At 59.2% G+C, this 60,948-nt stretch overlaps 5 protein-coding genes across 26 annotated transcripts; 3 read left to right on the plus strand and 2 right to left on the minus strand.

The window, feature by feature from the left end:
• Positions 1 to 6,518: 6,518 nt before the first annotated feature.
• TMEM219 (transmembrane protein 219) lies at positions 6,519 to 19,339 on the plus strand. Of its 9 annotated transcripts, none has more exons than XR_011384742.2 (8): positions 6,519 to 6,570; positions 7,032 to 7,076; positions 7,483 to 7,681; positions 7,763 to 7,952; positions 16,180 to 16,565; positions 17,864 to 18,033; positions 18,865 to 18,971; positions 19,239 to 19,339. XR_011384742.2 is itself a non-coding variant. In XM_070064884.2 (7 exons), the coding sequence occupies exons 3-6, from the start codon at positions 7,517 to 7,519 to the stop codon at positions 17,999 to 18,001; spliced, it is 879 nt and encodes a 292-aa protein (XP_069920985.2). In that variant the 5' UTR covers positions 6,519 to 6,570; positions 7,032 to 7,076; positions 7,483 to 7,516; the 3' UTR covers positions 18,002 to 18,033; positions 19,239 to 19,339. The 9 variants fall into 9 exon arrangements, 6 of the variants coding, with proteins under 6 accessions (XP_069920985.2, XP_008256158.3, XP_089177318.1 ...); XR_007920159.3 differs by having other exon boundaries at positions 16,336 to 16,565; XR_011384743.2 differs by lacking the exon at positions 7,032 to 7,076 and having other exon boundaries at positions 16,336 to 16,565.
• Positions 19,340 to 20,472: 1,133 nt separating this feature from the next.
• On the plus strand, positions 20,473 to 38,552 carry TAOK2 (TAO kinase 2). 8 transcript variants are annotated; one of them, XM_089321188.1, is made up of 20 exons: positions 20,473 to 21,265; positions 24,120 to 24,286; positions 24,451 to 24,522; positions 24,628 to 24,729; positions 25,236 to 25,281; positions 25,391 to 25,487; positions 25,607 to 25,720; positions 25,808 to 25,899; positions 28,176 to 28,269; positions 28,362 to 28,443; positions 29,507 to 29,674; positions 29,813 to 30,091; positions 30,259 to 30,420; positions 31,735 to 32,100; positions 32,183 to 32,386; positions 32,658 to 32,897; positions 35,958 to 36,170; positions 36,834 to 36,940; positions 37,076 to 37,258; positions 37,346 to 38,552. In XM_089321188.1, exons 2-19 carry the CDS (start codon positions 24,155 to 24,157, stop codon positions 37,233 to 37,235), a joined length of 2,730 nt encoding a protein of 909 aa, XP_089177314.1. In that variant the 5' UTR covers positions 20,473 to 21,265; positions 24,120 to 24,154; the 3' UTR covers positions 37,236 to 37,258; positions 37,346 to 38,552. The 8 variants fall into 8 exon arrangements, with proteins under 8 accessions (XP_089177314.1, XP_017198043.2, XP_008256159.3 ...); XM_017342554.4 differs by lacking the exon at positions 36,834 to 36,940; XM_008257937.5 differs by lacking the exon at positions 36,834 to 36,940 and having other exon boundaries at positions 29,831 to 30,091.
• A 54-nt stretch (positions 38,553 to 38,606) lies between these two features.
• On the minus strand, positions 38,607 to 42,047 carry HIRIP3 (HIRA interacting protein 3). 2 transcript variants are annotated; one of them, XM_017342556.4, is made up of 7 exons: positions 41,913 to 42,047; positions 41,707 to 41,827; positions 41,487 to 41,601; positions 40,454 to 41,292; positions 40,201 to 40,369; positions 40,014 to 40,112; positions 38,607 to 39,933 (listed from the first exon to the last, which is right to left on the minus strand). In XM_017342556.4, the coding sequence occupies exons 1-7, from the start codon at positions 41,975 to 41,977 to the stop codon at positions 39,776 to 39,778; spliced, it is 1,566 nt and encodes a 521-aa protein (XP_017198045.4). In that variant the 5' UTR covers positions 41,978 to 42,047; the 3' UTR covers positions 38,607 to 39,775. The 2 variants fall into 2 exon arrangements, with proteins under 2 accessions (XP_017198045.4, XP_051703525.3); XM_051847565.3 differs by having other exon boundaries at positions 41,902 to 42,047.
• A 416-nt stretch (positions 42,048 to 42,463) lies between these two features.
• Positions 42,464 to 50,234, plus strand: INO80E (INO80 complex subunit E). 2 transcript variants are annotated; one of them, XM_008257939.5, is made up of 7 exons: positions 42,464 to 42,740; positions 42,900 to 42,970; positions 43,064 to 43,116; positions 45,940 to 46,018; positions 46,109 to 46,220; positions 46,574 to 46,690; positions 49,728 to 50,234. In XM_008257939.5, exons 1-7 carry the CDS (start codon positions 42,660 to 42,662, stop codon positions 49,947 to 49,949), a joined length of 735 nt encoding a protein of 244 aa, XP_008256161.1. In that variant the 5' UTR covers positions 42,464 to 42,659; the 3' UTR covers positions 49,950 to 50,234. The 2 variants fall into 2 exon arrangements, with proteins under 2 accessions (XP_008256161.1, XP_008256162.1); XM_008257940.5 differs by lacking the exon at positions 46,574 to 46,690.
• A 272-nt stretch (positions 50,235 to 50,506) lies between these two features.
• DOC2A (double C2 domain alpha) lies at positions 50,507 to 56,160 on the minus strand. 5 transcript variants are annotated; one of them, XM_051847568.3, is made up of 12 exons: positions 56,020 to 56,160; positions 54,883 to 54,969; positions 54,036 to 54,309; positions 53,683 to 53,762; positions 53,427 to 53,501; positions 53,182 to 53,291; positions 51,655 to 51,781; positions 51,523 to 51,582; positions 51,270 to 51,433; positions 51,082 to 51,163; positions 50,891 to 50,987; positions 50,507 to 50,799 (listed from the first exon to the last, which is right to left on the minus strand). In XM_051847568.3, exons 3-12 carry the CDS (start codon positions 54,298 to 54,300, stop codon positions 50,654 to 50,656), a joined length of 1,206 nt encoding a protein of 401 aa, XP_051703528.1. In that variant the 5' UTR covers positions 54,301 to 54,309; positions 54,883 to 54,969; positions 56,020 to 56,160; the 3' UTR covers positions 50,507 to 50,653. The 5 variants fall into 5 exon arrangements, with proteins under 5 accessions (XP_051703528.1, XP_051703526.1, XP_051703529.1 ...); XM_051847566.3 differs by lacking the exon at positions 56,020 to 56,160 and having other exon boundaries at positions 54,883 to 55,023; XM_051847569.3 differs by lacking the exon at positions 56,020 to 56,160 and having other exon boundaries at positions 54,036 to 54,313; positions 54,850 to 54,980.
• Between the last annotated feature and the right edge of the window lie 4,788 nt (positions 56,161 to 60,948).

Below are 60,948 nucleotides of genomic sequence, written 5' to 3' on the forward strand. Positions count from 1 at the left end.
GGTTAAACCACCACTTTCTTCTTCTTTTTTTAAGATTTATTTTATTTGTTTGAAAGGCAGAGTTAGAGAGGAGAGGGGGTGCAGGGAGACCTTGCATCCACTGATTCACTCCTCAGATGGCCACAACAGCTGGGGCTGGGTCAGCCCAAAGCCAGGAGCTTCATCTGTATCTCCCATGTGGTTGCAGGGGCCCAAGCTCTTGGACTGTCCTCCACTGCTTAGGCATAGCAGGGAGCTGGATCAGAAATGGAGCAGCTGGGACTCGAACGGGTGCCTGTATGAGATGCTGGTGTTGCCAGCAGCAGCTTAACCCACCATGCCAAGACACCAGCCTCTAAGTCACTACTTTCAACACCAGTATCCAATATTAGAGTCCTAGCTACTCTACTTCCAATCTAGCTTCCTGCTAAAGTGCTTGGGAAAGCAGCGAAAGATGGCCCAAGTACTTGAGCCCCTGTCACCCATGTGGGAGACCTGGATGGAGTTTTAGGCCCCTGCCTTCTTCCTGGCCCAACCCCTGCTATTGCAGCCATTTGGGAAGTAAATTAGCAGATGGAAGATATTCTCTCTCTCTTTCAAATCAATAAACAAATCTTAAAAAAAAAAAAAAAAAGTAGAGGCCGGCACTGTGGCGTAGTGGGTTAACACCCGGGCCTGAAGCGCCAGCATCCCATATGGGTGCCGGTTCGAGACCTGGCTGCTCCACTTCCAATCCAGCTCTCTGCTGTGGCCTGGGAAAGCAATAGAAGATGACCCAAGTCCTTGGGCCCCTGCACCCGTGTGGGAGAACTGGAAGAAGCTCCTGGCTTCGGATCGGCGCAGCTCCGGCTGTTGCAGCCAATTGTGGAGTGAACCATCAGATCAAAGAACTCTCTCTCCCTCCCTCCCTCTGCCTCTCTTCTTTCTGTGTAACTCTTTCAAATAAATAAATAAATCTTAAAAAAAAAAAAAAAAGTAGTAAAGGGGAAATGAAGGAGTAATTTTATCAAGCAGTTCTGATATGAAACTAAATCCAAAACTAAGGTCCAATTAAGGCAGAGAGAACCTTATTAAATACAATAGATATTTAATACCTATACTGGGTTCTTGGATGGGTTCCAAGTGGACTGAAATGCCACTGGTTGAAATTGCATGTGTAGGTTTGGGTAACAGCATTTTTCTAGTCGGGGGTCATGAATACCTTTGTCCACCACTGTATACATACCCAGGGGGCAGAATACTGCCTGCCAGTCAACAGATGCTTACTGAATGATCATCAGTGAAAAGCTCTTGTGGGATTCCCAAAGGGACCTGCAACCCCAAAACTCGGTGATCTAGAAGGAGAACACCAGACAGGTCTCCGGGAGAAGCTTCAGCTGGGCCAGAGGAAATTATCCCCATGGAATGGGCAAGGGCCCTCTCAAGTTCCTTCAAGGGACCGGGTGATTCCCAGCTGGCTTTCTGGTTCCCACGATAGTCCCTGGTCAGGCTGCAATTATAACCCAGTTTCTGTCACTTGCTACCAGTGTGGCCTTGGTTAAATTATTTGAATGAAATCCCAGGCTTCCACAATAACGTCCACTTTGAGGGCCTGTTGAGTGCACTAAATAAAACTTTGGAGTTATAATTCTTGTCCCCTCCTGCCCCCTCACCCACAGCCACCTTTTCCTTCTACGTAAGACCTCCGTTCACATCCATTTGTTCTGATTCTCAGGCCTCAGGGCAGCTCTTTGTCCTAACCAGTTTGCCTCTGCCACTCAGTAGAATTACTTGCTTTAGTTTTACAAGTATCAATTGTGGTCATTTACAAGAACTATTGTCCAAATCAGCCTAATTGCTCTGTAGTACAAGAATAACAAGGGCAAATTCACATTGTTTGACCTCCCACCATGTACCAGCACCGCAGCTCACCTGCCTTATCATACCCTACTTGTCATTAGGTAGGTACCGGACAGCGCTTTTGCACTACTGGTATTCACTGCGCACCTGGAGCCCCAGCAAGGATTTAAAAACTTGGTCACTGCATAAACTGGTTTAGGTTCTAACCTAAACTTCACAAATATTTAGGCATGGGCAGGTGTATGCCCAAGTTGAAAATGAGACTGGAGGGATGAGCACTTGACCTAGCTGAGGTTAACTCGACCTAGCTTAACTTGACCTAGTTAAGATGCCAGTCAGGACACCCAAGTCCCATCTGGTTTCAATTCCCAGCTCTAGCTCCTGACTCCAACTTTTTGTTAATGCAGATCCTAGGAGGTAGCAGTGATGGCTCAAATAATTGCGTTCCTGTCTCTTGTTCGGAAGACCTGGATTGGGTTCCTGGCTCCCAGCTTCAGTCCCTGGTCATTGTGGGCACGTGGGGAGTAAACCAACAGATAGAAGCTCTCCCTCTGCATCTCATATAAGTAAACAAATATTTTTAATTAAAAAATGAGACTGAAATGTGGTGAATTCTCATGGGAACTTGCCTAACAAAACAGTTTTATTTTATTTATTTATTTATTTATTTATTTATTTATTGGACAGGCAGAGTGGACAGTGAGAGAGAGAGACAGAGAAAGGTCTTCCTTTTCCATTGGTTCACCCCCTCAATGGCCGCTGGGGCCGGCGCGCTATAGCCTGCGCACTGTGCTGATCCGAAGCCAGGAGCCACGTGCTTCTCCTGGTCTCCCATACAGGTGCAGGGCCCAAGGACTTGGGCCATCCTCCACTGCACTCCCGGGCCATAGCAGAGAGCTGGAAGAGGAGCAACCGGGACAGAATCTGGCACCCTGACCGGGACTAGAACCTGGTGTGCCGGCGCTGCAAGGCGGAGGATTAGCCTATTGAGCTACAGCAGCGCCAGCCTAATAAAACTGTTTTTTATTTTTTATTTATTTATTTTTGACAGGCAGAGTGGACAGTGAGAGACAGAGAGAAAGGTCTTCCTTTTGCCGCTGGTTCACCCTCCAATGGCCACCGTGGCCAGCGCGCTGCAGCCGGCGCACTGCGCTGATCCGATGGCAGGAGCCAGGTGCTTCTCCTGTTCTCTCATGGGGTGCAGGGCCCAAGCACTTGGGCCATCCTCCACTGCACTTCCGGGCCACGGCAGAGAGCTGGCCTGGAAGAGGGGCAACTGGGACTAGAACCTGGTGTGCCGGCGCCGCAAGGCGGAGGATTAGCCTAGTGAGCCGCGGCGCCGGCCACAAAACTGTTTTTTAATAAATTGACCACTGGGGGCTGGTGCTGTGGCATAGTGGGTAAAGCTATGGCCTGAAATGCCAGCATTCCATACAGTTCAACTCCCAGCTGCTCCACTTCCCATCCAGCTCCCTGCTAATGTGCCTAGGAAAGCATGGAAGATGGTCCAAATCCTTGGCCCTTGCCGCACACATGGGAGACCTGGAAGAAGTTCCTGGCTCCTGGCTTCAGACAGACTCAGCTCCAGCCATTACAGCCATCTGGGGAGTGAACCAGCAGATGAAAGATCTGTCTGTCTCTCCCTCTCTCTCTCTCTAACTCTGTCTTTCAAATAAATAAATATTTTTTAATTGGCCATCAAACATTTATTGAATGAGTACTGGTGCTTGTGAGGTTCCACTACTTCTGGAGTGGAGATCCCAGCTGGGCTGGTTCCACCAATATCAGACGTCTCATGTAGCTGGCTCAGGCTGGGCTGGGTGTGGTGTTGAGGGAATGGACGGGGCCCTTTGTGGGTGCTCAGAAGAGCTCTTCGTGTAGGACTAAACAAGGAGGCTGTAGTGAGAGATCGAAGGTAGTGTTGGGAAACTTGAGCTCAAGTTCTGGCAGAGGCTTAAGTGGCTGGGTTACTTAGGACAAGTCCTTGAAACCTCAGGTGTTTTTTTAAAAAAATATTTATTTACTTGAAAGGCAGAGTTACAGAGAGGCAGAGAGAGAGAGAAAGAAAGATATCGAGATCTTCCATCTGCTGGTTTACTCTTCAAATGGCCAGAGCTGGGCTGGTCTGAAGCCAGGAGCCTGGAGCTTCTTCCAGCTCTTCCATGTGGGTGCAGGGGCCCAAATACTTGGGCCATCTTCTACTGCTTTCTCCAGCAGGGAGCTGTATCAGAAGTGGAGCAGCCGGGACTCGAAATGGCGCCCATATGGGATGCCAGCACTGCAGGAGGAGTCTCTACCCACTACGCCACAGCACCAGCCCCTAGGCATTCTTTTTTTAAAACAGAAAATCTGTTTAAGATAAAGTTTTGGTCACACACACACACACACACCCCCAACGTCTGGCTGAGGTGGCCGCCACTGCATTCCACACCTCACCCTGCCTCCCAAGGACAACGTGAAGAAAGACGGGGAAAGGCAGCCAAGACAGATAAAGACTCAGCGAATAAATCTGGAAATCTGGGGGCGAGGATGAAAAGGGGAGGCCCAAAGGCAAAATTTGGGACAAGCTCAATCACTCGTTTGCCGAAGCTACTTACCACAAACTGCGCGAGGAAGTCCCCAGCTCCAAGCTGGGAACTGCAGCTGTGACCGCCGAGACGGGCGTTCCCTGGAGGGCCAGCCCTCATGGGTTCCAGAGCATCACGCTCAAGTCATCTACACTGCAAATACCAAGCGTGGAGCTGCACTCACAGCTCCAGTGAATCGTGCATTTGGAAAAATAAAACAATTAAATTTAACAACTTGATTTGAGAAGCAGAGTGACAGGGAGAACAAGATCTTCCGTCAGTCCACTCCCCAAACAGCTGGAAGGGTTCAGGCTGGGCCAGGCAGAAGCCAGGAGCCACAACCTCCATCCGGGTCTGCCATACCATCTTCTGATGCTTTCCCAGGCACATTAGCAGGGAGATGGATGGGATACGGAGCAGGTGGGACTAAAACCAGCACTCCCGAATGGAGTGCCATTGTCACAAGCGGTGCCTTAGCCTATTAGGACATTTTAAAAATTATTGTCCTTTTTATTTAAGAGACAGAGAGGGGCTGGCGCTGTGGCACAGCGGGTTAATGCCCTGGCCTGAAGTGCCGGCATCCCATATGGATGGCGGTTCTAGTCCCGGCTGCTCCTCTTCCTATCCAACTCTGTTGTGGCCTGGGAGGGCAGTGGAAGATGGCCCAAGTCCTTGGGCCCCTGCACTCATGTGGGAGACCCAGAGGAGGCTCCTGGCTTCAGATTGGCTCAGCTCTGACCGTTTCGGCCATGGAGTGAACCAGCGGATTGGAAGACCTCTCTCTCTGCCTCTCCTCTGTCTGTGTAACTCTGCCTTTCAAGTAAATAAATCTTAAAAAAAAAAAAAAAAAAGGCAGCGAGCCACCATCTGCTAGTTCACTCCCCAACTGCCTTCTATGACGAGGGCCGAGCCAGGAGCCAGGCACTCTATCCAGGTCTCCCACAAGGGTGGCAGGAACCTAACAGCTTGAGCCATTCCCTCTGCCTCCCAGATCTGCGCTGCCCAGGCATTCAGATACGGGACAGGAGCATCTTCACGGCTCAACACGTCACAGTGATGCGAAGGTGATGGCATCTCATTTCGGCTTTGATTTGCATTTCCTTAATGGTTGGTGACACTCGTGCTGGATGGTCACCGTGTGTATCCCTTCTGGAGAAATGCTATTCACTCTCTGCCTACTTTTAAATTGGTTTGCTTGCTTGCTTGCTGTTGCGCAGTTGCAGGAGTTCTTCCGTCTAGATATTAACCTCCCGCGGGACATGGGATCTGCAAACGTCTCCTCTCGTTCTGTGGGCGGCTTTCTCTGTCCCTCCACTGACTCTTCTCGGGCCGAACGGCCGTGCCTCCCTCGTCCTTTGCCCATCTATGGGAAAGCTGTGCGCCGTGAACTCTTCCGAGTGGTGGTGCAGAAACCACACGGTCTCTGCGTTACGGTAGAAGCCACGGTCGCGTGCCACACTCGGACTCCCGCTTCCAGCAGCATCTGTCCGGCGCCGCCAACTCGACCCCCACGCCCACCCCGGGTCAGAGCGGTGGCCCCACCCCAGAGTCCGAACGCAGGCTACGGCGGGGAAGCTGTGCCCACTGCCCACCCCTGAACCACGCACGACAGCCTGGCAGCTTGAGGCTCGCACGCGTTAAGGAGTCCCTAAGAGCTGGGGGCCCGGCGCAAGGCGCAGGCACCACCGAGGCGTCCAGGAGAGCGGAACCCCAACACCCAGCCCAGCCCGGAAGGACAGCCCTAAACGGGGGACCCGCCTCCAGGACCCTGCCCCGCCGGGCGGAACCCGCGTCCTCCTCCGGGCGCGGCCGGGCTGTGCCACCGGCGCGGTGGGAGGCGAAAGACAGGAAAAAAATGCCTGCGGCGAGGTTCTCCTTGACCTTGTCTCCGTTCTCTCCAGGAGTGGACTGGGGGGGGTCCGCCGCATCTCCCGCGCGAGCTCTCTGGCCTCTCTCGGGTCGTCTCGCCTCCCGCACAGCTGCGGCCTCCCTGCGCACCCCCCTCGCGGGGTTTCCGCATGGTACGCGCCCACCCGGACTCGCCCTGGCCACTGCGCATGCGAACCCCGCCCCAGCGGGGGGCGGTGGGGGCGGGGCAGAGGGACGCGCGGAGCACGGACCCCGCCCCTTCGCGGCTCCATTCGTGACGTCGCGGGGGGCGCCGGCCTCCGCCCGGCTCCGAGCGGTGAGAGCGAGCTCGGGAAGGGATGCGGGCGTTGCGGACCCTCGGCGGGGGCTGGGGGGGAAGGAGAGGCCTAGGCGCGCCTCCAGCCGCTGCCCCTCAGGCTCCGCCCTCTCCGGCCCGGCCGTGTCCCCTTCTCGAAGTCCCGGGGCTGAGCGTGTGTGGCAGCCGCGTTCCCGTGGCACTTCCCCGCCCGCCCCCAAGTGTCTGCCTCCCCGCCGTCCAGGCGTACCTTTCCATCCAGGCCTTGGCCCTACGACTCCTGTGCCAAGGCCTCCGAGCCTCAGCCCCCTCCCCCCATGTTTGTTTTTGTTGTTTTGTTTTCCTGCCTCATCTGGTTTGGGGGAGCAATAGGACACAGAGAAAAGAGAAGGGAAATGGACATTGTGGGGTTTCTGCACGGCCGAGCGCCAAGGGGAGCGCCGCCTCTGCCACATTTAATCCTCATTCCTTGGTGTTCACAGATGCCTGAGCCCACAGAGGTTAACTGACTGCCTCCCCCGTGGCTAGTGAGTAGCAGAGCGGGCGGGGTTCAGAGCTAAATGGTGGGGCTCCAAAGGGCAGTTCTGGTCACACCACCCCCTGCTCCAGGCCAGCCCTCAACCCAGAAGAGTGCTTCCTGTTTCCCTTCTGAGAATTCTCTCCCTCTCCGCTTCCTTTTTCCAGCACAGAGAGCTCTGCCTGCACCTGGGTTGCCTCAGAAATGCAATGCAGTGAACATCCTAAGCAGTGCAGGGAGATGAACTTTGGGGGTCAAGAGCCTTGGTCTCTTGTCCGGGCTCTGCCCCTGGCTGCCTGTGCGGCCTTGGCCTTGGCCCTGGTCGCCTCGGGCTTTGGCTTCCCCTTGCACAAAGTGGGTAAATGCCTTGTGCCCTGCAGGCTTCTGTCCAGTTCTCGCTCCCTGTCTTCCCGCAGACTCTCCCTGGAGGCCCAGACGCCTTTGCTCCCCATGGGCAGCTGCCAAGCAGGGCACAACCTGCATCTCTGTCTCGTCCACCACCCGCCTCTGGTCTGTGCCACTCTGATCCTGCTGCTCCTGGGCCTCTCCGGCCTGGGCCTCGGTGGCTTCCTCCTCACCCACAGGAGTGGCCTGCGCAGCCCTGACATCCCAGAGGTGAGTGCCGCCCTACTGGTCCCGGGGCCGCGGGCCTGTTCTCGCCGCTCATCTCGTCTCCCAACCTCCTTTTGCACACAGGACTGGGTCTCCTTCTTGAGGTCTTTCGGCCAGCTGACCCTGTGCCCTGTGGATGGGACGGTCACGGCAACACGGCAGGGGGCTCACGTGGTAGGCTTAGTGACCACGCTGAACTTCGGGGATGGTGCAGACAGGAACAAGACCCAGACCTTCCAAGCCAGCATCCCAGGTCGGCAGCTGGGATTGAAAGGTGAGACCAGGGGGGACTGTGGGGCCCTTCAGCCCCTCACCAGCGTGGTGATCTCGGGCTCGCTCTCGTCACTTCTGTTGTGATGAAGACCGGGTACTTTCCAGGGAACGAGCTGCCCAAGTGAAGGGTTCCTCGGAATGCCTTCTGTCTGCCTTCCGGCTCGAAGATTCTTTGATTCTGTCCTCTCGGTGCGATGACACGGGCTAGGTTTGACCCAGTGTTCTTTTTTTTTTTTTTTTTTTTTTTTTTTTGACAGGCAGAGTGGACAGTGAGAGAGAGAGAGACAGAGAGAAAGGTCTTCCTTTGCCGTTGGTTCACCCTCCAATGGCCGCCGCGGCCGGCGCGCTGCGGCCGGCGCACCGCGCTGATCCGATGGCAGGAGCCAGGAGCCAGGTGCTTTTCCTGGTCTCCCATGGGGTGCAGGGCCCAAGCACCTGGGCCATCCTCCACTGCACTCCCTGGCCACAGCAGAGGGCTGGCCTGGAAGAGGGGCAACCGGGACAGAATCCGGCGCCCCGACCGGGACTAGAACCCGGTGTGCCGGCGCCGCTAGGCGGAGGATTAGCCTAGTGAGCCGCGGCGCTGGCCTGACCCAGTGTTCTTGCTGTCTCCTCTTAGAAGTGCCTTCTCTTGCCTTCTGTTCTGTTAAATGAGTACCTTAAATTGCTTACTGTGTGCTTAGCCTAGCTCTGTGTGCTGCAAGGCCACCATCCATTTCCAAAAAGTTCAGCTTCTGAGAAAATGACAAGAGATTGTGTGTCACTGAACGCCATTGATTTCTGAGTGCTTGGCTTTGGGTGAGAGAGAGTGGCCAATGTTGGGGTGTCGCTGGTAAAGCTGCCACCTGTGACGCCGGCATCCCATACGGGTGCTGGTTTGTGCGTGTCCTCCCGATGTCCCCACCACTCCACTTCCAATCCAGCTCCCTGCTAATGCGCCTGGGAAAGCAGTGGAAGATGGCCCAAGTGCCTGGGTCCCTGCCACCCACGTGGGAGACCCGGATGAAACTCCTGGCTCCTGGCTTTGGCTCATCCCACCCCTGGCGGTGGAGGGCATTTGGGGAGTGAACCAGCACATGGAAGTTCTCTCTCCCTCTCTGTCTCTGTTGCTCCCTTTCTTTGTGTAACTCTGACCTCCAAATAAATAAGTTAATCTTTTAAGAAATGGGGAGATGGAGAGGAAGGAGAGAAAGGTGGAAATTTGCTGATTTCTGAGGTCCTTTCCCACACTGTCATTTCAAATTTCTGTGAGTCAGTATGTGTGAGTGTATACTTCCAGGTGTACATGTGTGTGAACAGAGAATGAGGAATGTGTCTGGGAGATACAGACTTGAGGCCATTTTTCCTATTCTTTTTTAAGAAATACATGGGAGCCGGTGTTGAGCCACCACATATTGAGTCCTGGCTGCTCTGCTTCCTATCCAGCTCCCTGCTGATGCACCTGGGAAGGCAGTGGGGGATGGCCCAGGTACTCAGATTGCTGCCATGCTTGTGGGAGGTCAGGATGGAGTTCCTGGCTCCTGGCTTTGGCCTGGCGCAGACCCTGCTGTTGTGACCATCTGGGGAGTGAACTAGGGGATGGAAGAGATCTCTTTCTCTCTCTGTCGCTCTGCCTTTTCAAATGATACATCTTAAAAATAAAATACTAAAGGGCAGGCATGCGGCCTTCTGGTATTGTGGGTTAAGCCACTGCTTGAGACACCCACGTCCCATATTGAGTGTTGAGTCAAGTCCTCGGTGCCTCTGATCCAGCTTCCTGCTAGGGTGACTGGAAGACTGCAGATGACAACCCAAGGACTTGGGTCCTGCCTCTCACATGGTAGACACAGGTGGAGTTCCTGGCTCCTGGCTTGAGCCTAGCCCACCACTGGCTGTTGCAGGCATTTGGGGGAGTGAACCAGCAGATGGAAGATGGATCTCCCCCCCACACACACAGTTCTACCTTTCAGGTAGATGACAAAAAATGAACATTTAATAAATATATAACGAGGCCGGCACCGCGGCTCACTAGGCTAATCCTCCACCTTGCGGCGCCGGCACACTGGGTTCTAGTCCCAGTCGGGGCACCAGATTCTGTCCCGGTTGCCCCTCTTCCAGGCCAGCTCTCTGCTGTGGCCCGTGAGTGCAGTGGAGGATGGCCCAAGTGCTTGGGCCCTGCACCCCATGGGAGACCAGGATAAGTACCTGGCTCCTGCCATCGGATCAGTGAGGTGCGCTGGCTGCAGCGCGCCGGCTGCGGCGGCCATTGGAGGGTGAACCAACGGCAAAGGGAGACCTTTCTCTCTGTCTCTCTCTCTCACTGTCCACTCTGCCTGTCAAAAAATAAAAAAATAAATAAATATATAACGAGCTTTTGCAGGGACAATATTACAGTCCTTGAGGTTTCTCTGAGATACAGTTATCACTGATTGGAAAACAAAAATACATAGTTACATGGAAATGTATGTCATGAAAAGATTATGCATGAATTTCAAACTTTTTTGAACAAAAATAAATTGGTCTTTTAATTCCATTTCTCCACCGATTGCCCCTGTGTGAGAGCTTTATGGATGTAGGATTCATATTTCATACAAGTCATCAGGATACAAAGGAATGGCTTTCAGTGTACGCACAAAGTGTGCGACTGTCACCACGGTCAATTTTAGAACATTTCCATCACGCCCAGAATAATGTGCACCTATGGGCAGTTACTCCCTCCCCCATCCCAGTCTCACAGATGTGGGCAGCCACCAGCCTGCTCTCTGCCTGTGTACCTACTCTAGACAGTTAACATGATACGTGGTCTTTTGTGATTGGCTTCTTTCTCTTGGAATTGTATTCTTTCTTTGAAAATTTTTTTTTTTATTTGACAGGTAGAGTTATAGACAGTGAGATAGAGAGACAGAGAGAAAGGTCTTCCTTCCATTGGTTCACTCCCCGAATGGCCACCACAGCTGGCGCTGCGCCGATCCGAAGCCAGGAGCCAGGTGCTTCCTCCTGGTCTCCCATGCGGGTGCAGGGCCCAAGCACTTGGGCCATCCTCCACTGCCCTCCCGGGCCACAGCAGAGAGCTGGACTGGAAGAGGAGCAACCGGGACTAGAACCCGGTGCCCATATGGGATGCTGGGGCCACAGGCAGAGGATTAACCAAGCGAGCCACGGTGCCGGCCCCTGAATTTTTTTTTTTAAGATTTATTTATTTGAAGGGCAGATTGACAGAGAGGAGGAGAGGAAACAGAGAAAGATCCTTCATCTGCTGGCTCACTTCCCAAATAACTGCAACAGCCAAGGCTGGGTCAGGCTAGGCCAGAGACGGGAACTCCATCCAGGTCTCCCACCTGGAGGCAGGGACCTACGCACATGGGCCACCTGCTGCTTTCCCAGGTGCATTAGCAGGAAGCTGGGTTGGAAAGGGAGCAGCTGAGATTAGAACTGGTGCTCTGGTATGGGAAGCCATTGACACAAGCAGCAGATTAACGCACTGCGCCCCGACACACCAGCCCTGGAGTCATGTTTTAAAGGTTCATCGTGTATCCGTTCTTCATTTCTTTTTATTGCTGAATACTGTCCATTGCATGAATAGTCTACTTCTTGTTTACTCATCATTTGATTCCTGTTTGGGCTGTTTCCCCTTTTTTACTATTGTAAATGATGCTGCTGTGCATAGTTGTGTACGTTTTTGCGTGAACATATGTTCGCACTTCTGAGAACGTACTCACGAGCGGAATGTACACTGAGTCTATGTTTAGTCTTTTGAGGAACTGCCAGACTCCCTTCTGCCAGGCTGTGCCACTTCCTATGCCCACCAGCGCACAAGCTCCACTTTCTCCACGGTCTCACCAGTGCTTGTTACTGTGTCTTTCTGATCATCGGTGTCCTGGTCACGTGTCCCTCTGTGGCAGTGATTTGCATATTCCCCACGACCGTTTTTCTTTCTTTCTTTCTTTTTTTTTTAACTGGCAGAGTGGATAGTGAGAGAGAGAGAGACAGAGAGAAAGGTCTTCCTTTGCCGTTGGTTCACCCTCCAATGGCCGCCATGGCTGGCGCACTGCGGCCGGCGCACCGCACTGATCTGAAGCCAGGAGCCAGGTGCTTCTCCTGGTCTCCCATGGGGTGCAGGGCCCAAGGACTTGGGCCATCCTCCACTGCACTCCCTGGCCACAGCAGAGAGCTGGCCTGGAAGAGGGGCAACCAGGACAGAATCCGGCGCCCCGACCAGGACTAGAACCTGGTGTGCCGGCACCGCAGGTGGAGGATTAACCTATTGAGCTGCGGCGCCGGCCAATGTAAAGATTCTTATTTTTAAACTTACTTATTTTGAAAGGAAGAGTTAGGGAAAGGAAGAGAGAGGGAGAGACAGGCCTTTCATCTGATGGTTCACTCCCCAAGTGGCTGCAACAGCCGGAGCTGAGCTGATACAAAACCAGGAGCCAGAAGCTTCTTGCAGGTCTCCCACGTGGGTGCAGGGGCCCATGCAATTGGGCCATCTTCTTCTGCTTTCCCAGGCCGTAGCAGAGAGCTGGATTGGAAGTGGAGCAGCCAGGATGTGAACCGGCACCCATATGGATGCTGGTGCTGCAGGCAGCGGCCTTACCCATTACACCACAGCACCGGACCCTGTAAGGGTTCTTTATAACTTGTCAGTACAAGTCCCTTATCTGATTTACGGTTTGCAGATCTTTTCTTATGTTTTGTAAGTTGTCTATTTACTTGGTTCATGTTATTCTATTTTTTTAAAGATTTATTTATTTATTTGAAAGTCAGAGTTACATAGAGAGAAGGAGAGGCAAAGAGAGCGAGAAAGAGAGAGAGAGAGATCTTTCATCCACTGGTTCATTCCCCAATGGCTGAAGCTGCGCTGATCTGAATTCAGGAGCTGGGAACTTCCTCCGGGTCTTTCCACGCGGGGGCAGGGGCCCAAGCACTTGGGCCATCCTCTACTGCTTTCCCAGGCCATAGCAGAGAGCGGGATTGGAAGTAGAGCAGCCGGGACTCGAACCAGTGCCCCTGTGGGATGCTGGCACTGCAGGAAGTAGCTTTGCCTGCTACACCACAGTGCCAGCCCCCATGTTATTCTGTTAAATACAGATGTTTTCAGTTTTCATAAAATACAATTTATCTATTTTTCATTTTGTAGCTTGTGCTTTTATTGTCATATCTAAGAATATCCAGCCTAACTCAAGCGCTCCAAGATTGACTCCTATATATATATATATATTTATTTTTAAAATATCTATTTGTTGGGGCCAGTGCTGTGGTGTAGTGGGTAAAGCTGCCGGCTGCAGTGCCAGCATCCCATAGGGGCACTGGTTCGAGTCCCGGCTGTTCCACTTCTGATTCAGCTCTCTGCTATGGCCTGGGAAAGAAGTAGAAGATGGCCCAAGTCCTTGGACCCCTGCACCCATGTGGGGGACCCAGAAGAAGCTCCTGGCTTCAGATCAGCACAACTCTGGCCATTGCAGCCAAAAATGGGGAGTGAACCAATGAATGAAAGACCTCTCTCTCTCTCTCTCTCTCTCTCTGCCTCTCCTCTCTCTGTGTAACTCTGCCTTTCAAATAAATAAATAAATCTTTAAAAAAAAGGTTTTTTTATTTATTTACTTGAAAGGCAGAGTTAAAGAGAGGCAGAGGCAAAGAGAGAGGGATAGAGAGAGAGAGAGAGGTCTTCCATCTGCTGGGTCACTCCCCGGGTGGCCACAGTGGCCCAGTGGACCAGGCCGAAGCCTGAAACTGGGAACTCCCTTCAGGTCTCCCCTTGGGCCATTTTTTCCTTTCTCAGGCACATTCCCAGGGAGCTGGACTGGAAGTGGAGCAGCTGGGAATTGAACCGGCATTCCTATGGGATGCCAGCACTGCAAGCAATGGCTCAACACAGTGTGTCACAATGCCAGCCCCATACTCCTATATTTTCTTCCCAGAATTGTGTGGTTTTAGTTTTTACATCTAGGTCTATGATACAGTTTTAATTTTTTGATTTATTTATGTATTTGAAAGGCAGACAGAGATAGAGCTCCAGATGCTCACAGTAGCCATGGCTGGACCATGGCAAAGCCAGGAACCAGGAATTCAGTTCAGGTCTCCCGCAGTGCATGACAGGGACCCGTAGACAGTAGAGCCGTCGTCTGCTGCTTCCCAGGGTGCACATTAGCAGGGAGCTGGATCAGAAAGGGAACTGGGACTTAAGACTTAGCACCCTGTAAGGCAACAGGTGATGGCTTGAGTGCTTGGATCCGTGCTACGCATGCGGAGACCCAGATGCAGGTCCTGGCTGCTGGCTTTGACCTGGCCCAGCCCTGGCTGTTGCAGGCATTTATAGATGGAAGATAGCTCTCTCTCTCTGTCTCTGTCTCTCTCTTTCTCTCTCCCCCAGATCCCATTGCTCTGCCTTTTTTTTTTTTTTTTTTTTTTTTTTTTTTACAGGCAGAGTGGACAGTGAAAGAGAGAGACAGAGAGAAAGGTCTTCTTTTGCCGTTGGTTCAGCCGGCGCACCGCGCTGATCCGATGGCAGGAGCCAGGTACTTATCCTGGTCTCCCATGGGGTGCAGGGCCCAAGCACTTGGGCCATCCTCCACTGCACTCCTGGGCCACAGCAGAGAGCTGGCCTGGAAGAGGGGCAACCGGGACAGGATCCGGCGCCCCGACCGGGACTAGAATCCAGTGTGCCGGCGCCGCAAGGTGGGGGATTAGCCTAGTGAGCCCGGCGCCGGCCTCCTTTGTATAGTTCTTTTTTTTTTTTTTTTGACAGGCAGAGTGGACAGTGAGAGAGAGAGACAGAGAGAGAAAGGTCTTCCTTTTGCCGTTGGATCACCCTCCAATGGCCGCCGCTGCAGCCGGCGCACCGCGCTGATCCGATGGCAGGAGCCAGGATCCAGGTGCTTTTCCTGGTCTCCCATGGGGTGCAGGGCCCAAGCACCTGGGCCATCCTCCACTGCACTCCCTGGCCATAGCAGAGAGCTGGCCTGGAAGAGGGGCAACCGGGACAGAATCCGGCGCCCCAACCGGGACTAGAATCCGGTGTGCCGGCGCCGCATGGTGGAGGATAGCCTATTGAGCCACGGCGCTGGCTAAACGCCACCATCTTTTTTTTTTTTTTTTTTTTTTTTTTTTTTGACAGGCAGAGTGGACAGTGAGAGAGAGAGACAGAGAGAAAGGTCTTCCTTTTGCCGTTGGTTCACCCTCCAATGGCCACCGTGGCCGGCGCGCTGCGGCGGGCACACCGCGCTGATCCGATGGCAGGAGCCAGGAGCCAGGTGCTTCTCCTGGTCTCCCATGGGGTGCAGGGCCCAAGCACCTGGGCCATCCTCCACTGCATTCCCGGGCCACAGCAGAGGGCTGGCCTGGAAGAGGGGCAACCGGGACAGAATCCGGCGCCCCGACCGGGACTAGAACCCGGTGTGCCGGCGCCGCTAGGCGGAGGATTAGCCTAGTGAGCCGCGGCGCCGGCTGTATAGTTCTTTAATATATATTTTACAGAGCGAGAGAATAGCTTAACTGTATATGTTTTTTCCCACACAGAAATTGTCCCAAGGCCACTTACTGATGCGACTGCCCTTCCCGCACTAATTTAACATAGGGGACAGCCTTTTAACAGATTTTGGTACTTGGTGGAAAATTGCTTTCTTGAAAAGGATGAACCGGTTTATACAATCCGAGGTCGGCAGCCTTGCCAGTGCTGGCTGATTTGTCGTCCGTGATTGTAAGCTCGTTTCATCTGCGCGTCTGTCCATGCACCATTGTTTCCATTTCTCCGCAGTACAAACGCTGGCACATGGGGACTGTATTTGAATAGGATTGGCCTGGGCTCGGCAGAGACTCAGTGCGGGACGAAGCTGCTGAGAGGTTTCCAGCGGCCTTGGTGCCTTAGCCTTGCACCATCTGAAAAACTCCACCCGCTTCCATGCCAGTTAAGCACACCTGCTTTTCCCATGATGCACTGAAACCTTCTCCACCAGGAAGGCGATGCCATGCTGATCACGTGCAGGCTGAGCTCCATGTGGATTCGCCATGAAACCTTCCCAGAGATCATTGCGCACACTGAACCCTGCCCAACCCCCACTTCGTTTGTATATTCAATTAGGGCACCACCCTCTACCTAATAAAGGGGGCTACCAAACTAGGGTGCATGTGATTCTCCCCATGGGGCTTCCTGCACTCCTGTCCGAGCGTGTCCTACCTCCTTAGTCTGCTTAGACAAGTCCTGCTCTCATGCTTACACTCTCTGTCTCTGCTTTCAATTCCTGTCTCTTAAGCTGAGATGAGAATGTGGACTACAGCTCGGGACCCTCATCCCGACAACATAATCGAAGCCAAACGCCTAGCGGTCCACGGAGCCTCCGCAGCGGCAAAGTCTGAGACGGCCGCTCCACCGCTCATGTTCCCCGTCTCCTCGCCCATGCCTCTCACAGGGTCTTCTGCAGAGGAGCCCATCCTTGTCACAGCCAGGGTGACCCCGGAAAGGACGCCGGGAGCCTGCCTGTATTTTAATGCTGCTCCAGGGATCCTGCCCTCCAGCCAGCCACCCATCTCCTGCCTCGAGGACGGAGCAGGCAATGCCACCCTGAGCCCTAGGATGGGTGAGGAGTGTGTCCGGATCTGGAGCCACGAAGGCCTGGTGCTCACCAAGCTGCTCACCTCGGTAGGAGCTTCAGGACAGTCCTGAGGTTTCACAGAGCCGTGCCGAGCGCCGGGGCTGGCAGGTGCTGGGAGGCAGTTTTACCTAACAGAAGAAGTGTAGTCTTCCTGACCCGTCTTGAAGGCTGTGTGACAGAGCAAGCACAGGGACCTCTCTGTGCCTCGGCTTCCTCATCTGTAATTCAGATACATGGCACCATCTTCTAATTCCAGTTGAATTAGAATCTGGAAAGTGCCCAGGACCATGGCAGGCACACAACAGAGACGTGGTAAATGAGCAATTAGGGTTTACGATTGTTCTGAAATGCAATGGAGCTTTATCTCTACCTCCAAGGATTTCCAGGGTTGTAATAAGAGGCGGAATGGGCTAATTGCTGTCATAGAGATGTGAGCAGAGTGTTAGACAGAGTCGGGCCATTAACCCTCACTTGAACATTTATGGAGGGCACATCACAGAGCAGGAGCATTTGAGAAAGAGAAGGCGGTAGTAGTTTATAATGTACAAAGTGCTTTCAGGTTCATTATCTCGTTTGATCTTAAAATAGCCTTTTGAGGTAGGTACTATTATCCCATTTTCCAGATGAGGAAACAGGCTGAGAGGGAGGGAGTGGATTGCCTCCGGCCACACAGCTGGGGGAAGTGGCTGAGCCAGGGTTGTGACCCAGGCCTTCTGGACTGTCAGGACATCCTGGAAGAATGAGGAAAGCCTGGCGAGGGGGTGCGGTAGGGGAGGTTCAGGAGGGGAGCTGCCTTCCAGCCAAGGGCCAGCGTGAGCACAGGCCTGCAGGCAAGTTCAGCCACTGAGGGGTCAGGGAGAAGGGGCAGGAGAGTGCGGGGGCTGTGAATGCCAGGCCGGGAAGCCGTGACTTGACAATGAACAAGGGCTGTGAGGAGGAGAGAGAAGTGACCCCAGCGTGGGGCGGAGGGAGGAGGTTTGGGAAGCTGCTGCGCCCTGGCCTCACATCTGGAGGATTTGGGAGTTTGGACTCAGGGAAGACCTAGATTCTAGACTTGGCACTTCTTGCACATCTTTAAAATGTGGATGACAGTGAACTTTGCTATCTCATGATGATGGCTGGGCCAGAAAGCAGTTTGTGAACTATCCCGACAAACAGCCGATGATACAGAAATAACCTTTTCCCTTGTACTCTGTCCTTGATGGTGGGGGGAGGGGAGTATGCTCTCCCAGGTTGGGGCTTCTCGCTGTAGCCCTGGGCTGGGGTCGGATGTCTCCTCAAGGGAAGGTGCCCCTCTTTTCCCTCCCTCCATCATTCTTCTTTCCCTCCCCATGGCCATCCCTAGGAGGAGCTGGCTCTGTGTGGCTCCAGGCTGCTGATCTTGGGCTCCTTCCTGCTTCTCTTCTGTGGCCTTCTCTGCTGTGTCACTGCTGTGTGCTTCCACCCACGCCGGGAGTCGCACTGGTCCAGAACCCGGCTGTGAGGGCGCTGGCCTACTTCCTGCCTTGTTCTCAGGTGAGCGTTTCTGCCTCTCCCGTGGGAGCAGGGAATGGGATGGGATGGTGTGGGAGTAGCAATTGTACCTGGGGATCCAGCCTCAAGTGTGGCTGCTTCTGGGTCCCTGAAAACCCCATTCAATGACTGCTTTCCCTGGAGATTCAACATTTTTCTTATTATTTTTATTATGTAATATTTAACACTTGGAAAATATAAAGGTTTTATTTATTATTTCACTTGTAGATCCCACTCAGGGCACACGTAGAATATTTCTAGCAACCCAGAAGTCTCCTCTGAGCTCTACCTGATAATACCTTCCCTTCCCCTGTAACTAACTGTCCTGCTCTCCAGTGCATCACCAAGTGTGCACTCCTGAGCAGTCTGGTTTGGTTTTACTTACTTTAGAACTTCATAGAGATGAAACATTCTCTTGGGACAGACTTCTTTCAAGTGAACAGTCTGAGTATGACACCGGCCCTTTGCTGTGTCGTTCCCACGCACGCATTTTGGCAACAGTGGGCAGCTGTGAAGGTTCAGGTTTGCTGCTTCATCCCAAATATGAATCAGATTCACCTTGCTTTCGTCCTGAGAGTCTGAGCCTAGTTTTATGGCTCATATTTTATGAAATCAGCGTGCCATTTTACATGTAGAATCATTGTGTTTCAGGAAGGTGGATTCTGCTCACAGGGTCTTGGGAGGAATCAGTATCACAAAGGTAGCCGTTGGCTCAGGACATACCGGCTAACCCTTTAACATGTTAGCTCCTTAAGGGGAAAATATTTACGCAAAAGGACTTCACCCTGTCAGGCAGATCTCATATAATTTGGGGGCCGTTTGTTCTGCATCCAGCCCTGAAACTCTCAGCTTCCACTGGCTGCTGTGCCCTAGGAAGTTACTGTGGGAGAAGTGGAAACAGCTGAGGCCCAGGGAACCGCTCGGGCCAGAGGAACTGGAAGGTCAAGATCAACTTTGCTTATTTTGCTTGGGGGTAGGCTTGGCTGCCTCAGCTATCCTTGGCACAGGAAATGATGGAGCCCTCAGCCGTGGACTGCGGCCGGAAGTTTGCCTGGCCCCTGGCAGATCGAAGGGTCCTAATGCCACTTGATTGGTTGACAGCTGTCTATAGTTGCCACTCCCTCTGCCCCTTCAGTTTCTGCCCCCACCCCAGAGCTTCCTCCGCGGGCCCTCTGACCTATCATGTTTGTTTATTTTTTTCTCTCTAGGTGTAAATCAACTTCTTGGGTCTTGTTTCTGAGTTGGAAGATGTCACAGAAAGTGAGGAGCTGGAGTGTGTGGGGGGGTAAATAAAAGGTCTTTTTGCCTACTGTTGCCTAAGGTGTTTGTGGGGATTGGGCTGACATGGCAATTATACGGTAGGCAGGATTGGCAGACTTTTCCTTGTTGACGCTAATTTGTGATACAGATTAGATTAGATCATAGTCTATTTAGCTCTCCACAAGGCTGTGATTTGGCTTTGGAAAACCGAGAACAGGTTTTGATCCTAACCCTGCCACTTTATGTCTTGTTTTTTTTCTTTTTTTTTTTTTTATCGATTTTTTTTTGAAAGGTGGAGTGACAGAGGTGACAGAGAGGGAGAGACACAGAGACATAAAGATCTTCCATCTGCTGGTTCACTCTCCAAATGGCCGCCAAGGCCAGGCCTGGGCCAGATTGAAGCAGGAGCCAGGAGCCTTCCGGGTCTCCCACGTGGATGGCTGGGGCCCAAGCACTTGGGCCATCGTCCACTGCCTTCCCTGGCACTAGCAGGGAGCTGGATGTGAAGTAGAGCAGCCAGGCCTTGAACTGGCGCTCTAATATAGGATGTCGGTGTTGATTAGTTCTTCCCGATACGAAACTGGTAATGCCCACTAGCTGGTGGAGTGAGGTCACGGAGATGCTTTGATATAAACGCACTGTGACCTTGGCCAAGTTAGGCAACTATGCGGAACCTGCGCTCCCTGTGACTGAGTTTTCCCCACAGCGACTGGCAAAGATTCCTCGCACTTGGGGTCCACATCCAGGCTAGGTGTTTCCTGACCTCCCGCCATCCATTTTCCCGCCTTTTCCGCACCCAGCAGTGGCCATCCCTTACCCCTCCCAACCGCTACCGTGCACGCAGGCGCAGATCACGCAGCTCGCGGCTGCCTGCCTTCCCCACCCGCGCCCCCTCTAAGCTTCCCTTAGCAACAAGCTCTGGCTCGGCCCAAAGGCGGGGTCGGCGCATGCGCTGCAGCTCTCTCCGCTGCCAGTCGTCGGAGAGCGCGCTGGGCTCCTCCCTGCCGCAAGCCTAGCCCTTGTCCCCGCCTCCTCCCACCCAGGGTCCGCGTGGCGGGGCGCGCGCGCACTCGGGCTCGGTGGCTGCCTGTCTCCCGGGCCGCGGCAGTGAGGAGAGAGGGGCGGGGCTGTTTCTCTGGGGGCCCCGCCCCCTTTGGCCCGGCGTCGCTACCGCGCCTGCGCGCTCCCGCCCGGTCTCCATCTTGGAATTGGGAGGAAGAGGGAGAGGGAGACCGGGACGAGATCTGGGCTGTGGTGCGGAGAGAGGCTGAGACCGAGAAGAGGCGAGGGAGAGAGGGTGCGGGACCGTCAGCAGCGCCTTAGCTACAGTCTTCCAGCTATTCTCGGGAGAGAGAAGGGGCAGGAGAGGAGGCTGGGGCGGGAACGAGGGCTGTCACCCTCGGACCCCGGCGTGAGAGGGGCCGTGCGGCCGGACGTCCTCGGGGTGGGCCCCCCTCTCGGTGGCCGAAGACCTGGGGCCGAGGCCCCTGGGTTCCAGATTTCCGGGCTTAGCCCCTCGCTTCTCAGATACCCAGGTATCAGCCCTCATAGTCCAGGTATCTGGGACTCCGGTCCCAGCCTCTCTAAACCTGGGTCTGTGTTTGATAGAATTTCAAGTATCTGGGATTCAGGCCCCTGCGTGCATCACTGTCCGGGGTTCACTCCCCAGGCGTTCAGATACCGGATTCAGTTTGCCCCTGTTCAGATATACGGGGCTCAGACCCCACCATCGGAAATCCGGGATTCAGCAACTGTCGCCCTCGCGGAGGGGGAGGACTGGACCGCGAGGTCAGATCGGGTTGTCACCCCCTCCCCTCCAGGGGAGGCTTCCCGGGCCCGCCCCTCAGGAAGGGCGACCGCCGAGGCAGAGGTGGCAAGGGGAAAGGCCTCCTTGCCCCTCACCCTGCTTGGCAGTGCCGCTGGAGGAGCCCGGGCGGAAGCGGAGGCGCTGGGGCACCACAGTGACCCCTACCAGGTGAGACGCTTGGGGGCAGGGGCGCGGGGCCCTGCCGAGACGTTGGACCTGGGAGGAGGAAGCCCATCTGGGCCAGTCTGCAGCCTCTGGCCAGCTTCGCCTCGCCTTGCCACGCTCTTCCCCTTCCTCTTCCCTTCATTGTGTCTGGCTGGTGGGGGACCTCAGGTGACAGGGGGCTCCTGATGTCGCCGGAGGGGGGGTGTCACGCCCTAGGGTGTCTCTGCTCCTCGCAGCCACCACCTCGCCTCCTCTCTGATGAGACCCCTTTTTCCTGACTGCTTTTGGGGGTTGAATCCCATGATGGGTCGAATTGTTTTTCAGGCTTGGTCTGGTTAGGTTTCTTGTCCTTGCAAGTAAGAGAGTGTGTGTGTGTGTGTGTGTGTGTGAGAGAGAGAGTATGTATGTGCTTGGGGGGTGAGGGTTGCCTGGCAATATTTCCCTCCTGACCTCTTGCTGTGATGGTATAATGTCATGCATGTGTCAAGCAGTCTGTTACAAAGCGCTTTTTGATCCATTCTCTCACAAGATATACGCCCCCTTTACCCTGTGGGAACTCTTTGACTGCCATCTTCCCATTTTACAGTCGAGAACGTTGAGGCTCAGAGAGGTTGCCCAAGGTCATGCAGTGGCAGAATCAGGATTTGAACCCAAGTCCTCAGTCAGGTCTTGTCCCTGGTTGATGCTCGTTCTTGGCATCTTCTGTGCCTGGGCTTGGCCAGGGGTCCTTCGGAGAGCAAGTTAGGGTGAGGGTCAAAGATGGGAGTGAGATGAACTTGCTTTCCAGGAGGGAGGGCTGCCCTCAGGAGCTTCTGTCCCTGCCTCATACATTGTTCTGTTCTGTCGCCGGCCGTGACCTTCATTGTTACCCCTGCTCCCAGACCTTGGCCTGGGTCTGACAGGGCTGTGTCTTCTAACAGATGATAAGCGTCCTGGCTGCCCCTAACAGTTGAAAGCCAAGCTGTTGGGGTTGGATGATGCCCCAAGGATGGAAGCCTTGTGGTTACCCTGGAGGCAGAGAGGGCAAACCCCACACAGAGGGGGTCTGCAGAGCATGGGCTCTCATTAAACTCTCTCAGCGGCCCGTGCCGTAGTCCCTGTCCCCAAAGCCAGAGCGAGAAGTCTGAGGAACTTCAAAGCCCTGGTGCTGCACCTCCCCGATGGGGTGGACGGGCTTCGAGGCTTAGATATGAATGGATTTGGATTTGCTCACCTGCAGGGCAGAGATGACATTGTCCGTCTTAGAAGGTGGGTGCAGACTGTGGAATGGCTCAAATGGTTGTAAGTGTCACGAGGAGGTTTTGCCAGTGGCTGGCCCTCCTGGCCTGCAGCCTGGGTCCTAGGTTGGCATTCCTGGGTCTTGTGCTGGTAAGGAGGTGAGGAGGATTCCTGTGGCAAGTTGTGGGCACCTGCCTCCGTGTGTGGGTGTGCTGAGGGGTGCTTGGCCCTGTGGCTGGCAGAAGCCGGGAGAAAGGGGCCTGCCTTGCAGCCTGCTGAGGGCTGGGCCCAGGGCAGTCAATCAATCTCGCAGGCTATTCTGAGTCCTCTGCACCCTGGGGGCCCCCTCCTTGCCCTCCATCTTCCAGTCGGGCTGAGGAGACAGAATTAACAACACAACAGGAAACAATGCATGGGTGGAATATAATTGCATGCTCAAAATTGTTAGGTGCTTTTAAGTAGCTAGAACTCTGCCTTGGGAGTCCAGCTCTGCTGCCGAGGGCTCAGGCTCGGGTGTGTGCTGGATCCCAACAAGTGCTTAGCCACGAGCCTGTCAGAGTCCCCTGGAGGATCCCAATTCTGATCCCCCGCAGGAACTTTCTCTAGGTGTTTGGCTGGGTGTTCTCCGTAGGAGTTCTCTCCGAGGGCTGGAGTGGTCAGGGCGGGCTTCCTGTACGAGGGTGCTAAGCTCAGGGTGATGCACCGAGTGCACAAACCATGCAGGGCTGACTGAGGAGAGGGTGCTGGTGTCTGACCTTGGAGAAGTCCTTTTCCCCTCGGGTGCCGCTCTGACCTCACATGGGAAAGGGTGATCCTGACCCTGGGCTACTCCGAAAGCGCCGCGGTGGGGGATTGGCTTTGAGCAAGTCGCGTAACCCTGAGAGCTGCTTTCTTTGTAAAGATCCGGGTGCTGCTAACTTAGTTCATGCGGTCGTGCTGAGGGTCGAGTGAGGCGCTTACTATACCTGCTCAAAAACACCACTCACGCACGGCCACCGTCCCGGAGGCACGGACAGCCCAGGGCACTTGAATGGGACCAGAGTACAGAGGCCGGCACAGCCAGCCGCCGGCCTTCCCATTCTAGATCTCCCTGCCACAGTGCCCCTGCCCTTTTGGAGAGTCTCCTGGCCCCACTGGGCCAGTACCCACTTGGAACAATGGCCGGATTTCCACCGCCTCCGGCCTAGCCATTTCCTGTTCTCTTCCAGGGTGTGTGAGGTTGAGGGAGGAGGGGGCCTCGGCGCCAAGGGGAATGGGAAGATGCCTGGAGACAGCCGAGGGGGTGGGACTTGTGGGACAGGCCACGTGGGGCCGTGGAGCACGGGCTGGGAAGTAGCATCTTTTCCCCCCTCGAGGGGCCAAGTCGGGGTTCTGGCGAAAGGGGAACTTGTGGGCCGAGGGGGATGGTGGGGATGCTTAGCTTCCCAGAGTCTTCCTAGCAGTTTTAGGGACTCCAGGGACCTGGCCCCCGTGATCCGGTTGCCAGGGCAACTTGGTTTTTGTGGAGCTTTGGTATTGTTCCTGGTCTCCCCCTGCCCTTCCTCAGCGGTGCCTCCCCCTCATGTGGGAACGCGGGGAGGAGACGGCAGAAGCTGGGGGGCCTCTGCCTTCTTCTAAGCATCCCGTCTTCCTTCTCCAGGCCAGGCCCTACTCTCAGGGCCCCCAGGGGCCACCATGCCAGCTGGGGGCCGGGCCGGGAGCCTGAAGGACCCCGATGTGGCCGAACTGTTCTTCAAGGATGACCCCGAAAAGCTCTTTTCCGACCTCCGGGAAATTGGCCACGGCAGCTTTGGAGCTGTGTACTTCGTGAGTCGGGTCTTGGGCTGGTAAAGTAGGGGTGGGGACGCCATCCTTAACCCCTGTGGACCTCCGGACGGGCCCGCTCCACCAGCGGCAACCCTTCCCGCCCTTTCTGCTGGGCCCCGCCCTCTTCTCCCAGGAGCCTTCACCACCTCTGGTCTCACCCGCAGGCCCGGGATGTCCGGAACAGCGAGGTGGTGGCCATCAAGAAGATGTCGTACAGCGGGAAGCAATCGAATGAGGTGGGGCGGGCTGCATGTGACCAGGGCGGGGAGCAGGGTCCCCCCACCCCGCGCGTGAGGCGCAGACTCTGTAGCCCCCTCCCATCCTGACTTCCTTCCTCCTAGAAATGGCAGGACATCATCAAGGAGGTGCGCTTCTTACAGAAGCTCCGGCATCCCAATACCATTCAGTACCGGGGCTGTTACCTGAGGGAGCACACGGCATGGGTGAGCTGGGCTCCGCACTCTGCCTCCTCTCCTCCCCCAGCCCCCCGGCTCAGGAGCATCCTTGGCCTGGCCCAGTCTCAGGCTGCCGTTGTGGGATCGTGCGGCGGGGGGGGCGGGGGGGGGAGGTGTGTCTAGACCACTTTGGTTCTCAGACAAACCCACGAGCAGCAGTGTCGGTCCAGAGGGAGCAGCCGGCTCCCAGAGGGACAAGGACTGTGAGCCCATGGTAGAGGGCCTTCGGGCTGGTGGGGCTGGGGGCCCTGGGGCCTTCAAGGGATTCCGTGGGAGTGGAGGTTTGTGTCCTGGGCTCTTTTTCAGGGAGGTCCTGACTTCGGGGATTGTCCCGTCACCCCCTCTCTTCCTCCACTTGCCCTTCCTGCCTCTCATTCTTCCGGGGCATTGCCCAGGAGGAGGATGGGCTAGGAGGCTCTGTTTTTACGTCTGCCCAGGGAGCAGGGCCAGGGTAGCCGGGAACTGCTGACCTCTGACCTTTGACTCTTTCTTAGCTGGTGATGGAGTATTGCCTGGGTTCAGCTTCTGACCTTCTAGAAGGTAAGTGACTTGCTGGCTCTGGGGGGGAGAAGGGGAGAGAGGAGAGAAGCCCGTGCTGCCGGCCCGCCACAGGGCTCCCTGAGTCTGCTGTGTCCCCCTCGCTCCCCAGTGCATAAGAAGCCCCTTCAGGAGGTGGAGATCGCAGCGGTGACCCACGGGGCGCTGCAGGGCCTGGCGTATCTGCACTCCCACAACATGATCCATAGGTACGGGCAGCCCGGCGGGGCGGGGTGGGGGCACTCTGCTTCCCCTCAGCTCCCTGGGCCGCAGCCCCTGCCCAGCCCTCCACACTGTCACCTCCATGCCTGGTCTATGCTTCTGGCAGGGATGTGAAGGCTGGGAACATCCTGTTGTCGGAGCCAGGCCTGGTGAAGCTGGGGGACTTCGGCTCCGCGTCCATCATGGCACCTGCCAACTCCTTCGTGGGCACCCCATACTGGTGAGCGGGAGCGGTGGCGACTGGCAGTGCTCCCAGCTGGTGGGGTCTGGACGGAGGCTGAGCCTCTTTGTCCTTGCCATTCTCCAGGATGGCTCCAGAGGTGATCTTGGCCATGGATGAGGGGCAGTATGACGGCAAAGTGGACGTCTGGTCCCTGGGGATAACCTGCATCGAACTGGGTAAGGACGGCCTCCCCACTGCCCCTCCTCCACCCTCTTCTCCACTCCTTTCTGTTCCGTCCCCTGTCCCATCCTTCTCAGATGGGCGCCCAGGCCTGCATGTGCGTGTCTTAACTTGACCTTAGAGCTGCCCGCTACAGGCAACTGTCAGAGCCTGCCAGCTCTCAGGCCTAAAGGGTTTGCGGCATTCCTGTCTTCCTGTCCAGCCCCCTGGTTCTCGACCTGTTTTGTGTGTTCGCTGTGTGCCATGCACAGTGCTAGGTTCTGAGGCCACAGCAGAGAGATTCCGGCCCTCATGAGACTTGCATTGGACTTGGGGAAGCAAGGCATGTTTTCTCTCAGTGGGACGAAAGCCAAGCGGGGAACTTCTGGGGGGCACAAATGTAAGACAGAGGACTTGATTTAGTCCCTTGGCTGAGGAAGTCCTCTGTGTAGCAGGGGTGTTTGAACAGACCTACTGGACAAATAAAACCTCTTTGAAAGATGTGGGGAAGAGCATTCCAGACAGAGAGAGTGGCCTGTGTGGGAGCCTGCGGGGAGAGCAGGCGTGGGGAGCTGAGACGAGCTGCCCTCGCCAGGAACGTGACTTGGGACGCGGAGAGGCGTGAGAAGGGCCGCGAGTCAGGCCCCCGGGAGCTCACGCGGTTGCCGCCGTTGGCAGGGTCCTCGTCTCTGCCAGCCTGCCCTGTTGAAGCAGCCATTTAATGAGATAGTGCTTTTAGGGCCAAGACAGGCGCCGTTAGCAGCAGAGGTGGTTCTGCTGCCACCGTCTCCTTCCTTCCAGTCTCTTCAGTTCTCAGGCCTTCAAGATCTGCCAAAGCTCAGTGCCGTCATCATAGCCCTTGCTCGGGCCAGCAGTGGCTCCCCACCGCCTGCAAGACTGAGCCATCCCCATCCTTCCTTGGCTGCCCCTCCACCCCCCGTCATGGCCACCACCCTAGCGTGTATCATGGCCTTTCCTACTCTCCCACCTCAGTTTGTATCATCCTCTGTCCTCGAGCGGAGTTTAGGACATGCCCTTTTGCCCATCTCCACAGTTCGTATTGACCATTCAAGGCTGGGGCCAGACGGGTGACAGAAGTGCATGGAGCAGGTCACGTGTAAGAGAAAGCTAGGCCAGTGCGTCGTGGATAGGGACGGGGCATGGAGTACTTGTGTGCTGATGGAGGCACCCAGCCAGCCTGATGCCCAAGGGTAGCTGGTGTTCCGAGTCCCTGTTAGGGAAGCCGTGGCAAACCGTGCTCTGCTCCTGAAGAGAGGGCAGTGGCCATTTCCCTGCAGCCACGCTGCGGCAGTACTGTCAGCTCCATTTCACCACACCTCATTTTTTTAAGAGAAAAGGAAATCAAGATCACTAGCACTTCGTTATTGTTGATATTTAATTGTAAGAAGTCAGGGGCTGGCGCTGCGGCTCAGTAGATTAAAGCTGCACCCTGCAGGGCCGGCATCCCATATGGGCACTGTTTCGAGTCCCAGCTGCTCCACTTCTGAACCAGCTCCCTGCTAATGGGCTTGGGAAAGTAGCAGAGGATGGCCCAAGTGTTTGAGCCCCTGCGCCCACATGGGAGACCTGGAAGAAGCTCCTGGCTTTAGCCTGGCCCAGCCCTGGCCATTGCAGTCCTTTGGAGAATGAACCAGTGGATGAAAATTCTCTCTGTCCTTCTCTTTCTATGTAACTCTGGTTTTCAAATAAATAATTAAATCTTAAAAAAAAAAAAAAAAAGTCACTGTGTAGGCCAGAAACAAACAAGGAAATGTTGTCTGGCCCACAGGGGGCTCCTGGTGTGCAACTTCCAATCCAGAGTCCGGTTACACTGCCCCTTATTCTGAAGGGTGTCCCCCTGCAAGCGTCCCGGCCTGAGGGCCTCCTGCCATTCCCCCGTCTCCCTCTGCCGCCGCTCGGCACTCGGAACCTGTTCCATCTTCTCTTTCACACCCGAAGTCCCTGGAGGACAGGGCCGGATCCTTGTTTTTGCTTTATCTTCCCCATAGCACTTCGCAAGCCGTTTGCTCTCGTCTGCTACCCAGCACCTGTTAGTTGGGCTAATAACTGGGTGGGCTTCCTTCTGTCTTTCTCTCGAAAGCTCTTGGCCGTGCTGCTTTCTTTGGAGCCTGTGCCACCCACATGTAGCTGAGACGATGGGGTGTGCCCCGGACAGGATGACGGGAATCGCTCGAGGTCATGTGACAAGGAAGTCGGGGAGCAGGGATTTGAGCCCAAGGCAGCGGAGTTCCACTTCAGTTTCCCTTCTCACCTTCTCCCACTTTGTCCGTAGCGGAACGAAAACCACCGCTGTTCAACATGAATGCGATGAGTGCCTTATACCACATTGCACAGAACGAGTCCCCCGTGCTCCAGTCAGGACACTGGTGAGCACTGGGATTCCCGAAATCAGGGTTAGGCCAGGGGTAGGCGCCTGGCTCATGCCCTGCCCACCCTTCTCCCCTCCTCTGACTTCCAGGTCTGAGTACTTCCGGAATTTTGTCGACTCCTGTCTTCAGAAAATCCCTCAAGACAGACCAACCTCAGAGGTGCTTCTGAAGGTGAGCGCTTCCTCACCTCGCGTTCTAGAATGTTCTGGAAACTCGTCAGTGAAAGTAGATGCAGCCTCCATCCAGAGCTTCATGTCTGACTCCCCACCCCCGTCCCAGTGCCAGCAGGCTCCACGGTGTACAAGATTTTGTCTACCTGACCGCATGAATTTATTAAGTTACCATTTGTTTTTCCATCTTTTGTTAAGTAAAGATGTGTATAATTGCCAACAGCTTCTGGTCAGCATGCAGTAACCAGGGCCGCCACACTGACCTATGTAACTCAAGCCCAAAGCTTGAGTGTGGTTTCCTGGTGGTGTTTCTGAGTCCAGGCTCACAGATCCCTGGGGACCTAAAGAGCCCAGTTGGGAACTGGCTTAGATTGCCTCGTCTCGTCTGACCTGTTGGCTTTTTTATTTTTAAAGATTTATTTATTTATTTGAAAGTCAGAGTTACACAGAGAGAGGAGAGGCAGAGAGAGAGAGAGAGAGAGAGGTCTTCCATCATGTGGTTCACTCCCCAAATGTCTGCAATGGCCGGAGCTGTGCCAATCCGAACCTAGGAGCCTCCTCCAGGTCTCCCACATGGGTGCGGGGACCCAAAGGCTTGGACCATCTTCTGCTGCTTTCCCAGGCCACAGCAGAGAGCTGGATCGGAAGTGGAGCAGCCAGTTCTCGAACTGGCGCCCGTATGGGATGCCAGCGCTTCAGTCCAGGGTGTTAACCTGCTGCGCCACAGTGCTGGCCCCAACTGTTGGCTTTATAATTGGGGAGATCCCTTCCATGGTCCAAAGAGGTCTTGTGACATGTCCAAGGTCATGAGGCACCTCGGTAGAGGAGCTGGACCGGAAGCCACATCTCTGACTGTTCCTGCCTGCCAGCCATGCCTGGCAGGACAAGAGACTGACTGAGGAGGAGGGACGGAGTGGTGAGGAGGGACTGGGACAAGGCCAGTGTTGATGAACCCATGGTGGGCATGGCTCCAGGGGAGCGCCTCGGGTCAGAGGGGCTGCTGAGAGCCGTGGTTGTAGGGGTCGGGGGTGTTGGCCACAGGCCTCAGCGTTCTCTTCCCCCAGCACCGCTTCGTGCTCCGGGAGCGGCCACCCACAGTCATCATGGACCTGATCCAGAGAACCAAGGATGCCGTGCGGGAGCTGGACAACCTGCAGTACCGCAAGATGAAGAAGATCCTCTTCCAGGAGGCCCCGAACGGCCCTGGCGCCGAGGCCCCCGAGGAGGAGGAGGTGACCCAGCTCGCCCTGTGCCCTGCCACCTTTGATTCCGCCCGCCCAGTGCTGCGCTTGTATTACCCTAGCGGCTTCTCGGGCCCCTCCCTCCTGGTCTCCATGCACACTCCCCTGTCCTTCTTCCCTGCCCAACAGCCCACGCCCTGTTCGCAGGAGACGGAGCCCTACATGCACCGGGCTGGGACGCTGACCAGTCTGGAGAGTAGCCACTCGGTGCCCAGCATGTCCATCAGCGCCTCCAGCCAGAGCAGCTCGGTCAACAGCCTGGCAGACGCCTCGGACAATGAGGAGGAGGAGGAAGAGGAGGAGGAGGAAGAGGAGGAAGAGGAAGGCCCTGAAGCCCGAGAGATGGCCATGATGCAGGAGGGGGAGCATACAGTCACCTCACACAGCTCCATCATCCACCGGCTGCCGGTACGCAGCGCCCCGAGCGGCCTGGAGACGGGAGGCCGAGCCTGAGCTGTGTGCTCAGGAGCTGCCTGGGTCCCTCCTCCCAGTCTCATGGGGTCTCCTTGGGTAATGCCCGCTGGGCCCAGTGGCCTCTGAGCCTTGGGCATCCCTTCCGCTTTCCCTTCCGCCAGGGCTCTGACAACCTGTATGATGATCCCTACCAGCCAGAGATGACTCCAAGCCCTCTCCAGCCACCTGCAGCCCCAGCTCCCGCCTCCACCACCTCTTCCGCCCGCCGCCGGGCCTACTGCCGCAACCGGGACCACTTTGCCACCATCCGCACTGCCTCCCTGGTGAGTAAGGCCATCCTCGCCGCATCCAGGAGGGCCCAGCCATCCTTCTGAGTCCAGAAACAGTTCTTCCTCCTCCGCGCCCCGTCACGTGATCTGGTCCAGTGTCTCCCTCACTCTGGTGCCGTCTCTCTCACCTGATCCTCCCAGCAGACAGTGCTGGTCCCTCTGCACAGTCTGCTGTTCCTGGCTTAAATGCCCACCCTGGGGTGTTGCCAGTCGGGCGCTGCGCGGCCCTGGGCTGTGGGGTCCCCAAGGGGCCCCGCGCAGGCCTGTGGGGTTCCATGCCCCAGAGGCAGGGGCAGCGGTCAGTCCACTGGCTCACACATGCCCGAGTAGGCCTTCTGGAGGAAGAGGTGGGAGAGGACAGGGTTCCAGTTGAGACTAAAGGGCTGGGGTTCGGTGGGCTGCTTGCCCCAGGCACGTGCCCAAGCACATTCATTGGCTCTTAAGTTCTGTTACAATCAAGTCGTGTCGGTCATTTTCCTCGGGTCGCAGGAGGAACAAGCCGGCTCGATGCTGCATTCAAACAGCTTTGCCTCCGTGCTTTTCATACACCTCTAGACCATATCCCTGTGTAGCTGAATTCGCCCGGCAGCTACCTCCTCAGAGCTCTAGCCTGTGCTTGTGGCCTGTCCTTGTGGCTGCTGGGTTTGCTGGAACAGCTCTTGAGCGCCTGTGGGGCTTGGCAGACAGCTCTGTGACTTCCGGGCTCTGGGCCCTTTGGCTAGTGTGAGGAGAGCGGGGCCTGAGACCCGACCGAGATGGGACATCTCAGCCCAGGGTCGGTGTCAATCCAGGATCCTGTGTTTGGAGCCTGGGGTACCGTGGGCCCTCTGTGTTTGCTGAAAGGAAGGGAACCAATGTTCTGGAGACTACTATGTGTATACCAAGCTGAACCTACCTACCTCCACCCCCAGGAGGAGGTGTTATTGCCCCTTTTGTCTGGTGAGAAAACTGACACTTTGGAGAAGTTAGCTTTCTTGAGATCACACGGGTAGTAACAGGCAGAGCTGGGAGTTGAGCCCGCGTCGGTCTGAGTCACTTCTGAACTAATCCGAGTTGTTCCTACTTTCTGCCAGCCCGGTGCTTGCCTCATTTTATCACCTGGTTCAGTCACGGGCCTTGGAGTGGGTTAGTACCTCCGCTCTCCAGTTGGGGACCCAGGCTCAGGTTCGCGTCAGTGTGCGGCAGGTGCCAGCTGAGCCTGAATCAGTGCCTCGGAAGCCTGCGTTCTTCCCAGTGGAGCAGGAGGGCTGTGCGTGAACGAAGCAGGGGCCAGCGCTGAGCCGCGGCTCTCCCTGGCTCCCGCCGCAGGTCAGTCGGCAGATCCAGGAGCACGAGCAGGACTCCGCCCTGCGGGAGCAGCTGAGCGGCTACAAGCGGATGCGGCGACAGCACCAGAAGCAGCTGCTGGCCCTGGAGTCGCGGCTGAGGGGCGAACGCGAGGAGCACAGCGCACGCCTGCAGCGGGAGCTTGAGGCCCAGCGGGCCGGCTTTGGGGCCGAGGCGGAGAAGCTGGCGCGGCGGCACCAGGCCATCGGGGAGAAGGAGGCGCGAGCCGCGCAGGCCGAGGAGCGCAAGTTCCAGCAGCACATCCTGGGGCAGCAGAAGAAGGAGCTGGCCGCGCTGCTGGAGGCACAGAAGCGCACCTACAAGCTTCGCAAGGAGCAGCTGAAGGAGGTGGCTGGGGGCCGCGCGGGCGGGGGGCACGGCAGGCGGGTGGGCCCTGACCCTTCTCCCCCCGCCGCCCACCCTTGCCCAGGAGCTCCAGGAGAACCCCAGCACCCCGAAGCGGGAGAAGGCCGAGTGGCTGCTGCGGCAGAAGGAGCAGCTCCAGCAGTGCCAGGCGGAGGAGGAGGCGGGCCTGCTGCGGCGGCAGCGCCAGTACTTTGAGCTGCAGTGCCGGCAGTACAAGCGCAAGATGCTGCTGGCTCGGCACAGCCTGGACCAGGACCTGCTGCGCGAGGTGGGCTCCCCCAGCGCCCAGCCTCTGCTGCCTGCTCGCGGCTCCCGGCTGCCTGCCCGTTGCCGTCTGCCGCCCTCTGTCTTACTTTGGCCTCTCTGTGCAGTGTTAGGGCTCGGCGGGGCTTCAGCACCCCTCTTTCTTCCCGTCCCCATCAGGCCCAGCTCAGAGGTCAGCCAAGAGCTAGGTTCCTTCAGGCCCCGCTGCTCCCAGCCCCCTCCGCCGAGGCACCCCGGGTGCTTGCTGACCAGGCCCTGTTTTCCTTCTGCCTCAGGACTTGAACAAGAAGCAGACACAGAAGGACTTGGAGTGTGCGTTGCTGCTGCGGCAGCATGAGGCCACGCGGGAGCTGGAGCTCCGGCAGCTGCAGGCCGTGCAGCGCACACGGGCCGAGCTCACCCGCCTGCAGCACCAGACAGAGCTAGGCAACCAGCTGGAGTACAACAAGCGGCGTGAGCAAGAGTTGCGGCAGAAGCACGCGGCCCAGGTTCGCCAGCAGCCCAAGAGCCTCAAAGTACGTGCAGGCCAGCGCCCCCCGGGCCTCCCGCTCCCCACTCCTGGGGCTCTGGGACCACCCAGCACAGGCACCCCTAGCGAAGAGCAGCCCTGCTCAGCTGGCCAGGAGGCAGTCCTGGACCAAAGGATGCTGGGAGAGGAGGAGGAAGCAGTTCCAGAGAGAAGGATTCTGGGAAAGGAAGGGAGCACCTTGGAGCCAGAGGAGCAGAGGATTTTGGGAGAGGAATCAGGAACCCCTAGTCCCAGTCCGCAAAACCATGGGGGTCCTGTTGATGAGGAAGTTTGGGATCCGCCTGAGGAGGAGCTGAAGGGGCTTAGAGTCCCATCCTTGTCACCCCAGGAGAGGAGCATTGTTGGCCAGGAGGAAGCTGGGGCGTGGAGGGTGTGGGAGAAGGAGGACGGGGCTCTTCTCGATGAGCAGTTTGAGCTTGGCTGGGTCCAGGGCCCAGCACTGACTCCCGTCCCTGAGGAGGAGGAGGAGGAGGATGACGACGGGGCGCCGATAGGTACCCCTAGGGACCCTGGAGATGGCTGTCCCTCCCCAGACATCCCCCCTGAGCCCCCTCCGCTACACCTGAGGCCCGGCCCTGCCAGCCAGCTCCCTGGACTCCTGTCCCACGGCCTCCTGGCCGGCCTCTCCTTTGCAGTGGGGTCATCCTCTGGCCTCCTGCCCCTACTACTATTGCTGCTGCTCCCATTGCTGGCGGCCCAGGGTGGGGGTGGCCTGCAGGCAGCACTGCTGGCCCTGGAGGTAGGGCTGGTGGGCCTGGGGGCCTCTTACCTGCTCCTTTGTACAGCTCTGCACCTGCCCCCCAGTTTGTTCCTGCTCCTGGCCCAGGGCACTGCCCTGGGGGTCGTCCTGGGCCTGAGCTGGCGCCGAGGCCTTATGGGTGTCCCTCTGGGCCTGGGGGCTGCCTGGCTGCTAGCTTGGCCAGGCCTGGCTCTACCTCTGGTGGCCGTGGCAGCTGGGGGCAAATGGGTGCGGCAGCAGGGCCCCCGGGTGCGCCGGGGCATCTCTCGACTGTGGTTGAGGGTTCTGCTGCGCCTGTCACCCGTGGTCTTCCGGGCCCTGCAGGGCTGTGGGGCCGTGGGGGACCGGGGCCTGTTTACACTCTACCCCAAGACCAACAAGGACGGCTTCCGCAGCCGCCTGCCTGTCCCTGGGCCCCGGCGAGCTCATCCCCGCTCTGCCCAGCACCCACTAGCCCTGCTGGCAAGGGTTTGGGCCCTGTGCAAGGGCTGGAACTGGCGCCTGGCACGGGCCAGCCAGGGTTTAGCCTCTCACCTGCCCCCCTGGGCTATCCACACACTGGCCAGCTGGGGCCTGCTGCGGAGCGAACGGCCCAGCCGGATTCCCCGGCTGCTACCACGCAGCCAGCGACGACTGGGGCCCCTTACCTCCCGCCAGCCACCGCCAGGGAGTCTAACTGGGCGGAGACCCAGAGCCCGCCAGTCGCGGGCCCTGCCTCCTTGGAGGTAACCAGCTCCAGGCCAAATCTAGAGCGACGAGCACTTTATCTGCCAGGACTCAGTGAGGCTGTGCAGCCCCCAGTCCCCTCCCCACTGCAGCCCCCTCCTCAGTGTGCTTCCCGCCACAGGCCCAGCCTCCCCGGGGAGCCCAGAGGTTCCACTCTGTGTTCTGACGCCCTCCCCTAAGTTATTGCTGTCCTCCCGCTGTGTGTGTGCTCATCCTCACCCTCATCGACTTGGACCTGGGGCCAGGGGGTGCTGGGGGAGGGGGGAAGAGTCATGGTTTTTTTTTTTTCTCCTCTTTGATTTTGTTTTTCTGTCTCCCTTCCAACCTGTCCCCTCCCCCCCACCAAAAAAAAAAAAAAAAAAAGACAAACACAAATAAAATATCTGAGCGGAACTGTACCTTTGGCCCAGGCTGCCTCTGTCTGCTTTGTCCTGCCGCCTAGCCTCCCCGGTATGCCCCCAGTCTGGACCCTCGGCCCCAGCTCCATGGCCTCTTCACCCCATCTCCGTTATCTCAGCCCCTTTCACTCCTCAGCCTCATCCTCTGCCTTCATAGCTTCATCACCACCGTGACCGCCACCAGTCCCGGGGGCTGGGCCCCGGTGAGCTTCCACAGAGCTTCTTGGTCCCACAGTTGCCCTGTTGGTGGCTTCCTGCCAGACAGCCCCTAGGTTCCAGGTCCTTCGACCTCCTTACCCACTCCCTGCCTTCTCTCCTGACCCACTCGCTACACGGTTCCCTTGTTGGGGAGCGGAGTTTGTCTCTTGCACCAGGCATTATCCTAGAGGCTTGGGGGATGGGACTGCAAGCCGTCCACAGCAGGGATGGCGAGCTCGGGGGCCAGGCAGAGAGTGTGGGCCTGCTAACGGGGTTGGTGTGGGCTTGGAGCGGGAGCCAACAGCGGAGGGGCCGCACTGGGATGTGGATCTGGTCAGGGTGGCCGCTGCGGGCCTGTCGAACTTGTCAGGCCCTCTCTGGCCGCCTCCCTTGCCCTGTTCCCTCTGTGGCCTGAAACAGGGCAGCCCCTTCTTATCCACCTCTCAGCTCGGTGCTTCTCCCTCCCTGCCTTCCTCCCTGGGTGCTGCACCTGGGACTTCCTCTGTCTCTCTCCAGTTGTGTCGCTTTCTGCCCTGGGTGTGTGTGCGTGTGACTCCGTCCCGTGCACCTCCTTGTGTTTGCTCACATGCTTCTGTCTCGAGGTGGCGTTCTCCCTCTTTGCATGGTGCACGCTGCTTCTGTGCACTTGGTGCCCTCCAGAGCCTCAGTTTCCCGTCCGTGAACTCTGACCTTCCTGCTCGTGGCATTCCACCCGACTCCAGACGCGCTCTCGGGACCTGTCTTGTTTTCTCTGCATCTCTTGCCCATCGAGACCCTGCTGATCCTCTCAACACAGTCCCATCTCGTGTCTGTCTGTATACAGCTCCCCCCGCCCCCTCTGTCTAACATGTTTTCTGTTTCTCTCCCTCTCCCTGTCTCTGCTTCTGTCTCCTCTCCTCCTCTCTCTCTTCTCCCCTCTTCCCCCGGTTGTTCCTCCTCCTCCTCTCCCCTGCCCCGTCTCCCTTTGATCCATTCCACTGCGTAGTCTAAGGAGCTGCAGATCAAGAAGCAGTTCCAGGAGACATGCAAGATCCAGACCCGGCAGTACAAGGCCCTGCGGGCGCACCTGCTGGAGACCACGCCCAAAGCCCAGCACAAGAGCCTCCTTAAGCGGCTCAAAGAAGAGCAGACCCGCAAGCTGGCGATCCTGGCCGAGCAGTACGACCAGTCCATCTCCGAGATGCTCAGCTCGCAGGCGGTGAGGCCTGGGGTCCTGGGAGGGAGCGTCTGTTTCGGGCTTAGCGGTGGGGTGTGGGCGGAGCTGGAGCTCAGGTGGTCTCTCGCTGTTGGTGGTCTTGGCGATGGTTCTGTGGTTTTGTATCCACCTCAGCGGTTTTATTTTCCCTCTTAGTATTCTCTTAAGGTCTTACCAAGCCAGCCTGCCTACTCTGCCGAGAGCCACCAAGGAAAAGAGTGGCGCTAGTCTTTCCCTGGGCCCGAGTGAGTTCTCTGTGTGAGCAGGGAGCAGGTTCAAATGGGTGCGGCCCTCAGGCCTGTCTACCCACGCTTCTGAGGATTTCAGAGACTGCTGTGGTAAAGTCGCCACGCAGCAGCCCAGGAGTGGGCCGCGTAAAACGTCCCTGGAGCGCAGAGCCCCTGCTCCGCCCAGGTCCCCCCTCTCAGAGGTAACGCGCTCAGAGTTAACGGAGGGTTTTTCCAAAGCCTATTTTGGAAAACTCTGAGAACTTTAAGCACAAAGGGACTCACACCTTATGCGCTGGTCTCTAACTTCCTTTTCCTACGGAGTATTTCTAAACATCTTTCCCCGTCAGTACACAGATTTTTTTTTACAGCATAAAATTTCCCGTGGGTTGGCTGTACCATCATTTACTTCACCCATCCCTTATTGGTGGACATTTAGGTTGATTCCAGTATGTTGCTCTCGCCCCGCCTCCGAGAACAGCTGGAGCACATGTGCAAGTATACCCGGGGCATAGATTCCTGCGAGTGTAATTGCTGTGCCGCAGGGTACGACCCTCTTCCGTTCGGATAGAGCCCGACACCGCCGCTTCTCGAAACCTTAGGGCCCAGGCCTACCTGGGGCAGGGGAGGATTGTGGGGGCAGCGGCGGAGGCCCCTGACACCGGTGCCTCTGTCCTCCAGCTGCGACTCGACGAGACCCAGGAGGCGGAGTTCCAGGCCCTCCGGCAGCAGCTGCAGCAGGAGCTGGAGCTGCTCAACGCTTACCAGAGCAAGATCAAGATCCGCACGGAGAGCCAGCACGAGAGGGAGCTGCGGGAGCTGGAGCAGAGGGTGGCTCTGAGGCGCGCGCTGCTGGAGCAGCGGGTGAGCGGCTGGGCCTCCCGGGAGGGGCGGGCCGGCCGCCTGCCGCCTGCCGCCCTGGGCTCTCTGACCTCCCTTCTGGGTACCCAGGTGGAAGAGGAGCTGCTGGCCCTGCAGACCGGGCGCTCCGAGCGGATCCGGAGTTTGCTCGAGCGCCAGGCCCGGGAGATCGAGGCCTTCGACGCCGAGAGTATGAGGCTGGGTTTCTCCAGTATGGCTCTAGGGGGCATCCCAGCCGAGGCTGCTGCCCAGGGCTACCCCGCCCCGCCCCCTGCCCCTGCCTGGCCCTCCCGCCCTGTCCCCCGCTCCGGGGCGCACTGGAGCCACGGCCCTCCCCCGCCAGGCATGCCCCCTCCTGCCTGGCGGCAGCCGTCTCTACTAGCTCCCCCAGGTCCCCCAAACTGGCTGGGGCCCCCAACGCAGAGTGGAACGCCGCGGGGTGGGGCCCTGCTGCTGCTCCGGAACAGCCCGCAGCCCCTGCGGCGGGCGGCCTCCGGGGGCAGTGGCAGTGAGAGCGTGGGCCCACCCGCTGCCGCCGTCCCCGGGCCTCTGAGTCGCAGCACCAGTGTTGCTTCCCACATTCTCAACGGTTCTTCCCACTTCTATTCCTGAAGTTGGGCGGGTGAGCCACGTGGGGCAGGGACAGGGGTGGGAGGAGCCCGATCCGAGCAGGCAGTGAGCTTGAGGCCTACTCAAGGGTGGGGGACAGGATGTTGGCTCCAGCTCCCCTCCAACCGCCTCATCTCATGAGCTTCTTGGGGCTGGCCAGTGGCCCTGGGCCAGCTGGGGCATCGGATGCCACAAGGCTGCCCGGGAGCCCTGCCTCCCCACCATGGTGCCAGGGTCTCCCTCCATCACCGCCTGGGACAGGAGGGAGCTGTGCGTGTCAAATATTCACTAGTCCCCTGGGGGCGGGGAAGGGTGGGTCTAGATTATTATATCCAGAGAACTATACTACCCTCACAGGGGGGCATGGACTCGGGACGGCAGGGCCCCCAGACCTGGGACGTGGCAGAGCAGGTCTGGGCCCGAGGCGGGGAGAATGGGAGGCCTTCCTCGGCAAGAAGGATCCGGATGGGGTCTTGGGGTCAGGATGCCTGGGTGTCTCCATTCCCTGTGCTGTCTGACGTCCTGTGCTGTCTTGTCCTTTACCTTTTTTTTTTTAATGCGGTTCGGGCTGGGGCGGGGGAACAAGGGAAGGACCTTGGAAAGGGCCATCGGGGGAGCCCCTGTCAGCTGGGGCAGGCACAGAGCCCCAGGCAAGCTTTTAATAAACTGTTGGTTATTCTAACAGGTCCCAAGCCTCACCCTTTCTGTCTAAGGAGCGTGTGGGAACGAGTGATAGCTACTGTTTGCATTTAAAAAGAGAATTTATTTGGCGGAGTAGCTAGGACTTTGATTGATTTTAAGAGTTACAGAGAGTATTCCATCTGCTGGTTCGTTCCCCAGTTGGCCACGACGGCTGGAGCTGTGCCAATCCAGAGCCAGGAACTTCTTCCGGGTCTCCCACTTCGGTGCAGGGGCCCAAGCGCCGGCCCCCTTTGAGTGATTTAATGACTTCACGGGTACAGGGCCTCGAGGGAGCTCATCAACCTCTGCTTTCACTTCAGATTCTCCAGAGGGTCACTTCCTCTACAGACCCTGGCGGCTCCCAGCTTAGGTCTCAGAGCACCCGCAGAAGCAAGGCAGCGGAGTGCTGCATCTGTAGCCAGAGGTCCAGAGCACTCTGATTGGTCAGTCAGGCACCAGGGGGCTGTTTGAACAGGAAGGGGTGTGAGCCATAAACATCAGCTATTCCCAGATCATTGTATGTTTCACTTTTTTTTTTTTAAAGGCAGAGTTAACACAGAGATCTTCCACTTGCTAGTTCATTCCCCAAATGGCCACAATGTCCAGGGCTGGGCCAAGCTAAAGCCAGGAGCTTGATCCAGGTCTCCCACGTGGGTGCAGGGGCCCAAGCACTTGGGCCATCCGCTGCTTTCTCAGACACATAAGCAGGAAGCTGGATCAGAAGTGGAGCAGCCGGGACTCAAACCTGTTACTGTATGGGATGCTATCATTGCAGTTGGAGGTTTAACCGATTCTAGCGCAACATCGGCCCCTTGTGCACCATTCTTCATGCCAGTGACTTGGAGCCTCCTGCCAACCGAGCGTTGGGTTAGCGGAGCCCACTAAAAGCAGGGTGACCAGTCAGGCCCCCTGGCCAGGCTCGAGGAAGCAGCCTGGTGGTAACTTCCGAGGGCGGGGGCAGGGCAGGTGGTGCCTGAAGTTCAGAGCCAAGAGTGGGGAACCAGTTTTGATGAGGTCATTACAAACATTCCTTTATTAAGACCTAAAAAATAAACCCTTTGAACACTTGAGAGAGGATGTGAAGCCAGGAAGTTTTGTCCTGACAGCCGTGTCCCTGGGGCTGCAGCACTGTCCAGAGAAAGCTGCCTCGGCTCGTGCGGGCACAGAGCTCGCCGGGCTGTGAGGACTTCTATACAGACAGGTGGGAAGGGGCCTCGGGGGGTGAGGCGCTCAGGTACTGTCGCCGTCACTGCTGATGATGCCGCGCATGTGGGACCAGTCTGTGGGTGCCAGGCGGGGCCCTTCCTCCTCCGAGTCCAGGGTCCGGCGGTACAGCTCCCCGGGGGCAGCTGCTGTGGGGTTCCAAGCTGTGCGTCTGCGTGGCCGGCCTGGGGGAGAAGCGGAAATGAGCCGGCTGGGACAGTGCGATGCCATCGGCTCTCGGGGGCTGTGAGGAGGAACCAGGTACCTGAACCACTGATGATGTTGGCAACGTCCAGGGAGGCCACCTCGGCCGCCGCCTCCCGCTGCTCCTTCAGGGCCCGGCACTTCTCTAGGGAAGGGTTACCTGGGGCGGGAGGGAGCAGCCCATGAGCCGCTCGCTCCCCTGCAGCAGCCAGGCCCCTTCCTGCAGCCCCCGGCAGCCACAGCCTCACCCTTCATGCCCAGGGCTTCCAGCTCCGCCCGGAGGACGCTCAGGCGCTCCTTGTGGGAGCGACAGGAGCCCAGCAGCTTCTTGTAGTTGCGATGGGCACCGCAGGCCCGGATGTAGCGCTTCAGCCTCGTCACGGCCGGGTGGTCCTCACCACGACCGGCCGCGCCGGCCTGGCAGGGAGAGAGCAGCTGAGGACCCAGGCCGCCGGGCGGGGGCGGGGCTCGCTCCCCCTCGCAGCGGCCGGGCGCCCTCACCTTCCCGCCTTTGGGCTCCGGACTTCCGTCCGAGGAGGAAGACGAGCTCCGTGGCCTGCCTCTCTTGGAGCTCTTCTTGGAAGAGCGGTTCTTCCTCTCCTTGAGGCTGCCCCCTGCCTCGCTGTCGCTCCCCTCCCTCTCCAGGTCGCTGTCCTCCCCGCCGGCGGCGCCTGCAGCCGGGGACTCCGCCGTGCGGGCCTCGTCCCCATCCTGGCCCTGAGCCCCGGCCTTGCTTCTGCGCGCCAGCGGCTCATCGTCACTCCCATCACTGCCACTGCCGCCCCCGCGGCCGGCTGACCCGTGGATCTGCCCTTCCCCGCTGTCCCCCGAGTCCCCCGTTAGCCTCCTCTCCTCCGGGGCTGGCCTTTTCCCTCTGCTGCTCCTGGAGTGCTGCTTCCAATCCTCCCCCTCCCCCTCCCCGCTCTCCCTGCCACTGTCCTGGGGGCTCTGTGCTCCCTTCTTCGCCGCCCGGGGAGCAAGTTCGTCCTCACTTTCTTCCCTGGCCTGCTTCCTCCTCGCTGAGGCCTTGCCCGCTGCCTGCTTGCTTTTGGCCACAGCTTTCTTCCTAGTCCTGCCTTTGGGTTCCTCCTCTTCCTCCTCCTCACAGGCCTCGCGGGTCCCGACGCGGCCCTCCTCCTCCTCCTCCTCACTGCTGGCCTCCACGACGGCCTCTGCGCCCGGGTCTTCCTGCTGCTCTTGGTCATCACTGCTCTCTGCTGCTTTGGAGGTCGGCCCTGGGCTCTCCGCCTCCTCCTTGCCTGGGCCACCTTCCGCTCCCGACATGCCGTTCTCTGCTGGCCGGCCAAAGCAGTCTGGGCTGGAGGCTGCAGAACTGGGCTCTGGAGGAGAGAAGAGAGGGCTGCAGCAGGCGTCTCCTGCCCCTTCTCCCTCTGCTCGGGCTAGGCTGCCGCTCCACCTGCCCTGGCACAGGGAAAGGCGTCGGGAAACACGGCTGTGGTCCAGGCCCACGCTGGCTTTCTGCCCCGAAGTACTTTCTGGATGCATTAAGGATGCGCAGCGGGGAGCCACCGACCTGACCCTGAGTTGAAGCGGGGCCGTTTTCTCTCTGAGTCGCTGCAGGGGGTGGGAGACCTCTTCGCCTTCCCGGTAAGGTCGAGCTTGTCTTCCCTGGTACCGCCTTCGTCCACCTGGTGTGTGCACCGAGAGAGGGCAAAACGCGTCCCAAGGCTGGGTTCTGCCCCGCCCCCTCCGCCCCCAGCCTCGCCTCCCGGGGCCCAGCCTCGCGCCCACACCTGCATCTTCACAAGCTCCTCCTCCACCAACCGCTTCAGCGCCTGCTTCTCCTCGGGTTCCAGGTGGTCCCGACCCGCGTAAGCCAAGAACCTCCGCCGCACGATGGAGTGCGTGAGCGTGCTATGGGGACAGAGTGTCAAGACGGGGTCCGCGTCCCACCCCTGCCTTTCCAACCCCTGCCCCCCAGCTCCAACCTCCTCTGCACCTCAGGTCCGGGCGGCTTCGGAAGAAGCTGCGGGTGAACTCCTGCATCTCCTTCTCCCGCGCCATTTTGCCCCACCCGGGATTGGCGGCTCCCGCCTTTTTCCCCTCTCGGCCTCCGTCCGCGCGTTTGACAGCCGCTCGCGCACGCGCAGCACTGTGGCGCCGGGGGCAGAGGGGCCGTTGTTTCGCGGAGCGCTCGGGCCGAGGACTTTGCCAATCAAAACTTGCTTTCCCAGGGCAGCTGCAAGAGTCTCGTGGCTCCTACGCTTTCTTAGAACGAATCGCTTGTACAGTTCTCGTTTGAAATCGATTCGGCGCCGGCAACCTTTCGGCGGACCGTAAACAGCCCGCGACGCTGCCTTCCTCCGTGGCGACGGGCACCAGCTAGGCCGCTGTTATTTCGGAAGGCAGAAGGAAAAGGGCCTCTCGCCAGATCAGGAGTCTGTAGGGTAAATCTTGCGGCTTCAGGTCTCCCGGGCATATTTAGAATCAGTAACGGAGCCCTCCGGCGCCCGCCATCTTTGTGACGTCATCGCGCCGCCGCCACGCCGTCATCGACGTAACCACTCGAAGGCGTATCCCGATATTCCCCTGGAGGGCGGTCCGTTTGCGGAGCCCTCCTGGGCGCGGGGCACACCGGGAGTTGTAGTCCTAGCCGAGTGCCCGGAAGTGGAGGCGTGAGAGGCCAGGCTGAGCCGGCTGCGGGTAGCGGGACTCCAGGCGCTGGGGCGCCGCTCGCGAGTGGGTCATGAACGGGCCGGCGGATGGCGAAGTGGACTACAAAAAGAAATACCGGAATCTGAAGCGGAAGCTCAAGTTCCTCATCTACGTGAGTGCCGGCAGGGGGAGGGTGTGAGGGCTGAGGCCTGGGGCGCTGAGCGGACCCCCAGTCCATTGCGTGTGTGTGGGTGTGTGTGGGTGTGTGAAAGGCGTGGGGCCCGTGTCCAGGAGGGCCGTTGGCTCAGCGCCCACCTTGCCCACGATCCAGGAACACGAGTGCTTCCAGGAGGAGCTGAGAAAGGCACAGAGGAAATTGCTCAAGGTGTCCCGGGACAAGAGGTGAGGGGCGTCCCCGGGGAGGAGCGGGGAGGGGGCCCCTGCTGGAACAGGGCCCGGGATCCACAGCCGGGGTTGCCCTCTGCTGCCTTTCAGCTTCCTGCTCGATCGACTGCTGCAGTACGAGAACGTGGACGAGGACTCTTCTGGTGAGCTGGGTCGCGGCGTTGCCGCGGGCTCTCCGGGCCCCCCGCCTCTGGCCGTGCCTTTATTCAAGCCTTCCTCGGGCGTCCGCCTGTGTTTCAGGCAGCGTCCTTGGCACAGGGGCTAGAGCTTACAGAGACGGGCAACGCGTGAGCTCTCTTAACTTAGATTTTTATTGGGATGAGAAAAAACGAAGAAGTCAGCTAGAATGTTCCACGGCCCTGAGAGGGCGGCCGGGGAATAAAAACCGCTGTGCAGTGGTGATCGGAGGAGCAGATATTGTGTTTGAGGCTCTGCGATGCTGGGGTCTGAAGCAGCCCCTTAGCGCTGCTGTTGGAATGGGGAAGCAGCTGTAGCTGTAAGTGAATGAGTGTGGCTGGGTTTCTGTGAAGTTCTATGATTTTCCTTTGTGAGTGTTTTCTCTACCCCTTAAAAATGTGTACAAGCCACCCTTAGCTTGCAGACCACACAACAGCTGGCAGCAGCCAACCTTTCGCTAGAGAGCTCAGCTAGGGGCCGCCACTGGGGCCCAGTGGGTAACGCCGCCGTCTGTGGCGCCGGTTTGTATCCTGGCTGCTCCACTTCCGATCCAGCTCTCTGCTATGGCCTGGGAAAGCAGCAGAAGATGGCCCAAGTCCTTGGGCCCCTGCACCTGCGTGGGAAACCCGGAAGGAACTCCTGGCTCCTGGCTTCAGCCTGGCCCAGCTGTAGCCATGGTGGCCATTTGGGGAGTGAACCAGCAGATGGAAGATTCTCTCTCTCTCTCTGATTCTCCCTCTCTCTCTGTAATTCTGACTTTCAAATAAGTGGAATAAATCTTTCAAAAAGAAAGACCTGTTAAGAAAGTCGCATCTGAGATGAGACCTGGATAAGAGGAAGGAGCCGATCTCGGAAAGATGGGACTCAGAGCTGTCCAGGCGGAATAGCAAACGCAGGCACGCGCGCTCGGAACCAGCAGGCTTCCTTGAAGAGCAGATTTCCAGCGCTGCCGTGTGCATTGTTTGCAGTTAGCTGTGTATTTTACGCCGTGGCCAAGTGCACTCTTACATGCTTAACAAAGAAAAAAAACTGAACGAAACAGATGTAAGAGCCTGGTTGTGATTCGCCCTGATGTTTTCTACACTGCTTTTTTCTTTCCCCTCTTCACACTGATTGCAGAGAAATTGACTTCATGCCCTACTAATGGGTGAGCCCCACGGTTTGGAAGAGCCCTGAGGGGGGCATTGGTGGGCCCGTTGCGGGGTGGGGCTCCTGAGCCAGTCACATGTGGTCGACAGCTCCACAGAGCCTGTAAACATTGGTCCAGGGCTCAGCACACGGCAGGCAGTCCTGCTACTGTGTGTAAATAATATTTTGGGCCAGGAGAGATCCATTCGTTTACTCCTATGGGAAGATTGTAGACTAGGGGGGTGGGGGCCAACTCACATAGGCCACGGCAGAAAACATGGCCGCTCTCCTAGCCCCACGTTCCCTGCCTCCCCCTTCCCCTAGGTCAGCTTCCTGTTTGAGAGGAACTTCAGGGCAGGAGGCTTGGGAGAATCCAGCAAGTTGACGGTCAGAGTGTTAGAGCCGGCGAGAAGCAGCCCCCGGTCAGCCAGGGGGACACGCACATGTGATGCTTCTCGGCACAGCGTGACGAGCGAGAGCGGAGGGTTCTGGGAGAGTCCGCGACAAACTGGGACTGAGGGGTTCGGGAAGACCTCTCAGAGGAAGTGGCCTTTGATCTGCTCCTTAAAGGATCTGAACGGACGGATTGGGAAGCGACTTGCATCACATGTACTGGTTATTTTTGTTTTGTTTGTTAAGAGATCGATCGATTGATTTGAAAGGCAGAGCAACAGAGAGGGAGAGGCACAGAAAGAGAGAGAGATCTTCCATCTGCTGGTTCACTCCCCAAATGGCCACAACGACTGGGCTGGGCCAGGCTGGAGCCAGGAGCTTCTTCAGGGTCTCTAACGTGTGTACAAGAGCCGTCTTCCACTGCTTTCCTAGGCGCGTTAGCAGGAAGCTGGATGGGAAGTGGAGCAGCCGGGACACAAATAGACACCCATACGGGATGCTGGCACTGCAGGCTGTGACTTAACATGATGCACACCACAACACCGGCCCCTCAGTGGTTGGTTGTGAGATGAACAGGGGGCTTTCTAGGCAGAGGCACTGGCCTAGGCGATAAGTTCCCTCTTTGCAGAAATAGGCTGGCGTGATGCAGAGGGGACGGTTTGGTAGGGAGACCAGACAGGTAGGTTGAGGCCGGATTAAGAAGCACTGGGAATTCGTGCAGGCCGTGGGGACGCTGTCGGGAAGGATGCGATCAGATGGAAGTTCTAGGTCATTCTGGAGTTGAGGTGCATGGCGGGCGGTGTGGGGGAAGAGGGTACCAATGATGGCGCAAGTGCTTTTGATGCAGTGGTGGCCTAAGCTTGTGGCAGGCAAAATGGGGAGAAGTTGGAGAGGTAGATACACAGGGCCTGGATTTGGGGAGCATAGCAGAGGCAGGCGCTGAAGGCAGTTTTGAGGCAAGATGAGGAAAGACTGGCATAAAACAATCAAGGAGTCACAGCTCCAAATTCAAGTGCCAGCCCCTTGCTGTATTTTCCGAGCCTCGATGACCTTGTCTGGAGGCGATGGCCTTCGCTTCCTCCCAGACAGGTGATGAGGACAAGGAGGAGGGGTGAGCAAAAGGAGCCTGGCACAGCCGGTGCTTGGCAAAGGGGGCGGAGGAGCCGTGGGCCTCCCTGGAATCGCACGGGTGCGCCGGCTGGGTGCCCCTCGGCAGTGCTGAGGTCCCAGGGTCTCCCCAGCCACACTGACCTGCTGTCCCCTCACAGACTCGGATGCCACGGCTTCTTCCGATAACAGCGAGACAGAGGGGACGCCCAAGCTGTCAGACACACCAGCCCCCAAGAGGTGAGAAGCAACCAGCGTTCCTCTCTCTCTGGGGGGCAGGGGCACCGGGTCTCCCAGCTGCCTCTGACCCCTGCCCTGTGCTTTCTGCAGGAAGAGAAGCCCTCCGCTGGGCGGGGCCCCCTCCCCTTCCAGCCTCTCCCTGCCTCCTGCAACAGGGTTTCCCCTTCAGGCCTCCGGGGCCCCCTCCCCCTACCTGAGCACGGTGAGTCGGGTCAGGGGTGGGAGGTGTGACCTAAGGTGCCCGGGAATACCGCAGGCATTGTTTTGGGCAGAGGGGCTGGACCTCAGGGTGAGCCCGGCCCAACTCTGGAGACTTGTGTCTGGGTCCCTTGGAGGGGGTGTGAATCGGGCCCGCGTGTCTGTGCTGTAGGCGTGCGGGCCAGGACGGGGTCCCGCCGCTGCGCCCTCCCCTTCTGTTCTCGGGGCCCTGGGAGCCACACTCATCACCATCTCTTTTGTTTTTCCATCCTTCCTCCTGTTTGCGTTTCCTCCTCCTGTCACCCTCGCCCTGACCCACTCCACGCCCCCATCTCCATCTCCCCGTTCCGCCAGCAGCTGGCTTCCCCGCCCTACCCCCCACTCCCTTCTGACTACCTGGCCCTGCAGCTGCCTGAGCCCAGCCCCCTGAGGCCCAAGCGGGAGAAACGGCCCCGCCTGCCCCGGAAACTCAAGGTACCCTGATCTGGGGACGTTTAGGAGGGGCCAGAATGGCAGGTGGTCCGCTTCCGAGGGAGGCTCGGACGGACGGGCTGGGGCCTGTCCAAGATGTGGAAGGCTGGATCGGGGACTGCCGGGACCCCAGGCTGGGCCAGGACAGCGAGGGGTGGATCGGAGAAGCGCTGCTCCCCAAGCTTGTAGGCAAATCTGGGGCAGCACCACCCCTGGGGGTCCCACCCTGCCACCACTGCCATGTGGCCAGAGGCAACAGGCCCCTAGCGGCAGCCCCAGAGGAGGGACACCATGTGGGCAGGCATCTGGGACCCTCTGGGTCTCCCGGATCCCGTCCTGGTAGAGAGGGTGGTCACACTAGGTGTCGTCAGCAGGTGCGTCTCTGGGCCCTGCTGCAGCCCAGGCACTGTCACCGGTCCCGGTGCCGTGGGGATGCCTGCGAACCAAGCAGGACCGAAGCTCCCGAGGGAGCTCGTGCGGTAGGCAGAAACTAAAGGGGGAAGCAGGTGCCAGCAGCGGAAAGCGGAGTGGAGGGAAGGGCGTGAGGCGCGCCAGGCCGGATGGGGGCTGATACTTCAGGCGAGGTCGTCTGGGGTGCCGCTGGCTCAGAGGCCTCAAGGAAACGAGAGCGAGCCGCGGGGCTCTCTGGGAGAGTCTTCCGGTCGTGGAGAGGCAGCAGGGCAGGGGCGCCGAGCAGGTGCGTGCTTGGCTTGTTCAGGGACCTGGCCCAGGTGGGAGGGAGGAGAGCAGAGGGAGTGGCCGGAGCAGGACAGAGGCCCGAGTGACCGGCTTGTACCACGCGTGCAGTGGGAGCTGCTGGAGTAGGTTTACCTTTTGCACAGACTACTGGCCCAGCCGTGAGGACAACGGACAGGGTGCAGGGGGTGAGACAGAAGGAGGCGACTGCAGGAACCCGAGAGAGGTCACCGTGGGAGGCGGTGCAGAGCGCACAGGGGATCCGTGTCGTGGAAGGAGCCGCAGGGTTTCCTGGAAAACCGAGTGTGGCTGCCAGAAAGAGGAGCCAAGGGGGACTCTGGGATGTCAGCTGCAGCCACTGGAGAAGTGGGGTGGCCTGTTCGGAGGCAGGCAGGGCTGTGGCAGGCGAGGAATGTGGCCTTGGACAGGCTCAGCTGCCATCCGGAAAGGCCACGCAGACAGCTCGGGCCCTATGGCGATGCAGACCTGGACGTCTCCGCGGTAGGAGGGGATGGAGCATGAGCCACAGGAGGGATGAGCGAGAGCCAGCCGAGGACCCATCCGGCTCAGAGCCCAGCTTGAGCAGGGGCCAGGCCGGGCAGCTGTCAGGGCTCTGGAGCCAGAACGGAACGGGCGACGCCTTGGTGATGACTGGGGTGCGGGTTCCGGAGTCGTCCCAGCTCCACCGTTGAGTGCCTGTGTGCTCTTGGCGTTGTATGACGTCGCTGCCTGAGCCCTGCAGGGCATTCACGTCTGGTCTGTCAGAGACGGTGGTGGAGAGGGCAGGGTCGGTGGCGCTGGGAGCAGGTGCGTGGAGAGGCAGTGGTGTGGCCGGGGCACAGCAGGTGGTGCAGAGGGGGTAATGGGGGAGGCACCAGAAGAGGTTGTTCTTGAGCCGACTAATGAGGTTGGGGCAGTGCGTGAGAAGGGAGCAGGGCACGGTGGGCGCAGGCGTGATGGGGAAAGGGAAGTGGGCATGTACCATGGGAGGCCTGGATGCCAGGAACCGGGCTGGCCCATTACTGTGGAGGGCCTGCGAGTCCCTGAGGCCTCGGCGGGGTCGGGGGTCACTTGTGAAGGCTGAGAGCGTGGGCCTTGGTCACACTTTGGCTGCGTCACTGAGCTCCGTGGGCCTCGACCCCCTTGCCTGTTCGCTGGGCTCATGGGGAGGATAAAGTACATTCAGGGATGGCCGCTGCCTGGCCCCTGGTAGCCCCTTGTCAGCACTAGCTGCTGTTGGCCTGCTGAGCACGGCGTGAGGGGGACACAGGCCTGGGTGGCGATGGGGGCAGGGCAGAGGCAGGGACAGTCCTCGGGCAGCTGGCCCTTGCAGGCGTGCACGTGTGGGTGCTGGGAGCTGGGCCCCCGTCTGCCCTGAGTCCTGCCAGGCTCCTGCACCCAAGGCCTGACCCGCTCTGACCCTTGTGCTGCCCAGGAACAGAGGTTGAGCTGTGGCCCCTTGAGAAGCTGAGAGCAGGCCCAGGGCTGCAGGGCAGCCCCTGCGTGTTTGCCACTCCCCCCAGGGCTGGGTCCGATTCCGCCTGCTGGGCACCGGGCAGGCCTGTTCCTTGAACTCCGCCTTTCCCTGGCTCTTGACCCCTCCCGCCTCCCAGGCCATCCGGCTGCTGGGGGTCACTAGCGACCTCTCCCTGCACGGATCCCTGCACGGACCGTGCTCAGTCTGCCCCGCGGGATGCCTGGTGGGGAGCGCACTTGAAGACCCGGCAGGGGCAGGCAGGACAGAACAAGACTTTGGCAAGCAGCGAAGGGCACTCCAGGCGGAGGGGCCGGCCTGCGGTGAGGCCGAGCGGAGCTGTGACGTGCTGAGGTCTGTTCTAGAGAGATCCCTCTGGCTGCAGTGTGGAGGAGCTGGGCGAGGCTGCAGGCAGGGAGTCCAGGTAGAGGCCGGTGCCATAGCACAGGTGAGCTGAGGAGGGCCTGGCCAGGCCCCTGGCTGCGGGGGGCCCGTCCGAGATGTCAGAGGAGCTGCTGGGGGGGTGACACCTTCCACCGGTCCAGTAAGTCCCGAAGTCAGAGGAGGGAGAGGAAGGCAGAGGTGGCAGGGTGTGGCCGAGGCGCCCGGAGGCGGGAGGTGGCCCGGGCTCGCTCTGAGCTGCTGTTGCCTGCAGGGGGCACGGCAGCCTTTCCTTCCCTCTCTCCTCTCAGACCCCCCACCCCCACCCCACTCCACCCCCGCCCCTGCCCCCACCCCCAGGCATTCTGTAGGGGCTGAGGGGGCCCAGCTGTGTCCTGTCCCTGGAATGAGCCTGTGCCCGACCCACCCCCGGTCGGCCTCCCGGAGTGCCCCCCTGACGAGCCCTCCCTGTGTTTCTTCCTTCTGCAGATGGCGGTGGGCCCCCCAGACTGCTCCGTGGGCGGGCCGCTGGCCTTCCCTGGTCGGGGGGCCGGGGCCGGGGTCGGCGCAGCGCTGACCCCTCTGCCTCCCCCCAAGCTGCCCCCCCACACGATCCTGAGCACCGTCCCCCGGCAGATGTTCAGCGACGCGGGCAGCGGGGACGACGCCCTGGACGGGGACGACGACCTGGTGATCGACATCCCGGAGTGAGGCGCCCGCCCCCGCGCCAGCACGCGAGCCCCGCTTCCTCAGAGACGTTTATTGCCGCCCAGTTGCCATGCGTTGGCCACCACACAACCAGAAGAGGCGTAAACATGCACGCACGCCCCCGCCCCCGGAAGGCGGCAGGGCCCCGCCCTCACACCCAGCCCCTCGGGGACAGCGAGCGAGCGAGCGGGTGGGGGCCACCCCTTCACGAGGGCAGCTGTCCAGGGCTACGGGTGTGCTCTGGTTTTGTTTTTTAAAGGAAGGTTCTGTATAAAGGAGTAGCTCTTTTGTTGTCCTTTGCTGCTTGGGAAACGGTCTCCTCCTCCGAGCCTCCCCTAATCCGACCTCCTCCCCGTGACAGGAGGGGCGGGCAGCCTGGAGAGGCAGGAGGAGGGGCGCACCTACCTGGGGCGGGGCTGGCACGGCTCTCCCGCGGGTGTGCGGAGGCAGGGTGCTTTGCATATTGCAGGCGCTAGGGAGTCAGGCAGGAGGAAGTTTGCATATGTGAATGTGTTCTCCACAGTCTCTCACGAGCAGATAGACCCAAGTCACGGAGACTCTCACGAGAATAAGACAGGTAGTGCGGGGCAGGGGGACGTCCCACCCCGTGTAAACGTGCAACACACTCGTGCGAAGGTTGGGTGCTGGCCCCAGGCCCCCGGGTGGCTGGGGGAGTTGGGGGGCCCGTGCTGGGCCGGGCCGGGGGCTCAGGCTGAGGGGAGGGCCCCGGCTGCGGGCGGCAGCTCGCTGGTCAGGGTGTGCCAGCGCTCCAGGGCTGTGTCCGGCTGCTGCAGGCAGTCACGCCAGTGCTTCCGGGCCTCTCCACGGGCACCCGGGCCCAGGGACACGCCACCTGGAAGCAGGCGGCAGCGGGCGAGATGAGCGCCCGTCTCCCTCCCGGCGCCCGCCCGCCCGCGGCAGCCCCAGCTCAGCTCCTGCCTCACCGATGAAGTCGTTGGATTTGCCGATGTCGTAGTCCCACACCGTGACCTCCAGAGTCTTGGTGGCCAGAGTGGAGAGCTCCATCTCATAGAAAAACTCCTGGGGACGAGGCCAGCCGCGCCGTGCGCTGAGACCCTCCCCAAGCCCCAACCCTGCCCCTGCCCACCTGCACTTCCGGCCCCGCCCCGTTCACCTGGTTAAATTCTGGGTTCAGCGTCTTCTTCTTCACGCAGGTTTTGTGCTTGGATTTCTTATCCACATCCGGTCTCAGGTACCTTAGGGGTGGGATGGGGGGCACGGGGGAGAGCCACGTGGTTAGGGCCAAGCCCCGCCCTTCAGGACCCTGGGGCAGGGGGCAGGCTCCCTGGGGGAGGGGCTCACGTCTTGACGTAGGGGTCCGAGTAGCCATTGACGTCCATGGCGGCCAGGTGGGCGCAGCGAATGATGCCCACCAGCAGCCCCCGGCGCCGGGAGCTGTAGCTGAGGCTCAGCAGGATGCGGCCGCGCTCTTCCAGCAGCCCCGGGCCCTGCTCGGCCTGCTCCAGCTGCGGGAGCAGACGCGGGCTCAGCCCAGGCCCTGCGCCACCCCCACCCCCACCCCGACACACACGGGGCCCCCGGAGAGGGGCCTCACCTCCTTCAGGTAACAGGAGATGCCCCTCAGCGCTGCCGACATGGAAGACGGTGAAGCCAGCTGAGGGGGGCAGAGAGAAGGTGCTAGAAACGGCCTCCCCGGGGCCCCTCCCCCCCCAGCCCCTGCACGGACCGGGACCTGGCGCTCCAAGCAGATGTTGAAGTGCTTCTTCTGGGAAGGCTTGAGGCGGCGAAGGGGCACTCGGATCTCCCCGATGAACTCGTTGTGGCTCAGCTTGTCCTCGTCGCAGACAGAGATCCTGCAGGCGGGACCTGCGGCGTCAGGCCCCCTCCCGCGCACGGTCCTCAGGCCACGCCCAACTTCCCTGTCTTCTCTGAGGGGCCGTGGCCCGAGCGGGATGACCGCACTTGCCCTGTTGTCTCCTCCTCCTCCGCTGCCCACACTGCCTGCAGAAGCCCTCGCACACCCTGGGGACCACTGCCCCTCGCTGCCTCCAGCTGCAGGGCCTGGAGACCAGATGTGACCCCCACCTCAGGCCTGCGCTGCTGGGTGTGGCCACAGGGAGGCTGAGAGAGCTAGAAGGGCCTTGAGGGGTCTTGGGTGCCACGCAGAGACCCCCCCCACACACACACACACTCCTCCCTGGCCCTCCTGCCCCTTTCTGCATGGAACAGGGACCCAGACTGGCAGAGCCCCAGGAGCCCAGCAGCGAAGAAGAGCCTGGCTTCGCTTGTCTGGCCCTCTGCAGGCCCTGAGCTGCTGCTGCCGTCAGCAGCTACTGGGTTGAGCCCCTGTGGCGTGTGGGCATGTTCCAGCCCCAGCCCCGGCACTGCGCTGCTACCTGTAGGACCCTGGGGAAGTCACTTCGCCTCCCCAAGCCTCAGTTCCCATCTGGACAGTGGGGATAATGAGCTCCCGCCTCCTAATGCTATTGTGAGCTCAAGTGAAATAAAGAGATGCAAAACTGCGTGGCCCGGGGCTGGGCACCAGTGAGCATGCGTTATTTTTAGGCCTCACTCTCACATGTGAAATCCCAGACCAGCCTTTCTGGCTCTTCGTCCTCCCCTCCCGTCCACCCCCGCGCCCAACACCAACGTGATCTCTCGCAAGCAGCCCTAACCATGCCCCTTCCCTGATGCAAAGCCGCCCATGGCTCCCTACTGCCCGAGGCCCAAGAAGCCCGAGGGGGGCGTCTCTGCCAGCCTGGGGTTTGCGGCTGCCCTCCATGCCCATCTCCTGGGGTCACAGAGCAAGTCCCCTGTCCCGGAAGGCTTCACCGCTTGCTTAGGGAGGTAGAGGGGACGGCGGGGACCAGAATGGACCGACCCATGCTGCAGAGGCCTGACTTCAGGCTGGGGCTCTGAGAAGGGGTCTCGACGGATAGCAAGAGCTTCCAGGAGGAGGCAGAGCTTGGCTGAGCCTCAGATGGGTGGGACTGAGGCTGGCAGAGGGGAAGCTGAGAGTTCTTCCCAGGTAGAAGAAACCCAACAGGCAAAGCAGGCAGGAGCAGCGGGAGGTCCTGGAGCAGAGGGGCTAGGGAGACCTGTGGCTTGCTGCTGGGGAGGCTGGGGAGCCATGGATTGTTCCTGAACACCAGAGAGACCAGGGCTTCATAGGACGGACACACCAACCAACAAAAGAGACGCGACAGCTGTCCCAGGAGGAGGGAGGGTGCCGGCTGGGGAGAGGCGCCCTCACCTGAGCACCTTGTGCGTGATGTCCTCGTCCGTGATCCCGCTGTACGTCAGGTCCTCGTTCCACACGGGGTTCAGCGTGTTCCTCTGAGTCTTTGTTTTTAGCTTATTGGCCTGGGGGTGGGGTGGGGGGGCAGGGACAGAGTTCTCAATACATGTCCCCCTGACCCACCTGGGGGACGAACCCAGTGGCTGGGGTAGGGGAGGAGAGGAGGGGGCCCAGGTGGGGGCGGGAAGGAGGCTTTTTACTTTGCAGGCTCCAGGGAGCAGGTGCAGCTTGACGTAGGGGTCGGCCAGGCCGTTGAAGTCCATGGGCTTGAGGCCCTGCAAGGAAGCAGTGTGGGGATGAGGGCTGTGCCTGCCTGCCTGCCCTCTGCAGAAGTGGGGGGAGGGAGTGGGAGGAGCCAGTGAGGGGTGGGAGGGGGGAGGAGCAGTGTCCTTCCTGCCCCTCCCAGGGCAGAGGGCAGAGCAGGCGAGGAGGGCCTGAGAGGCAGGAAGTACCCACCTTGGCCCTGAGGATGCTACAGTGCAGAGCGCAGGAAGCCTGGTCATACAGAAGATCAAACTCCAGGGTGCCCAGGGCGGCTGGAAAGAGGGCGTGAGTCAGTGTCCCAGGCCAGGGGTGTGCAAAACGGGCTGGGCAGGCACGGGACGGGTGTGTGCCCTGGGGCAGCGTGTGTGCGTGTGTGCATGTGTGCGTGCGTCTGGGTCCCCGGCTCGGCTGCCACCGGGGCTGTGTGTGGGCTGGCGGAGCGTCTCCGCAGAAATATTGAAGCTGCAATCGCCTCACCACGCCGGCTGCAGCTGCGGCAGCGACAGGGCCCCCCCCCCCCGCTGCCCGGCAACCCCCAGACTCACTGGCGTCGTCCGAGTCGTAGCTGTCCACCTCGGCTCCATCCTCAGGCGTGGTGGCCCCGAGGAGGGCAGCAGGGGGGGCCAGGGCCAGGGGGGCCAGGTGAGCAGGGGCCTCCCCGCAGCTCCCGCCCCCTGCTTCAGGTCCCGGGCCCAGGCGGGGGAAGTAGTCGGAGATCTGGCGGATGGGCCGGATGGGCCCGGGGCACACGTTGATGGCCATGTGCTCCTGGATGTTGATGGTCATGCGGTCGCCCCTGCGGCCCCTCATGCAGCACCCCTGGCTGGCGAGGGGGTGACAGCGTGAGCCCAGCCACCTGTCCCCTCTACTTGCCAAGGCAGCCTGCCCGGCCAGTGGCCCTCGCTGACCTGCCTTCCCAAGTGACAAGCGGACAGCAACCTGTGCCAGTCAGCCGGCATCACAGGGGCCGCTCCCCCACAGACGGGTCGTGGGTCCCCCTCCACCTCGTGGGTCTACCTGGAGGTTGTCCCTTTGTCACCTTCCCACCTCCCCCCTCTCCTCCTGGGCTCTGGTCTGCCCCGAGCCCAGCCTCCCCCAGAGCCTCTTCATTAGGTCCCCGCCTCTGTCCCTCAGAGGCTCTGCCCACCCTCTGCAGCAGGCGCTGGTCCGGTCAGGGTGTCACCCGGCCCTCAAGGCTGTCCCTTCATTCAACCCCAGGATTCTTCTGCCTGCCTGCTCCTCCCCCACCCCGCGCCGCGCAAGGTGGGAACCCCAGCCTGCGATGCCTCCTCTTGAAATTGCAGCCGCAGAAGCGCTGAACACCCCCGTAGCACCCACCGAAAACGCGCTGGCCCTCACCCTCACACCCGCGGCCGGCCCAGCCCCCTGCACCTGCCTCTATGCCTCCAACAGGTGCCCGGGCACTGCGCTGCCGGCGGGTGCGGGCTGGGCGGCGGCGGGCGGCGGTCCCCGGCGCGGCTAGCGAGGAGAGCGCAGAGTCCGGCTGTGCGCGCCGCTTGGGAGCCAGAGCCGAGAAAGTGCGGGGAGGAGGGGGTGAGCGCGGCGAGGCGAGGAGGCCGCCGGCGCCGGCAGCGGCGGGGAGGGGGGGCGGGGAGGGACGGCCGGGCTGGGGAGGGGGCGGGACTCCGGCTCACACCCGCCGGGGCACGCTCCGGAGCGCCCGCCAGTGCGCACCCACCAGCGCGCACACGCACGGGCACGCGGGCTGCCACCCGCTCGTGTGCACACGGGCGGGCACCCACGGCGGGCCGGGCGCTCCCGCGCACACACGCCTGGGCCCACGTGTGCGAGCTCACACGCATGCACACGCGCTGCACACTCGCAGGAGAACTTCGCAGACGCACACCCGCAAAAACGCGAGCTTCCAGCGCCACCACGAAGCTGCGGCGAGAACGCCCGGGGCTTTCCCAACTCCTCCCGGGAGACCCAGGCCGCCGCCCGCGCGTTAGGCCCGCAGCGCCGCCCTCCGCTCCCGGGTCTCCGGACCACCGGCCTCGTTGCCATGACAACGCTGGCTCATTCTCCCCACCCCTCCCCCGCAGAGAAGCTTGGAGGAGGGAGGAAGACGCCGGTCCTCCCCAGCCTTGGGTCCGTAGGGGCGGGGCTTAGTGATCCGCAGTGACTTGGGACCGGGAGGGTAAGGGGATCCAATCCACCTGCCGCCGCTGGCCTGGGATCTGGGGGTCCCCAGCACCTCCTCCCTTTGGCTGTCCTTGTGACCCCACTCAGCCCCCAGGGCCTAGGGGCCCCTTCCCAGGGGTGATATCTCCCTTGGGGATCCTCCCTCCCACAGTGCATGCCCTGCCCACCCGTGGGCTTCCCCAATCAGGTGTCTCCCAAAGCCCTCCTCCTCATTCGTCTTTCCTGGCTTGAGCCCTGCCCCAGGCCAGCTGCCGGCCACCACTGGCTGTGACTAAACCTAGCCTGGGATCTTGGCTCTACTTTGTCCTGGCGAGGCCTTCAAGGCTCTACAGACCTGGACCACATCCGCCCCCTGCCCACAAATACCTGAAGTCCCCGGAGCAACCTTGACCTTCAGGTCTCTGGAGCTTGGCTCAGGAAGGCTCCTCCACCTAAGAAACCTGCCTCTCCTCCAGGAGTCATCTCAGGCCACCTCCTCCTAGAAGCCTTCAGCGAGCATCCGGCACAACCCCCCAGCCGGTCCCGCTGCCCCCCCTCAGCGTCCAGAGCTGGGCTGTGGCTGTTTGCTGTCTGCTTGTTTACGTGTCCGACTCCCCCACTAGCCAGAAGCTGATTCATCTGAGTCCCTAGTGCCCCAGACAGGGCCCAGCGCTAGGCCGGCACCACTGAATGATGGGATTGAAGACAACCATGTGTTTGCACAACACACTGAATATACTTAGGCCACCCAGCCCAGCACTGAGGACTGGTGAGATGGGGGGGGGGGGGGGGCTCTGGGACAGCAGTTAAGACACAGCCTGATGCCGGCGCCGCGGCTCACTAGGCTAATCCTCCGCCTAGCGGCGCCGGCACACCGGGTTCTAGTCCCGGTCGGGGCGCCGGATTCTGTCCCGGTTGCCCCTCTTCCAGGCCAGCCCTCTGCTGTGGCTAGGGAGTGCAGTGGAGGATGGCCCAGGTGCTTGGGCCCTGCACCCCATGGGAGACCAGGAAAAGCACCTGGCTCCTGGCTCCTGCCATCGGATCAGCGCGGTGCGCTGGCCGCAGCACGCCGGCCGCGGCGGCCATTGGAGGGTGAACCAACGGCAAAGGAAGACCTTTCTCTCTGTCTCTCTCTCTCACTGTCCACTCTGCCTGTCAAAAAAAAAAAAAAAAAAAAAGACACAGCCTGAGCTCCTGCACCCGCCCGTGTTGGAGTGCCTGCACTTCAAGTCCAGCTTCCTGGGGATGTGCACCCTGGAGGGCTAAGGGGATGCTCAAGTGATTGGGTCCCTGGGAGACCAGGTGGAGGTGCTGGCTCCTAACCTCGGCCTGGCGCAGCCCCAGCTGTGTGGGCATTTGGGGAGTGAACCAGCAGATGGAAGCTCTCTGTCTGTCTGCCTTTCAAATATATAAGTAAAGGTTGAGAGGGTGTATGTTTTGCCAGTTTTTAAAAAAGTAAGAGGGGCCGGCACGCTGTGGCGCAGTGGGTTAACGCCCTGGCCTGAAGCGCTGGCATCCCCTATGGGCGCCGGTTCTAGTCCCAGCTGCTCCACTTCCGATCCAGCTCTCTATTGTGGCCTGGGAAAGCAGTAGAAGATGGCCCAAGTCCTTGAGTCCCTGCACCCACGTGGGAGACCTGGAAGAAGCTCCTCGCTCCTGGCTTCAGATTGGCGCAGCTCTGGCTGTTGCAGCCATCTGGGGAGTGAACCAGCAGATGGAGGACCTCTCTCTCTGTCTCTACCTCTCTCTGTAACTCTGTCTTGCAAATAAATAAAAATAAATCTTTAAAAAAATTTTTTTGACAGGCAGAGTGGACAGTGAGAGAGAGAGACAGAGAGAAAGGTCTTCCTTTGCCGTTGGTTTACCCTCCAATGGCCGCCACGGCTGGCGCACCGCGCTGATCCAATGGCAGGAGCCAGGTGCTTCTCCTGGTCTCCATGGGGTGCAGGGCCCAAGCACTTGGGCCATCCTCCACTGCACTCCCGGGCCACAGCAGAGAGCTGGCCTGGGAGAGGGGCAACCGGGACAGAATCCGGCGCCCTGACCGGGACTAGAACCCGGTGTGCCCGAGCTGCAGGTGGAGGATTAGCCTACTGAGCCGCGGCGCTGGCCTTTTAAAAAAATTTTTTTAAAAGTAAGGGAAATGTCCCCTCAGACTCCCTTGCTACCCACCCACTGGGAAGAATTCCAAATGTCTGGTTGCACACAGTGTGCTGAGGCTGTATGTGCACGGACACCGACTCCGCAGAGGCCGGCAGATACCAACGCGACCAACACACACATCTTTTTGAAAGATGTACTGATTATTGGAAAAGCAGAGTAGAGAGAGAGAAATATTGCTGTCAACTGGTTCATTCCCCCAAATGGCCACGACCACCAGGTCTGGCCCAGGCCAAGGCCAGAAGCCAGGAACTCCATCCTGGTCTCCCACATGCACGGGCAGGGACCCAGATACTTGGACTGCTGTCCACTGCCTTCCCCGGGCACGTTAGCAGGGAGCTGGATTGGAACAGAGCAACCGCCAGGGACTTGAACTGGAACTATGATATGGGATGTCCCGAGCAGTGACTGTGCCAAATGCCCACCGCCACCGGAGGGTTCTAAGCGATGGATGCATGCATTTTGGTTTGTGCTGGCTGGCGGTTGGGGAATGGATCGCAGGGAGTAAGAGTGGACATGGATGAGGAGAGGGAGGTCGATGGGTTTGAGATTTCTGTTGGAACTGGAGCCAGCAGGTTTGTTGTTGTTGTTGTTGTTGTTGTTGTTGTTGTTTTACAGATTTAGACAGTGAGAGAGAAACAGAGAGAAAGGTCTTCCTTCTGTTGGTTCACTCCCCAAATGGCTGCTACAGCCGGCGCTGCACTGATCTGAAGCCAGGAGCCAGGTGCTTCCTCCTGGTCTCCCACGCGGGTGCAGGGCCCAAGCACTTGGGTCATCCTCCACTGCCTTCTTGGGCCACAGCAGAGAGCTGGACTGGAAGAGGAGCAACTGGGACTCGAACCCGGTGCCAGCGGGTCTTATTTGGGGTAGGTCAAGGAGACAGGGAAGGATCCAGGTGTCTGTGTTGAGCAGAACCTCTGGAGCAACAGCAGGGCCACTTTGCTGAGAGGAAAAGATGCGAGACGCCGTCGGTCTGGGCTGGGCAAACCAAGAATTCCATCTGGGAGCGCTTCTGTCTGGGATGTTCTTGGACTTAACACACAGAGACGTGAAGCAGGAAGTGGGCTCCTGGAGTCTGGAACTCGGAGGAGAGGTCTGGGCTGGAAATATACATTTGTGAGTCACCAGCCTATAGATGGTATTTAAAGCCAGGAGGCTGGATGAGATCACCTTGGGAGAGAGAATATAGATACAGAAGAGAGGGCCCAAGGCTGAGCTGGCGGGGGAGGAGGAGGAGGAGGAGGGGGAGGAGCCTTGGAGATGGGAGAGTGTGGCGCCCCCGTGAGGAGTGAGGGCCAGGTGCACCCAGTGCCCGGCGAGGGCCAGAATGAAAAGGTCATTGGTGGAGCCGAGCAGAGTGGCTTCTGTGGAGTCCTGGGGACAGGCAGAGCAGGAGGCTGCCCAGCGCGTGGCAGGGGAGGAGTGGAAGTGGCCAGTGGAGTGATGCACCCTCACGAGTTCTCACCCCTGTGAGCTGGTGACTTTTTATTTGAAAGGCAAAGCATCAGAGAGAGGCAGAGAGAGAGAGAGAGAGAGAGAGAGGAGAGAATCTTCCATCCATTGGTTTCCTCCCCTAAAGGATTGCATCCATCAGAGCTGGGCTGAAGCCAGGAGCCAGGTGCTCCATCCGGGTCTCCCATGTAGGTGGCAGGGGCCCGAGCACTTGGGCCCTCTCCTGCTGACTTCCCAGGCGCGTTAGCAAGGAGCTGGATTGCAAGTGGAGCAACTGGAATTTGATGCCTGATAAGGGCTGCCGGCATCGCAAGCAGCAGCTTGCTCTAGGACGCCACGATGCCAGCCCCCGCCCCTCTGCCACTCTGGTGATTTCCAAGCTGTAAACGGGAGTCCCGCTCAGCGTGCAGCAGGAGCTCAGGGTGTCTGTCTAAGGGTTGGATGACTGGATAATCCACTGCGTGGGTCGAAAAGGGGCCTTTTCCAGGACAGCGCGGCTGTACCTAGCCTGTGCGGCAACTGAGAAAGCTACAAAGCCAACCCAACCCCTTCTTCCAGCTAACCCTGAGCAGTAGCTGCTGGCGGGCCTGCGGTCGGGCCAGGAGCCAGGGACCCGGCTGTTTGAGTCCCTGGTCCCTGAGCCCCACCTGTGACCTGCAGCTTGGATTATTGATTGATTGATTGATTTGAAAGGCAGTGAGAGGTGCCTGTGTGGGAGCGTAGTGGCTGGAGACGCCGCGTATGATGTTCCTTTCCCAGCTGCTCCACTTCTGCGCCGGCTCCCTGCTAATGCCCTGGGGAAAGCAGCAGAGGATGGCCCACGTGCTTGGGCCCCTGAACCCACATGGGAGACCTGGCCCAGGGCTGGTCGTCGTGGCCATTTGTGGAAGATCCCTTTCTCTCTCTAACTCCGACTTTCAAAATAAATCAATAAGTCTTTAAAGAAAGAGAGAGGGGTCTTCCATCCACTGGTTCACTCTCCAGCTGGCCCCAACAACCAGGGCTGGGTGAGACTGAAGCCAGGAACTCCATCCGGGTCTCCCACGTGAGTGCCAGGGGACCTGGGCCACCCTCCACTGCTCTCCCAGGCGCTTAGCAGGGAGATGGATGGGGAAAGGGGCAGCTGGGACTCGAATATGGGACGCTTGTGTCCCAAGTGGCAGCTTTACTGCCGCGCCACCACGCTGGCCCCTGCACTGCGACTTTGGCTGAGTGGTTTCTTCTTTTCCGGGGAGATAGCGCGAGGAAAACAGCCCACACAAGCCCCAGGAGGCCCCATGGGGTCGATTTCCCTCCTCTTTGCCCACTTTCCCCTCTTGTTCAGGCGGTAGAAGGAGATCGTGGCCAGTGCTGGCAAATCGCTGGGAACAGATTTGGTAGTCCGGGGCGGGGGGTCCCTAATGGAGCCCCCGGCTGCGGACAGAGGCCCTCACACACGCCACAAACTCCCGCCTGCCTTGGGGGAAGTCACTGATCTGCCCCAGGCTCCTGAACAGGTTCACAAGCAAGATCAAGGAGAACCTGAAGTATCCTTGGGCCGGCTGGAGTGGGCTGGAACACGTCTGTGACAGACAGCCCTCCCTGCCAATCAGAGGGCAGCGATCCCTTAACCGGGGCAGTGGGGCCTCGGGAGTGAACAAGGCCTTGGGGAAGTGACCGAGGGAGGGAAGAGCTGGGATGGCGGGGGGGGGGGGGGGGGGCACT

Source organism: Oryctolagus cuniculus, chromosome 19, assembly GCF_051225735.1.
Source record: "Oryctolagus cuniculus isolate XC-2025 breed Fujian yellow rabbit chromosome 19, ASM5122573v1, whole genome shotgun sequence".
Taxonomy (NCBI): Eukaryota; Metazoa; Chordata; class Mammalia; order Lagomorpha; family Leporidae; genus Oryctolagus; species Oryctolagus cuniculus.

What these genes read in the sequence shown, in the direction of transcription:
- DOC2A (XM_051847568.3), bottom strand. Translation starts at nt 54,300, where the DNA reads ATGAGGGGCCGCAGGGGCGACCGCATGACCATCAACATCCAGGAGCAC. An exon ending in GCTTGGAGCGCCAGGTCCCG is followed by an intron (nt 51,583 to 51,654) that starts GTCCGTGCAGGG and finishes TGCCCCCCTCAG; the next exon opens with CTGGCTTCACCGTCTTCCAT. An exon ending in TCTCCTGTTACCTGAAGGAG is followed by an intron (nt 51,434 to 51,522) that starts GTGAGGCCCCTC and finishes CTGCTCCCGCAG; the next exon opens with CTGGAGCAGGCCGAGCAGGG.
- TAOK2 (XM_017342552.4), top strand. Translation starts at nt 24,155, where the DNA reads ATGCCAGCTGGGGGCCGGGCCGGGAGCCTGAAGGACCCCGATGTGGCC. An exon ending in TCCCACAACATGATCCATAG is followed by an intron (nt 25,488 to 25,606) that starts GTACGGGCAGCC and finishes TGCTTCTGGCAG; the next exon opens with GGATGTGAAGGCTGGGAACA. An exon ending in CCTCAGAGGTGCTTCTGAAG is followed by an intron (nt 28,444 to 29,506) that starts GTGAGCGCTTCC and finishes CTCTTCCCCCAG; the next exon opens with CACCGCTTCGTGCTCCGGGA.
- HIRIP3 (XM_017342556.4), bottom strand. Translation starts at nt 41,977, where the DNA reads ATGGCGCGGGAGAAGGAGATGCAGGAGTTCACCCGCAGCTTCTTCCGA. An exon ending in CCGCTTCAACTCAGGGTCAG is followed by an intron (nt 41,293 to 41,486) that starts GTCGGTGGCTCC and finishes TCTCTCCTCCAG; the next exon opens with AGCCCAGTTCTGCAGCCTCC. An exon ending in CAACATCATCAGTGGTTCAG is followed by an intron (nt 39,934 to 40,013) that starts GTACCTGGTTCC and finishes CTTCTCCCCCAG; the next exon opens with GCCGGCCACGCAGACGCACA.
- INO80E (XM_008257939.5), top strand. Translation starts at nt 42,660, where the DNA reads ATGAACGGGCCGGCGGATGGCGAAGTGGACTACAAAAAGAAATACCGG. An exon ending in AAGGTGTCCCGGGACAAGAG is followed by an intron (nt 42,971 to 43,063) that starts GTGAGGGGCGTC and finishes GCTGCCTTTCAG; the next exon opens with CTTCCTGCTCGATCGACTGC. An exon ending in GACACACCAGCCCCCAAGAG is followed by an intron (nt 46,019 to 46,108) that starts GTGAGAAGCAAC and finishes TGCTTTCTGCAG; the next exon opens with GAAGAGAAGCCCTCCGCTGG.
- TMEM219 (XM_070064884.2), top strand. Translation starts at nt 7,517, where the DNA reads ATGGGCAGCTGCCAAGCAGGGCACAACCTGCATCTCTGTCTCGTCCAC. An exon ending in GCAGCCCTGACATCCCAGAG is followed by an intron (nt 7,682 to 7,762) that starts GTGAGTGCCGCC and finishes TTTTGCACACAG; the next exon opens with GACTGGGTCTCCTTCTTGAG. An exon ending in TCGGCAGCTGGGATTGAAAG is followed by an intron (nt 7,953 to 16,179) that starts GTGAGACCAGGG and finishes CTGTCTCTTAAG; the next exon opens with CTGAGATGAGAATGTGGACT.